The 54,727-nt window shown below is 42.5% G+C and overlaps 3 protein-coding genes across 6 annotated transcripts in view; 2 read left to right on the forward strand and 1 right to left on the reverse strand.

Moving 5' to 3' along the window:
* top1b (DNA topoisomerase Ib) overlaps positions 1 to 7,673 on the forward strand; it is an 11,528-nt gene extending 3,855 nt beyond the window's left edge. For 3 of the 4 annotated variants that reach the window (XM_070910338.1, XM_070910335.1, XM_070910339.1), the window contains exons 7-21: positions 1 to 84; positions 188 to 273; positions 421 to 536; positions 619 to 740; positions 847 to 969; positions 1,057 to 1,244; positions 2,099 to 2,243; positions 2,389 to 2,532; positions 2,813 to 2,998; positions 3,561 to 3,629; positions 3,768 to 3,882; positions 4,965 to 5,092; positions 5,258 to 5,352; positions 5,608 to 5,757; positions 7,539 to 7,673. The exon at positions 1 to 84 is cut by the window's left edge and continues 7 nt beyond it. In XM_070910338.1, coding sequence (XP_070766439.1) covers positions 1 to 84; positions 188 to 273; positions 421 to 536; positions 619 to 740; positions 847 to 969; positions 1,057 to 1,244; positions 2,099 to 2,243; positions 2,389 to 2,532; positions 2,813 to 2,998; positions 3,561 to 3,629; positions 3,768 to 3,882; positions 4,965 to 5,092; positions 5,258 to 5,352; positions 5,608 to 5,757; positions 7,539 to 7,641 — 1,854 coding nt within the window. In that variant the 3' untranslated portion in view covers positions 7,642 to 7,673. The remainder of the gene's footprint in view (positions 85 to 187; positions 274 to 420; positions 537 to 618; positions 741 to 846; positions 970 to 1,056; positions 1,245 to 2,098; positions 2,244 to 2,388; positions 2,533 to 2,812; positions 2,999 to 3,560; positions 3,630 to 3,767; positions 3,883 to 4,964; positions 5,093 to 5,257; positions 5,353 to 5,607; positions 5,758 to 7,538) is intronic. The other variant, XM_070910336.1, reaches the window with a different exon arrangement.
* Positions 7,674 to 10,135: 2,462 nt separating this feature from the next.
* On the forward strand, positions 10,136 to 33,976 carry plcg1 (phospholipase C, gamma 1). Its single transcript, XM_070909965.1, has 33 exons — positions 10,136 to 10,283; positions 11,628 to 11,915; positions 17,963 to 18,115; positions 18,973 to 19,066; positions 19,194 to 19,241; positions 19,780 to 19,864; positions 20,016 to 20,099; positions 20,503 to 20,525; positions 20,620 to 20,689; positions 20,779 to 20,880; positions 22,732 to 22,850; positions 23,420 to 23,505; positions 23,895 to 24,015; positions 24,264 to 24,432; positions 24,548 to 24,670; positions 25,060 to 25,161; positions 25,485 to 25,672; positions 26,358 to 26,558; positions 26,822 to 26,941; positions 27,080 to 27,260; positions 27,420 to 27,497; positions 27,593 to 27,696; positions 27,945 to 28,038; positions 28,227 to 28,296; positions 29,271 to 29,434; positions 29,806 to 29,902; positions 30,012 to 30,236; positions 30,345 to 30,493; positions 31,238 to 31,352; positions 32,397 to 32,558; positions 32,651 to 32,739; positions 33,371 to 33,639; positions 33,742 to 33,976. The coding sequence occupies exons 2-33, from the start codon at positions 11,699 to 11,701 to the stop codon at positions 33,782 to 33,784; spliced, it is 3,945 nt and encodes a 1,314-aa protein (XP_070766066.1). The 5' UTR covers positions 10,136 to 10,283; positions 11,628 to 11,698; the 3' UTR covers positions 33,785 to 33,976.
* Positions 33,977 to 37,585: 3,609 nt separating this feature from the next.
* zhx3b (zinc fingers and homeoboxes 3b) lies at positions 37,586 to 52,274 on the reverse strand. Its single transcript, XM_070910199.1, is given in 7 exon segments — positions 37,586 to 38,760; positions 39,421 to 39,691; positions 41,819 to 42,547; positions 42,883 to 44,460; positions 44,554 to 44,661; positions 44,777 to 45,685; positions 52,173 to 52,274. Coding segments are annotated over 7 exon segments (3,708 nt in total). The 3' UTR covers positions 37,586 to 38,749.
* Positions 52,275 to 54,727: the final 2,453 nt, after the last annotated feature.

The following is a 54,727-nucleotide window of genomic DNA, read 5'->3' on the forward strand; positions in this document are numbered from 1 at the left end:
TACAAGCCCAAAAAAGTCAAGACAGAACACGACAAAAAGGCAAAGAAGAGGAAACATGAGTACGAAGAGGATGAGGAGGATGAGGTTCATTACGTTAACATTATTTTTGATGAATACATTCTCTTATTGCTGGAGTGTCTGCTGTTCATGTTCTCCAGATTTATTCTGTCCACTTTACTTGTTTCAGGACATCAAGCCCAAAAAGAAGACAAAAGACAAAAAGGTAACAGAGGGAAAGAAAGCCAAAAAAGAAGAAGAGGAGAAGTGGAAATGGTAAGATAATTTTGAGGAGAAATAATTATTTTCCTCAGGAAATTACACACGAGGTCAGTTAGCTGATATAAACAGCTACTGAGAAGTAGATACCATACTTTTGTCCCCCCTCACGGGTTCTACTTTGTTGTTGTTTGTGGTGATTAGGTGGGAGGAGGAAAGATATACTGATGGCTCCAAATGGCGTTTCCTCGAGCATAAGGGTCCAGTGTTTGCACCTCCCTATGAACCCTTGCCTGACAAAGTCAAATTTTTCTATGATGGTGAGTCTGTGTGAAAAATAAGTTGTAATACATTATTCATTTTGTTTGGTCAAGACTACCAAGTGTTTGTTTGTATTTGTAGGTAAGCCTATGAAACTTGGTGCTCCTGCTGAGGAGGTAGCTACTTTTTTTGCCAAGATGTTGGATCATGAGTACACCACTAAGGACATCTTCAGGAAGAATTTCTTCAAGGACTGGAGGAAGGTGAGGAGATACGACATATTCAAGTGTCTCAAGTTGAGTCTACAGAGGGTGTGACGTTCAAGTATATAAGTTGGCCATGCTTCAGATGTCTTCTCTTTCATTTTAGGAAATGACATCAGAGGAGAAGTCAAAGATCACCGACCTGAACAAGTGTAACTTCAGCGAGATGAATGAGTACTTCAAGGCCCAATCAGAAGCTAGGAAACAGATGTCAAAAGAGGAGAAACAGGTAGGCCTGCATTCATGCAGACTCTCCCAACCCTGAAAACATCATGGAATCGCTCATTGCACTTTCATATTTTCATATACTTTGCAGAAAAACAAAGAGGAGAATGAGAGACTCCTCCAGGAGTACGGTTTCTGCATCATGGACAACCACAAGGAGAGGATCGGAAACTTCCGCATCGAGCCGCCAGGCCTCTTCCGAGGACGAGGAGATCATCCGAAGATGGGCATGCTGAAGCGACGCATCAGACCTGAAGACATCATTATTAACTGTAGCAAGTGGGTCATTTCACCACCACCGTTATCACCACCCTCACTGCCATGAATTCTTCCATTTTTCTTTAGTTTGTTTGCTAATGTTATGTCAAGTTCTGAGTTTTTTTTACCACAAGGTGGCCCTGTCATCCTTCATTCATTGTCCTGCATCCTAACCCCTCTCTCCCTGCTCAAACACCTTTTTTTTAATTTTCTTTCCCTTTATCTTCCGTCTTCTAACTGCCATGTTGTGCTGGATGTATTTATGGTGGAAATACTTTTCTTTTTATCTCTATCATTCCATGCCTCATGGGCAGTGTGTGTGTGTGTGTGTGTGTGTGTGTGTGTGTGTGTGTGTGTGTGTGTGAGAGAGAGAGAGTTTACAGGAAGGCTAATTTGCAGCATTCAGTTGCCTTCACTGAGACACCAGCAAAAGAATGTACTGCATGTTGTGTGGCAGATATATCGCTGACATGCACTTGCAAACATGTCGGCACTGTGTCAAAGGTAGCCTTCCTGTACGCTGTGTGTGTGCAAACAATAACACGACCCGGGGAGGACATGTTGACCCCCACATACTGGTCATAATGGGGTTTGTTTTACATTTTTCTGTATACCATTGTCCCATAGCTGTAGTATTTACAATATAAAGTTAATCTTAGACAGGCCCATTAAGATGAAAAATATTTTATTGATTTAGATTAATTTCAGGTCTGTATTAAGTGCTGTTTGTTGTATGATGAATGCACCTTAATCAACACATAAGTAGAAACTCCGTGGAGTTAGACAACACTGAGATGCTGTACTAAACATACAAAGGAGAAAAGCTGTCAAACGCATTGCACCTATTTATAGTAAACCTGCCTCTTTTTCTGTAGGGACTCCAAGCACCCGAAACCTCCGCCAGGAACAAAATGGAAGGAGGTTCGCCATGACAACAAGGTGACCTGGCTGGTATCTTGGACAGAGAACATCCAGGGCTCCATCAAGTACATCATGTTGAATCCTAGCTCCAGGATCAAGGTACCTGTTGTTACTTAATCCTAACTCGTTTCTGAGTTTAAATATGTCGCCAGTTATCCCTTGAAACAATTGATCCGTCTGTTTCCCTATTGGATAAACAGTTTGTTGTGTGTGTGTGTGTGTGTTTGTGTGTGTGTGCGTGCAGGGGGAGAAGGACTGGCAGAAATATGAGACTGCTCGACGGTTGAAGAAATGTGTGGATCGCCTCCGTACCCAGTATAGAGACGACTGGAAGTCAAAAGAGATGAGGATCAGGCAGAGAGCTGTGGCACTGTATTTCATAGACAAGGTGAGGTGAAATACAGTGAAACGGTAATGATAAGATACAGAACAAGCAGGAAAAAATGCTTTACAAACAAGTAAGTAAGCCAGTTCCTCCCAATGCTACTTAGCTGGAATTTACTACAGACCCCCTTTTATCATTTCCATTAACCACAAAGGCTCCCTTCAGCCCACCTGGAGAAATACTGGTATATTGTATGTAAACCAAGTGAAGAGAATACATCCAGAGAAAATGTTAGACTGTTATGTCTTGATAATGATCACGATGTGTGGTGTTTCCCCTGTAGCTTGCACTGAGGGCCGGTAACGAAAAGGAGGAAGGTGAGACAGCGGACACAGTAGGCTGCTGCTCGCTGCGGGTGGAGCATATCAAACTGTACCCCAAGATGGACGACCAGGAGTACGTGGTGGAGTTTGACTTCTTGGGAAAGGACTCCATCCGCTACTACAACAAGATCCCTGTGGAGAAGAGGGTAAGAAAGGGAAGGGAGAGTGAGGAGAGGAACATGGGAACGGAGGGAGAGAAAAGTTGGCGGACGCATTAAAGCACAAAGCTGTGATTTTGTGAGGGTGGTGCTGGGTGTGTATTTGACAGATATGTGAATTTAGTGTTAATGAGGTAAGAAGTTGCTACACTGTGGAGGATGTTTGCACAGACAGGTGATCAGGCACTAAAAGCTTTCCGTCAGCTCTGCCTCAGAGGGTGGTCTGTTTCCTGCTATTAAGGGAGTGTACAGACACATATGCACACAGACACACGCTAGACATGTTCTGTTTTCAGACACGAATTCTTCAGCAGGCCTTGGCACCGTCCATTTGCCTACGCTTCCTCTCTGCATCCCCACTTACACATAGAAGTACATACAAGAGACACATTAACCTGTAATAAACCACCTGCACTTGTCATCATGAACAGAAATAACATAGCACCCCCATCTGGAAGAAATGTGATTATGCATCCCTGAAGACTGTTGGGCTGAAGTGTTAAATATAAGTGATTACATGCTAAATAGATCTTTGCTGATTTCTTATCAGGTCTTTAAAAACCTCCAGCTGTTCCTGGAGAACAAGCAGCCTGAAGATGACCTCTTTGACAGACTCAATGTAAGAAACACACACATGAATATCTGCCTCCCTCATTCTAAGTGAAGTGTTTAAATTTCTAGTTGTTATGCTTGTGTCACTCTGTTTCCTCTGCCTCTCCCAACTGTACTCTCTTTTCTTTCTCGGTGTCGCCTGCAGACTTCTATTCTGAATAAGCACTTACAGGAGCTGATGGATGGCCTGACAGCCAAGGTCTTTCGTACCTACAACGCCTCCATCACCCTACAGCAGCAGCTCAAGGAACTTTCCTGCTGTGAGTAACATCAGCTTCAGCCCGTCACACGCAGCTCACTTGAATGACACCCACATAGTTTCTCAGTACAGCTAAAACTCTTAATCACTTCAACCAAATCTAGATAAATTCTGCAGTGTCAAGTGAGAGACATACATATACACACGTGGCAAAAATATATGTTGCACTTTTTCATGAACTACAAATGTTTTTTTTTATATAGAAAAGATAACACAAGTGGGAATGCATGTTGTTAAAGTGTTTTTTTCTTAAATGTCTATGGAAGTCTGAAAGATGACGGTCTTTAAATGTTTGACAATTGTACAAACATGTCTGGAGAGGTATAAAAGGAAAAAGTATTGTTTTATAAGGACAGATGATAAAGCAAAACCTCCATGTAAATATAGCTGCCGGCTCCTCTAGCAGAGGAGAATAATACAAAATGCTTTGTAATAAAATATTCAACATGGAACATAAACTCACATACTCTTAACCTTTACCTTCATTTCTTTCTTTCTGTGAATTTGTAAATTACAGTTGTTTTTTAGTTTTTGTAGCTTTTTTTATAACAGTCTTTATTCTTTTTATTTACTATAGCTTGTTTTTCTACTTATGTCTCTATTGCACTATCCTGTATGCTGCTGGAACAATGCAAATTTTCCTGCTGAGGGATTAATAAAGGATTACCTTATCTTATCTTAAACATACCTGGCAGGGACAAATAATGAAAAAATAAATAATAAAATAAAACAGCTGCAGCATCTACACAACAGTGACATAAATAACAGACAAAACGTGAGCATTAGCTTAGCTTAACACTGAAATATATATCGGCAGGCGAAGACAGACGTTGTGATATTGGGGGAACAAAAGTATAGAGGACAGGTGAAAGTGCCAAAATTAGGTGGGGATTTGAGCTTGAACCCTACAGATAGAGTGTACACGTAATAGCTTTTGAGGCGTTCTCAGTCAGGTAATAATTGTATTACATTAACAACGGGTACTGTACCTTTAATTTACTGTATATAACTAAGACTTATTATGCCTAATTTTAAATTGTTAAATAGTTGTCCTATCTTGTTGTGTCGTTGTTGGGTCTCCAGCTGATGACAGCATCCCAGCTAAAATCCTGTCATACAACCGAGCCAACCGGGCGGTGGCCATCCTCTGTAACCACCAGAGAGCTCCACCCAAAACATTTGAGAAGTCCATGCAAAACCTTCAGACCAAGGTAAACCCCCTATGTTCCAACTTTCTTCAGTTTTGTTGTCCATTGACAAGCAATGATGCCTTGGTTGCCTTGGAGAAAATCTTTTTTTTGTCACTGTGAAAGATAAAAGATATTCCCTCTCTACGTGATGCAGATTGTCTATTTCACACTTTGTTGTGATTGCAGATCGACGAGAAACAGAATCAACTGTCAGCAGCCAGGAAGCAGCTGAAGGCGGCCAAGGCTGATCACAAGGCTTCCCATGATGACAAAAGCAAAAAGTAAGAAAGCCTGAGCGCTGCTAACCAGTGCGAGAGACTGTCAGTTTTATCCGTTATTTACTTACTTAAACCTCTTCGTCCCAGGTGGGATGTAAGGCCACAAAGTTTTATATGTATATACTCCTAAACATAAAGTTTGTGATGTTTAGGGCCTCTGTTATTCAGTCCATCTGTATAACTCCTTCTCTCTCTGTGTCTCTGTCTTTCTGTATCTATCTTTATTCCGCCCTCTGTCTGTCTTTGTGTCTCTCTCAGGGCTGTGGAGGTGAAGCGTAAAGCTGTCCAGAGGATAGAGGAGCAGCTGATGAAGCTCCAGGTGCAGGCCACAGACAGAGAGGAGAACAAGCAGATTGCTCTGGGCACCTCCAAGCTCAACTACCTGGATCCACGCATCTCTGTTGCATGGTACTTATGTGGCACAGCAGAAGTTGCTTACCTTTGTTTATTAACTACCAACTATTATTTGATTACAGGTGTAACTATGGTAAAAAACCTGTTACATTAAATGTGTAAACCACCCACTGTTTAATAGGCCGGCTTTCTCCGGGTGGGTGGGTGCATGGGGTGCATATCTACCTTGGTGACAGAAAGGCAGGAAATGCTCTTGCATTGTAGGAAAAGGAGCAGCACAAGCAAAAAAGCAAACGGCTGCAGAAGGAAAATAAGAGGAAGAAAAGCGTGTGAGCGTGAGGAACAATGGGGTTTGTTTCTGAAAGCCAGGGAGCGTCCCCAAACAGCACTCCTTCCTCCATGTGGGAAGTCAATGAGGAGCTGTCTATGGCTGAGTGGAGGGCCAGGCCACAGAGAAGGGGAACAGTGGTCCGCCCTCCCTAACCCATACCCCACAGCTATTTATGGAGAGCCTCCTCCTCAAGCACAATGGATACAGGAATGCTCCATGTTTTGCCTGATTGTAAAGCGTAAGGGATGGGGTCCCCCCCTTTGTAGGGTGGTGCATGGGAACCTGGTCTACACTGTAGTTGTATGTGTATGCGTAACAGAGATGAAAACATAGAGTCGAATCGTTTTGATTGCTAGCTGACGCATCATTCTGTCATGCAGAGTGTAGTAGGTTCAAACTCGCTAAAACAATCTGTTGTCCTTGCTAGCACAGTTGACTTGACTTTTGAGAAACCTTGTCTAATTTGTTACTAAGTAATTCTAAATAACAGCTACAACCTTTGCCTGAATTAAACAGGGAAATTATCTGGTTTAGGTAGCTACAGGCTAGCTACTTAAGTTTGATTCACGTATGGCAAATATGTTGAGTGTTTCTCATCTCCATAATGTAGTATCCACTAAGCATATGCAATGCACTGTCATCATTTGAGTTTACATAGATACAATTATATTTATGTTATTCATTGGCAGTCCAACCTGAGCTGTTTCAATGTTTGTCATGATTTTATTTGATTATTCATTGTAAAGTTCTTTGATCATTTTTCTAGTGTGACCCCATTAAAGACTCAAAAAACAGAATTAGTGTTTTAATCCAAAATCGTAACACGGGTGTGCCTTAAAATGTTAACGATTTTCACGCAGGATTCATAGGATCCCATGGTTTTAAATACATTTTTCAGTTTAAAATCTATGAAATGAAACATTAGTATTTGTTCGGTGTGCATCTTGGTACGTTCTAGTGTCCTAGTCAGCCAAGACAGTAGACACCTTGGGTATGTCATAACAGGAAAAGCTCAGGTGTAATCAATAACATTGTTAACAAGTGCATTACATGTAGTTGAGCTAGTGTCAGGGCCCTGGTATTTTGCATGCTGGCTCACTGGCATGGCTTACTGGGACACTTAATGGAACTGAGCCATTGTTAACAAAATGTGATTCACCTGTCCTCCTGCTATGACTAGTCAAAGTGTCTGGACCAGGACCCTTCAGTTCCTATGTTCAGTATACTGTACATATGGACTGTCACTGGGTTAGTGGACTTTTTCCCAGTTCAGTATAAAAAATATACAAGCAGTGATCACTAATCAAGTCCCAACAACATTAATGCAATGCACATGAGCCCAACAGATTTTCTGTTGACAACTGACTCACTGTCTAGTCTCCTTCATGGAATTTCTATATAGTGTTAGTTCCTATATATAGAATAGTGAGCAGTGGTGCATCCAGCGAGTGGATGAGCCCAGTCATGTTTTGTACTTAACTGGTCTATCCTCCCTCCACTCCAGGTGCAAGAAATATGGCGTTCCCATTGAGAAGATCTACAACAAAACCCAGAGAGAGAAGTTTGCCTGGGCAATTGACATGGCTGAAAAGGACTATGAGTTTTAAACACACTTAATGTTTTACCTTTTTCTACCCATGCCTTTGATTGTAAAGATGGTTTGTAGTTGATGTCAAATGATTCCACTGTGTGGTTACTGCAGGGGCTGTGAAGGAGGAAGCTAAGACTTTGTTTGAGCTGTGACCACAGTTTAATAATTGTGCTGTATATATGGATTGGTTGTGAATATAGGGAAATAACTCCTGAACCATTTGACCAAGCTGCCAAAGGGCATCTCTCCTAAAAACAAATGACAGTAGTGTGTATGTAGCTGCAGCTATCTGCCCATGATCAAACAACTATGAACACATTAGTATTATCTTTTATCAGACACAACTGTACTGAAATTCGTAAGCCATCAGACTGATTGAGAAATTCTATATTCTCATAGAATAATGAATTAATAAATGTTTGTGTGGGAGACTGTGAGGAACAACATGAGAGACAATGAATTTCGATTTGTGGAATTTCAGTGTGAGAGATTGGTACAATAAAATGAGCCTGACAGACTGAGAAGACAGTGTGAAGAATAGAATCCCTAGCACTATGCTCACATAATTATTAGCACACCGAATGTCATCTTTTTTTTCTCCATTTAGTTTGATTTTGCTTTTTATTTCAGGGATGTACATATTTTTGTCATTTTTCCGTAACTATGATTCAGTGTTTTATATCATGTGTGCTGTATGCATTGTCAACAAAAAGCTCTTCATTGCTCATATGCAACTCGTGTGTGTCTGTTTCCACAGTTTTGCAATGAACAAGACGTAACATTCCTCTTGGTTACTTGAATCAGCTGAAGTACTGCATAATGTCTTGTGTGTCAGAGCTAAAAGAGACTGTTCCTTCAGACAGAGATGGTTTCTAAGAGGGATGTGGATTTTGCCAAAAAAAGATCACAGAAGTCTATCATTGTAGTGTGCTGTTTTTTTGTATTACTGTGATTAAGCAGAAAGTGTCCTCTTGTATTAATTTCCAAATGTGAATGGATATTTTAACTTTTGTCATTAATTATTTCTTGCTATTTGATCATTTATCACACAACTCCTGATTGGTTGAATGCTTATTGTTTTGAGCTTTGTAGTTTTCAGAATAAAATATCAACCATGTCCTTTTTGTCCTCGCTTTGTCCTTTTTTAGACTTTATTTTTATGTGTGTGAAAAAGGGATTGAAACTGCAAGCTGAGTAGAGAAAAAAGAAACAGTCTTCAGAGATGAGATGTAATCAGCAGTGATTGGTCAAATCAGGGGTCATAGTCCAATTTATTTCTCAATATTATTTTCTATGTTCACTTATATTTCATCCCCATTTAGATAAATTATCAAAGTTAAAGTCATCGTTCATCCCAGGGAGAGGAAAAGTTCAACACTTTAATAATAATGAGAATAAAACCAACACCATGGGCTGTGATTGGTAATTTGGACATTGTCATGAAGTGCAGTATAAGTTATGGGATAATTACAAAGTTACCTGTTACTTGACAAGCTGTGAGACAGGTTATGTTGAATAGACAGCTACTTATGAAGTACAGTATTGGCAGAGTCTGCTTCTTTAAGAGGCTGATAACAGGCTGCGTCAAGCTAACGGCAGACACGCAAGATTACCGGAAGTATGGTAATTGTGTCCAAATAAATGCATAAAGGTGTTCACTACTACATATCCACTCAGTGCAATGTACAGTGGATTTCATAAATAGTGTGTTTATGGCAGGGTTTCCACTCAGAAATGACTTGTATACAAGGACAAGGCAAAAATCCCATAACATCATGTAAGGAGCAGGAAACCCGAAACATAATCTGATAAATTATCTCTCATCATTTTACTGTGTACATCTGGATGGGTTTACATTTGGACAAAAATGAAAGACCCCTTCAATCAATAGGCTACCTGCTGTCTCATTTTTACAGCTGAGACAGCTCCAGGTGCATCCTTGGATGTCACCACAGTTTCCTCATGATGCTGCCTTAGCACAGTTGAAATGATACCATAATAATGTAACTGATAATAACCTTTATGTAAATGAAAAAAAAAGTAATATGATAGATACTTATTCATGCAGATGTCATCTTTTTTGAGTCGAGGAATGATGCACTACGTGAAATGGGTTGCAATCCTAATGCTCTGTACACTGGAAAATGTGTAATAGAAAAAGGCTCTGTTCTTTTTTTTACATTGTTGACAGCGAAAATAATAATTACATGAAAGGTACAAACTGGGGCTAAAACTAAGCCATATTATAACCCTACCCAGTCTCCCTACTGTGGCGCAACAAGTTCCTTGACACGACGTTTATTGTGAAAACCTGTAGCGGAAGCCTGGTTTTTGACTCTGGCCCGGTTGGTACTGCTGGTGGTCGGCTGGGGGGGGAAGGGCCTGCGCTGGCTGGATCTGAGAGCAGACAAACTTGCGTAGTCTTACCACGGTCCTCGCTGTCTGCCTGCCTCTCTCTATGGACGGCCGGAGGGGAGAAGAGGAAACGGGAATTGTTGTCGTCGGGACTGCAGCGCCTTTCCAGGGCCTAGCGATGATTTAATCGCGGAAAACCGGGGTGTGGGGGGAAAAGGAGAAGGAGAAAGACGACGGGAGCGCGAGAGGAGAGAGGAGCAGCCTCAGCCGTTGGAGATGTGCGGTCGGGCCGAGATTGCGGCGGTAGGTACAGCACAGCAGTCCCTGCGACGTGTTGTTTTCCAGTTGATTTTTCTCCGCACGGTAAGGCGAAAAGAGAGGGCGGAGAGAAGGGCAGAATAGCTACTGCTACCTGGGTTTTTTTTCGGGGCTGAAACCAGCCATGATTCTTCCTCTTGGCCCAGCGAAATGCTAGCACACACCGGCCCCGTTTCCACGCTGTGAAAATAGCCAGACGTTTCTTGTTATCCCACTCCGCTGCCATTCGCCAGCAGTTGTATTCCCAAATAACGTGATGCTTCTTGTATCCGAAAGGAAACTTTGTTTTCCTCTGGGACGGACTGCAGCAGGTTACGGGCCTGTTGGTAGTTTTTAAAAAACAGTCGAAATCAGATCAAACGTCCCCGCTGCTAGATTAAAGGTAAAATCATGTCGGAGAGAAAGTTATGTGGCGTGATTAGCTTAATCATCACGTTTTCTGGGATGCAGCTGTCATGTATTTACATCAGTTTTAATGATAAATCAGATTAGTGTTACTGTTTGGGTTTAACTGTGTTCCAGTGGTGCTCAATACTGAGAGTAACCTTACCCATATAGAAAAATCAATAAAATCATACATGTAATGAAATGAGATAATGTTGCTTGTATGCCAACATACATACGTGTCTTCTTTTTTTTTAACCTAGTTATGGCAATTTTTTAAAAATGGATTTAATAGAACATAGCTACATTATTTATTATGTAACCCATATGCTGTTTTACTACCACATCATGTACTTATACTGTAGGTTTTGTGACATACGCTTCATCATGTACAAAACATGAAATCTGTCCATGTTCATGTAAAACAAATGCAAATTTGCACGTTCATGTATAAAGCATACAAATTTTACATTTTGCAAAGTATAGTTTTTTTTTGTATGTGTCTGTTATTAATGACAGTATTTTATCCCTGGTAGCATTCAGGAATTTGTGTAAAATGTCACTACTGTTCACTATTTTTTGTCAGAAATGCATCCATAAGATAAAGTAGCCTGCACACTAAAAAAGATTTTGGTTAAATGTAATTTATAAGTGGGCATATTTCAGGCTTTTAGAAAATAGTGAAATACAGTATTAAAAATACTAAAATGTCTATTTAAACAGGAAGATGAGAGTAATCGAAAGGTATTTAGGATGTAGAAACATCTGTTTCTCTTATACATTGAAAGCATATCTGCAGGTATGTATACATGTAATGCGTATAAAGTTTTATTTAAAACATGTGCCTCTTGACAGGATCAACTCTCTTTGTGTACAGCACCGACACACTAGAAGTCCTCGGGTAATTGTTGTTTCATGGGTTTCCCCCCTCTTCTCCTGCTGTAGGTATCCCTGTCTAGGCCTGGACTGAGCAGATTGTTCTAAGAGGAAACTGACAACAAACAGGGGAAGTGAACATGGCGGGGACCTCGGGCTTCTTTTCCAACGGACCTGTTCTGTGGATGGACAACGACACGGAGATGAACAACCTGTACCGAGACCTGGAGCTAGGGACAGTACTGACACTGTTTTATTCTAAGAAGTCCCAGCGGCCAGAGAGACGGACATTTCAAGTCAAGCTGGAGACCAGGACTATTATCTGGACTCGGGGCACGGATAAAATAGAGGGAGAGAGTGAGTAGCGTGCAGACACAAACACAAACATGTACACAGACAGAGCAGTGGTTGTAAATGTGAAGGGATCCATGCCAGAACTGGTTGGTTTACATACATTCAGAAATATGAACAGTACAAAGTGTTGTAAGGTGCTTGAATGGCTCACAAAAGACTTGAGAGCACATGACATGATGGCATGATGTTGTTGCAAACTGCTGGTGAATGATGTCAGTTCAGTCCTAAACAATGTAAATTGCAGGGCTTGGTGAGACAAAATATATTTTTGTCTACATGCATTAATACTGGTAATGTGACGATATGTAGAGGGACTATTGGTGCTTTCAGAAGATATTTACATGCAAGAAATGTTTTTGGGGGAAAAGGATTGGTTTTGTTGAAATGAAAGTGAAACATGAGGCATTAATTGTTCATTCTACACAGACAAAACCGTCTAATAACAACACAGGTTTTATTGCCTAACTGTGAGGCAGCCTTCAAAACAGGATAATACAACTTATAAGATATATAACAATATTACTAAGGAGAAAATCCCAGTCGTGTCTCTCAATATCAATATTTCATCTTTTATTTCAGCTCTGATTACTTCCTGAAAGTTGCCATTCTGTCCCACTAAAATGAATAGGATTTGGTTTGTTCATGTGTTTGAGGTGGTTTGTCATTCAGAGATTTCAGTTACCGAAAAGTCCAATTATTTGTTTTATTTTGTAGCATTATGAAAAAACATTGACAGAGCAGGTGTAAGTCTTGTTTAAATGGTGGATATTAAAGGAACAACCATTGTTGTCCAGCAGTAGATAAATCACATCTCAGGTACAAATCCAGGGTCGACAGCGAGAAGAAAGAACGGTTCCTTGAACTCTTCTTTTGTTGCATTAATAGGAATATACTGTAATTTACCAGGAAGCTGACATTCAAGTTAATCTTCAACAAAACAGTGTGTCTAACTGAGGACACGCAGGCCCTCAGTGAGTTGTTAAGTTGTCTGTCTCTCGGGTAGCAGGATGCCTTGTGCACAGCTGCACTCTGCTCCGGATGCAACAAAAAGAGCACACAAAAAAAGGTAGGCTCAGGTTATTTTTTTTTTTACACAACAGTATCATCTTCTCTGCGATGAAGGGTTTTGTACACACATGACCTCATAGCTGCCACTTGATATTCCTGGAGAGGTGAAATTGGCCTGAGCGGCTCATTAATGTACAGAAATAGAATATGAGGGTTTTTACTGGAAGTGTGTGTGATCATTTGGGAACAATTTGGCCAGCTGTATTTACCCCTTATCAATGGCAGTGAGACAATTATGTCCATTAACTGTGGAAACAGCACTCTAGTATGTTTCTAAATATAAAATGCAGAGAAGCGCACCTTTTTTGTCCCTTGATTGAAGTGTATTTTGCACATTTTCTCTCCCAGGTTGATTTTCTACAACTATGTCTTAATATGTTTGTTTCATGCACATGTTGGCCCATCTTACCCACCAAATAACTGGCAGCAGACATTTATTGTGGCTCACATATATGGCTCATATATACAGTATATCATGAGACACAGATTGGGCTTGACAAAGCAGGATGTGGTCTTGCAGAAGAAATGGCGGTAACAGGCTGGTTCGAAGTGTAGGCAGGGCATATCATAAAGGTTTGGATACCTGACGTACAATCACAGTCTGTGAAAAAGAGTAGTTGTAAGTGTAGTTTGTTTTGACACTGGAAAGACTGTTGCGAAACGTCACATATTGTACACTCAGTAACTCTCCAGAGTATCATACAAATCATCTCTTAAAACGTATGGTTTCTGAGTATGTTACTGATATGAAGCAACACAAGTATGAATCAGAATCATGTTTGACTGTGACGCATCATTTTGCTACTCTATCATCCTGAGAGAGCAACTCCGATGTCAAAGTGAGTTAACTGACGGGCTTCGACACATGCTTTACTGGAGGAGCCAATTTTTAGGTTTTTATGAATGAGCTTCCATGTGTTTGTTTACGCTCTGAAGCTATGATTTAACTGTGGTGCCCCTGTTATGGAAACCTCCCCTCTTGGTTCTTGGAGCCCACCACAGCGTCAGATCCTCTCATGTACAAGTTTTCCTCAAAAGCACTGAAGTAGGGGACTTTAGGATGCAGGTTTTCATTTGAAACACAGACAATAGGAGCTGATTTCACTGGTTAGTGCTGGATATGAGAGCATATGCTGTTAGATGCTAGAACTATGACAACCAGTGTCCACCAAGGTAGCTATCCCTTTATTATCTCTGCATGTATTAGGCCATGACAGTGTTGTAAATCAATAAGCAGCAGCTTTATGGTGATATTGGTGTTCACAGTAGTTTTACATCAATGTAGAGAAGTACCTTTAAGTACCATTGCTCAATTGAATTTCCAGTCCAATATACTATCACTACAGCTAGACTGATAAATCAGCCAGGTGAAAATATTGGCTGATGTTAGCTTATTGTAGATGCACATTGGTATCGGGGTGAATGGTGGATGTTAAGTAATAACAACAAAACTGCAGTATAAAAATGCCACACTAGGTTTGAGATAATTTAGAAACAGTTTCAACATTACATCGTTTCAGCACCCAAGAGCACTGACTGTTTATTTTTACACTGTAAAATGTCCTGCTCAGTATGTATCTTGGTAATAATTCTTAAGAAAAATAATCTAAGGGATCCATATAGATTGTTTTTTATGTTTTTGTTGTTGTTTTTACAAGAAAAATGCTTGTTGTATACTTGTATAATGTATATATTATGTAGTAATATAGAAAAGCAAGATGGAGCATCACTACTTTTGAAGTTGTTTATAAATATTTTCACAGTTCTTCACAAGCATATGTAATGCATTGAACACCTTTCTAATAGGCTTAAATCTAACAGATACACATGTCCGTGATAAGTAATGATTCACACGTCATGAGTCTGAATGTGGGTCTGTGTTGATGTATCGCAAGACTTCTCTGATCCAGAACCAGTGAATCAGTGCTCTGTCCACATTTTCAAGTCACACTTGGTGCTCTGTCGGAGGTGTAATAATTGTAAACTGAATATCTTTGGGCTGTGGACTGTTCATCAGACAAAACAAGACATTTTAAACTTGGAAACGGGGATAGACATTTTACCTTGATGTTTTATAGACTAAACGATTAATTGAGACAATAGTCGGCAGATTAATCTCTAATGACAATAATTGTTAGTTGCAGCCATAACTTGAATGGTGCACTGAGCCCAGTAATGTGAGGTGTATTCAAGTTTAGACATGACTTTTATAAACTGTTTTTATTGCATGTGTTGAGTGTAAGTTTGACCAATTGTTGAGAGAAGATGCTGCATCTGCATGTTATCAGTCATGGTACTGGATGAGCCTGTGTTGCAATCACCAGCAGTTAAGTGTCGTCAGCTGTATCCTGGAAATATCTTTGGAAGGGAACTTTGTAAATAATGACGAAGTCATCACGTACTTGTTGTTGTGCGTTTGTGTGAATGTGGATGGAATTACCTGCACGCACTTTTTCCATACCTCCCGCAAAGGACACATGCTCTCTCACCTCAAACGTCTGATGTCATTTCTAGCTTACACGCCGCTCTTTTTTTTTTCAGTTACACACTTGGCTGTCAGCCCACTTTATTTATGAGAAATATCTCAACACATTAGTGGGACATTAATCCCGCAGGAACAACTAGAATCTGCTTTTAGATTGTTTTTGCCTGTATGAAAACATTGTTGTGAAGATCAGGTAGCGCCGTTCCACAGTTGGCTCGCTACATTTACAACGTGTTGGAATGGGGAAGAGAATCCATGTAACTGCATGACTGTTATTTGTCAGGGGGAAAGTCCTCTGCTTAACTATAAAACTTTACCCGACGTGATATCAAAGGAGCTGATACAGATCAGCTGACGTGTGAGTGCACACGGAAACTTTGTCACCCTCTGGGCTGCATAGTCACTCGAAAATTTGATTGCAATATGAACTACTTTAACAGCAAAATATATAAAGTATAGCCTTTTAGTCATTCTGTGGTCAAACATGTAATCTAATTATGGCTGTAACTTTATTTTCATTGTTGATTTAATCTGATGATTATTTTGAAAATTGATAATTTTGTCTAGAAAATGTCAGAAAGAAGTGAAAGGTGCCCAATTGACTAATCATTGCAACTTTAAATGTCATTTATATCAAAGTTGCAACATCCTGCAAAATAATTCTTTGATTAATCAATAAAATGTTAGAGAATGGTGAAGAATCCCCATCGCAGCACAAGGTGACATCCTCAAGTAGTTTGTTTTGATTGACCGATAGTCAAAAGCACAAAAGATGTTCAAGATGTATGTAATATACAGTACTATAAAACAGAGAAAAGCAGCAAATCCTCATATTTCAAACGCTGGAACCAGCAAATGTTTCCTGTTTTTTCTTGATGAAAGACAAGATACAAAATTGTTGGCCACTAATAGAACAAATAAAAAAAGTAATATTCCTCTAAGTAAGGTATCATTTTGGTACAGAAACTCAGGTGTTGTATTGCCAGTAGAAATTGTCGAGAAATTTGAAGTGAAAGCCAGCCCGGGTGAGGAGTGGTAGAAATGGTGTGGAAGGCAGGACGGAGCGCTGGAGGAAGTGTGGGAGTGTGTTGCAGGATACCTCCTCTCATCTCCTTTGGTAAGGTTACATCTCTGGCTATCTCTTTATTTCCTGCATCTGTCTGAGGCAGGCTCCAAATATTTTGACTCGAATGGCTAAAAGTGTTGTCTCACAGATCAGCCTGTTAAAGCCGAATTGCTCTCAGCGGAAGTCTGCTGTCCCATCTGGCTGGTAAAGTAAACTGAGATATGATGTATGATTAGAGATCTCAGCTTGGTGAAATATCTGCGTGAGAAGACATACTTTCTTGCTGTCTTTTTTTTTTTTTTTTTTTTTAAATGCTTGAGAAGAGAACATGCACATGCTCACCTATACGCAAGCACAGATGTGGTGTGTAGGCGACAAAAGCACAGGATGTGTGATTCGGGGGCAGGAAGAGAAGCAGGAGCTGAAAGGTGTGTGTGTGTGTGTGTGTGTGTGTGTGTGTGTGTGTGTGTGTGTGTGTGTGTGTGTGTGTGTGTGTGTGTGTGTGTGTGTGTGTGTGTGTGTGTGTGTGTGTGTGTGTGTGTGTGGCCTTCGTTAAGTTTCTGACTGCCTATTAATGGAGTCAAGGCTTTTATTGTCGTATCATTCCTAAAGATCTTGTGTAAAAGCCCATGCAGTGTTTTTTTTATCAGTCCAGTGTAGAGAAACTAGAAGGTATACAAGCATTCTTAAAGTCACAGTCAGAGTCACAGTTACCCAATATACAATATGTCTTCAATGTGTTTAAAATCTCTATTGTACACACCCGACCAGTCCAATCCCAAACTGTTATGGTGCGACTGACTCATGGGCTTCCGTTTTCAGATTAGTAATTGGTGGTTTTGGTAGACTTCAGTGGTGAAAGGCAAACTGGGGTTAATTTGGGGTCAGTATCATCTTCTTTATTTGAAATCCATATCTAACAGTCACTTGAAATGTACCTGTATGTGGTTTAAGTCGTGGCCTCAGCTTCACTGTTTTATGTGGTCAGGGGGTGGGGGGTTGGGTGGGAGGGGTGCTTGAAATACTCAAACATGCTGTGTGTTGGTCTCTATGCTGCAAGGTTAGGTGGACCTTGAGTGGTTTTGTGAAGATATGATCATATTGTGTTATCATTTTATTAAATTCTGTCATCCAAATGAATATTTCCAAATTGTGACCACAAATTAGTTATTTAAGGTTTTCATGTGTGCTCATGAAGACTTTTATCTGACTGCGTGATTAAGTGTATTAAACATAATTTTGATTATTTTACATTGGATTTATGGGATTTCGCGTATTGTGACATGTAGTGATATGAGAAAAGTATTCATATTAATATCATAATTTAGATTTCAACCATATCGCCCAGCTCTACTGAGGACATCTTTGTATGTGCAAGGAAATGGCGTTTCTGTGTTTTGCTAACTGTTGAATGTGTGTCCGTCTCTCCAGTTGACATTCGAGAGATCAAGGAGATCCGTCCTGGACAGAAGTCACGGGACTTTGAGCGCTATGTGGAGGACTCGGCGGCGCGGTTGGACCAGGCTCACTGCTTTGTTATCCTGTATGGCACCGAGTTTCGCCTTAAATCACTCAGCCTGGCAGGTACGCTCAGACACCAACACAGGCTTGCATACCTTCAGATACATTAGTATAAGTATTTGACATTACCATCCTATTTTTAACATGAATACCTCTGCTATCGGTTTACCCTTAGAACAATTTATGTGTTTTGTTTCCAACCGTCTTTTGTAGTTAATTGTTGCGTTTTGTATAGATGAGACAACACTAGAACTGCAAGGATTAGTTATTATTATTATGAATCCACCTGCAACTATTTTGATAATCGATTAATCATCATTTTTCATGTAAAAATTCCCAAATTCTCTGCCTCTAGCTTCTCAAGTGTGACGATTTGTTGTTTTTCTTTATCATATACACTACTCACAAAAAGTTAGGGATATTCGACTTTCGGGTGAAATTTATGTAAAATGTAAAATGTTCATGCTACAGTGATATTATATCATGAAAGTAGGGCATTTAAGTAGAAGCATGCAATGGTAATTTCTTCATCTCAGTCCTCATTTCTGCTCAATGTGAATCGACTTCATGTGAAAGCTGAATATCCCTAACTTTTTGTGAGTAGTGTATGACAGTGAATTGAATATCATATTAAGGTTTTACACTGTAAGTAAGACAAAACAAGCTCATTGAAGACATCACAATGGCCATATTTTCACTATTGTTCAAACATTTCTTAGTCCAAATGGTTAATGGCGAAAATAATCGCCAGATTAATCAATAATTAAATTAATCAGTAATTGTAGCCCTATACAAAATCACATATCATTAGACCCTTGATTCAGAGAAGGGAAAAACCTTTAAAGGGAATAAACGGAAAAGAAAATCTGAAAATATTTGTCAAAAGTCAGTCATGTGTTTGATTCCCCCCCCCCCTCCAGCAACGTCTGATGAGGAGATGACCATGTGGGTGAAGGGGTTAAACTGGCTTGTGGCTGACACACTGAAGTCCCCAACACCGCTCCAGATAGAGAGGTAAACAGTACACATGTAGCTGTAGGTGTACACATCGCATCCAAAACTGAAGCTATTATAAGGTGCTATGGACAGACGACGTATGATAACGAGCAGCATGATTCTTAATTATCTTTATTTCTTTTAGATGGTTACGTAAGCAGTTCTACGCCGTTGATCGCAACAGAGAAGACAGGTGAGTCTGCTCAGTTAAAAGATTTAAACTCTAGAGTTTAATCAGATCACTCTCACAGGAAGTAGGTGTAATTAAATATAACTTGGTTGTTTGGTGGAGCAGTTGTGTGTCCTTTCCCCAGTGTGTCATCTAGAGCAAGTAGACGAGCTACACCAGTCTGGTAGGTGCCTGTGAGAGTGCTTTGTTGAGGTGTAGTGAAGGAACTAACCTCTCAGCCGCACACCAGCACCTCTTCCTGCAGCAGGAAACAGACTGCAGAGGATGGAGGAGATGTACAGAGATGTTTGTCTGTTACATCCCTGACAAAAAAGCCTTTGTTATGCTGAAGGGCTATTGTCCTCTCTGGCCAAAATTCCAGGCTGTGTAGTAAAAGTGAAGCCAAAAAGACTCAGCAGATCATGAGGGGCGTGTGTTTGCAAAATTTCAGTGTGTCTGTAACTTTCAATGTGATATATGTCTGCACCACAGAAGTGGTTTATTGTACGTGCTTATCCATGTTTGTGTTTCGTTTCTCAACAAAACGTGTGTATGTGTTTAGGATATCCTGTAAGGATCTGAAGAGCATGCTGAGCCAGGTCAACTACAGGGTGCCCAACATGAGGTTCCTCCGAGAGAAACTTCCGGTAACCTCCTTCTACTTATCACAGACCCCCTTTCCCACTCCACCTCCCTGCCCACTTCCCCTTCAGTATGATGTTGTTAGAGGCTAAAGATTTATGATTTGTCGTTAACGGCCCTTTTTGCTTTCCTTCTCTTTCTCTGCTTGTTTTACAGGACTCAGAGTTGAGGAACGGAGACGTGTCCTTCAGCCAGTTTGCCCAGCTCTATCGCAGCCTCATGTTTGATGCTCAGAAAAATGTAAGTGCCATCATTTTATGCATGCACAGATAGTTCTGTCCCAGCACTTTCATCCCCCAGCGCCCCATCTGATGCCCTGCCAAGGCACCCTTCCTCCCCCATCTGTCTCTTCTCAAATGGCTGCAAGATCAATATGGACCAGTTAAAAACCCACCAAACCCCTCTGGTGGAGGCCATTAGGACACACACACACACACTCACACGGATGAGGAGGCAGGCAGGCAGGCAGGCAGGCAGGCAGGCTGGGGTCGGATTAAATGGATGACCTCAGTGCCCCCCACGACTAACCACCCAGCCCCCTACAGGATGTCTACATCCATCTACATGACGAGTATTATACACACTGACAGGACAGCACTTTCATTAATTAACTGAAATGTTCCCCTTTTTTCTATTCTTTCAGATGGAGATCCCATTTCTACAGAGGTAGGTCAGATCGGAACACACACACACATGCACAGTGAATCTGCAGCGTCACCGATGTGTGCTTACTGAAGTGAACCATTACTTTTTCTGCCAGGTTCATTGACAGACCAGAACAGAGGATCTCCCTCGACGACTTCAAAAGCTTCCTCCTGGAGTCTCAAAAGGTAATATCTCCGGCCGCTGGACATATAGTTCTTTGCAGATTTGTTTTATTTGCATGTTCCAATACATCTGTGTTTACATGTGAATCCAGGAAATGTGGGCCACAGACAACAACAAGGTTCAGGAGTTTATGTTCGGCTACCTGAAAGACCCCCTGAGAGAAGTGGAGCAGCCTTATTTCCACCAAGACGAGGTACACACACTCTCACCACATCTCCCACTTTCTCTTTTCCCCTTTTTCTCTTTCTCTTTCTTCAAGCTCTTTTCTGGCTCTTTGCTCACGGATGGAAAAAATGTAAACGTGTTTTTGTGAGTTATGTTTTCCGATTGCCCCCCTGTGTTGTTGGTGTGGGTGGGAGATGCTCAGAAATTGAAATGGATAGCCATGATCTCGGCCTAAAGCTCCTCCTCCCACACAGATAGAAAGGGTTATTGACTGTGGCGTCATGTGAGAGTTCTGCAGAAACCGAAGGATGCTCTTTGTGGTCACCATAAAGCTATGATTGACTAAAGAGAAGAGGAAGTTGGTGCGAGCCAGCCTGCAAGAATTGGTACTGTCTTCCTGTATGTTAGGTTATATTGTGTTAGTTAGCAGATGTACAGGCCTTGGTCATACTGAGAATAACACCTGAAGCTGTTAATAAGAAAATAAATTATTATTGTTGACCCACAAGGGGAAGTCTATTAAAGGACCATTTCGCCAATTTTCAACCCTATCTCTATCTGTCCGAGTTAGGGGTATAGTGAGGGGATATGGCTGGCGGAGACCATCCAGAACCTGAGCTTCTGAGGGCAAACAGCAACTGGTGGTGGTGCCTTTTGCTTTTGCTCAAATTCAGAAAGTTGCGTGCAACGCATCCTGGCACATGCAGCTTTCTCGGTCAATATAGCATGCACTGATGAATTTATTGCTTCAATTGACTACATATACCATCAACACTGATTGGACATCCACATAAAACATGGCGTAATTTCCCTTTTTAAAGGCCAGAATGTAGGGTACATAACTGCTTTGACACAGGATGAATTCTTTCAGACTTAAGTTATACATACTGTGACAAGTCTAAAGTGCTCACCGTCCTCACATCCAGTCTGCAAAGGAGATAGAAACGCGCTCTGTGACTGGATTTAAAACCTTGCTAGTTTTTATGGATATGAATTGAAGTACTTGACCCATCTTAGTGATTTCCGTCAAATTAACCGTTTATTTTATGCAAAATGTGTGCAGGGCTTGCTGCTTGACATAGTATATAATATAATTTAATGTTAATATTATGTTAATATTAAACCCTCAACTGAGGATTCTTACATCATAGGTGGCTTTTTTTTTTGTCTACTCTATTACTAACTTCCGACACTCGTGTGCACAAGTTGCCCAGTAGACAGCTGCTCCATCGTCCAAGCATATAGAAGTCATACACTCAGGTGGTGTTCAGCACATGCATGTGTTCCAAGACAGTTATATTTGTGTTATATTATTATATCTGCTTACAGTTCAGGTGGATTCATGCATTAAAATGTGTGATGTAAGTTTATTGTACTTTGAGTTATTCTTAGAGTTCTTAAAATAAGACACTTCATCACTCGTAAATATGGAACAAAATAATTTGTTTAGAATAGGTTTTGTGCAAAGACATAGACTCAACAATCCGCGTGGTCCAAGGCTGGATCAGATCTTGGCAGTGCGCCCTGCAAGAGGGACACATAGAAACGTGTGTTCCACCATCTATTAAAGCCCTATTCAGTTATGCTCTCAGCTTCCAGATTGCGTTGGGTCAATTAGCCTCCAGGTCCGAATTGCTTCGGGGTCTTGCTTGCAAATCTTGTTATTATTCACATCTACATTATAATGATAGGAATAGGTGTAGTCTTCAGAGCAAAGTCTGCACTCAAAGCGGAAGTTTGCTTGAGGCTTTTGCAGACTTGATGAATTGTGGATTTGGACAGTCCTAGTCACTTGCAGACTTCCCAGAAACATATCAGTGTGCAAGTCCAAACATTTGAATTCAGCCCCATTCTCACTGCTCTCCTCTCTCCTGCATAGCTCCTGACATACCTGTTCTCCAAAGAGAACACTATCTGGGATTCCTCCCTGGACCAGGTTTGTCCTGAGAATATGAACAACCCCCTGTCCCACTACTGGATCTCCTCTTCGCACAACACGTAAGGATGAAGCCCATAGCTTGTCACGCATACATTTCATTATATCAAGCTTCTGTTAAGTTCAACCAGTTGTAAATTAGGCCTTGGGAACACTAATGTCTGGCATCCTCTCTTGAAACTCCTAATCAAAGAGGACTTTTGAACTGGCTTCATACATCAGATAACAGCGTATTATTTAACAATCATGTTCCAGAATGAGATCCAGGCGTTTATTTTGCAGGAAAATGTATTTTTCCTCCCATTGAAAAGTGTGTGAAAAGCAGTTCAAATGATAACCTTCTGTACTCGATGTGAAACAATACTCATTGGAGCAACGGAATGAAAACTTCCCATGTTGCTTTGATTAGGTTTGAATTGACCGACTGAATGAGTAAGAAGTGTTTACCCCAGTCAACAAAAGAGAGAGAGCCCTTTTGATATAGCAGTATCAATGTGTTTATGCTACCACCATAGAAAGTGTGTGTGTGTGTGTGTGTGTTGCAGTCCCTGACGTATGAATCCTTTGAAAGACTGGTTAGATGTGAGTGTGTTTTTGTGTGCATGCTTTGACGTTACATGCTTATTTTTAGCTACCTGACGGGAGACCAGTTTTCCAGTGAGTCGTCCCTGGAGGCGTACGCTCGCTGTCTGAGGATGGGCTGCCGCTGTATTGAATGTGGGTAAACACACATACACACACACTGCAGTTTTACCCACGTACAGTAAATCACCAGCACTTGACTTTCAACCTCGTAATTAACTGTCTTACCCCTGCTTCTTATCCCTTACAGTTCTACTTTTAATGCAGCTGCCACACCCTTAACCACACACACACTTGCTGTTATACAACAGTGCTTTATATGGCCTTCACACCAAATCCTTGTCAAGCAGGTTTGGACTGGCTTATAGTAGGTTAAAGGGTCACTTTGCCTCATACAAAAGTAAACAAACATGACATAAACTGTAACTACACAATACATCTGCATTCATGTGTACTTACTCCTTGTTTTATGTAGCATAGTCGATTAAATGACATTGCGTGCATGTGTGTGTGTATATTTTTAGTGGACTGCTGGGATGGTCCAGATGGAATGCCAGTCATCTACCACGGACACACCCTCACAACAAAAATCAAGTTTTGCGATGTCTTGACCACCATCAAAGAGCACGCCTTCGTCACATCCGAGTGAGTCTCCATGAGTGCAACCCACTCTATTTCTTTTTACAGCCGTGACTGGCGATGAGATGATGAAAGGATTAGAGATGATAAAGATAGAGAAACAGAAATATCACTGGACAGGCTGCAGTGACATCACTCACTGTTGTAGCGTGTGAGAAAATAAGATAAGAAAATCACACCGAAGCACAGATAAAGACGGAATTTCTGTGAATTTGCAAATTCTGCGAATTTTCTAATCTGTGGTCCTCCTACAGCTATCCCATCATCTTGTCCATCGAGGACCACTGTAGTATTGTGCAGCAGAGGAATATGGCCACTTACTTTAAGAAGGTGTTTGGAGAGATGCTGCTCACCAAGGCAGTGGACATTGCGGCAGATGGCCTGCCCTCACCCACCCAGCTCAAGAGGAAGATCCTCATCAAGGTCAGGAGCCAACCTGAAGTCATGAGAAATCATTTGATCTTTTTGCTTTGTATACAGTATTCTAGTAGTATAATTTATCTGATTGTCTGTCTACCTCTCCCTTCGTCTGCTACAGCATAAGAAGCTTGCAGAAGGCAGTGCCTATGAGGAGGTGTCCACCTCCACTCCCTACTCAGAGAACGATATCAGCAACTCCATCAAAAATGGCATCCTGTACCTGGAAGACCCCATTAATCATGTAAGCATGTACATCATGTATAAGTGGATTCTGGAGGCTGCATCAGGACGAACTCTAACCTTGAAATATGACGAGCTGAAGTAGCTTCCATATCGAGCCTGTTTTGTGTGTTGTCTCTATTCTTTAGGGTTTGCTTTGTAAATAACTATAAACCAAAGACACAACATCGTCTTACGGCTCGTCACTTTTTTTATAACCTGGTTCCACCTGTTTTTAGAACCAGGTCTTGACTTAATGAGCTGCTTTTCTTGTTCTTTTAGATGTTTCAGTTCTTCTTGCCTACTTTTCAGTGCGACACATGGATCCTCTAAATATTTAATTAAACCGTTTGAAAAAGCTAATTGTCTCCCTCCCTTCATCCCCTCTGTTTCTCTCTCCTTTCCCCCCAGGAGTGGTACCCTCATTTCTTTGTCCTGACCAGCACTAAGATCTACTACTCAGAAGAGACCTCCAGTAACCAGGGTAACGATGATGAGGAGGAGCACAGAGAGGTTAGTAGGCCTAACCTGTCAGTATACATAGAGATGAGCATTGCTAGTCCTGATATTGAACTTGTACTTATAACAGGATGTGTGCAGCACCGGATCTTAATTTACATACAGTATGAGAAATACAATATTTTCTATCAAGGTTGTGGGCAATTTTGGTCTTAATCTAATATTCAAAGTACCATCTCCTTTTTTGTGCATGTGAAAGGAGGTGGCAAGTGGGGGAGTAATTTTATGCCATTGCAGCTAAATGAAAATGGACACACTTGTGAATTACTATAAATGTCAGTTGACTAACACCTCCCTCTTTTTTTCGATTCTTCCAGGTGTCCAACGGTATGGACCAGCACATCACGGAGAAATGGTTCCACGGGAAGCTGGGCGCAGGGCGGGACGGGCGGCAGATAGCCGAGAGGTTACTGTCTGAGTACTGCCTGGAGACCGGAGCTCCTGATGGCTCCTTCCTGGTCCGAGAGAGCGAGACATTTGTGGGAGACTACACGCTGTCGTTCTGGTATGGTGCATGTGATTTTGCATTCAGAGTATCTGCAAACTTTCTACATATTTTGCGCAGACTTCAACAGCATTTGTTTGGCAGTAATGAACTGTATAGAAAATATAGACAAGATTAATGATAGGAAATGGACATTGAATGCTGTTAACTGTATTTAACTGTATAATATTGATTGAGAATATTATATAGAAATTTACAGTTGGTATTTAATCAGTAGTTGCCGTTAGTAATTAACAACAGAAGAGTATATCACAGTAACATGTTATTTTATTATGATAATTGAATTGTTGCCTTTGTGGCGCCTTATCTATGGCATACTGTATGTATTAGACCTTACTCACACTGTGTGTTCTGTAGGGTTAACTTGTGCAAATAACAATGACACAGTGGCAGATCAATCAATGTCAATATCTCCATCATTGATCGAATGGGGTTGTTGTCACGGTCTGAAGTGTGATCATTCATCTTCTGTCTGCTAATGCAAAGGCTCCGCATGAGTGGAGTTACCTCAAAGCCATTTAATCTGTGTGTATGTGATTTACACACAATGTACAGACACTCAGAGGGGCAGTATGTCCAAGGTTAACATGGGGAAAACTTACACTTGGTAGTAAAAAATTACTGCAGGTAAAAGTAAAAATTGTTATTCTCATGTTTTTTGTTGTTGTCTTCATCTCTGCACCAGGCGTTCAGGGCGGGTGCAGCACTGTCGTATCCACTCTCGTCAGGAGGCAGGCAGCCCCAAGTTCTACCTGACTGACAACCTGGTGTTCGACACGCTCTTTGCCTTGATCAACCACTACCAGCAGGTGGCGCTGCGCTGCAACGAGTTTGAGATGAAGCTGACTGAGCCGGTGCCTCAGACCAATGCTCACGAGAGCAAAGAGTGAGTTTCAAGCAGCATTCACACAGACTGGAGAAGAATTTTAAATTATGAAGTGCTGAGGACCTTCAGTGATGTATGTCAGTATATTGTTTTGTAAGGGGTACCATCTTATTCAGTAAACTCATCTATAGATAACATTTTATACAGTTTAAATTGTAGACTGGTAGTTGACTCCCTCACATAGAATAAACAAAAGGTGGGAAGTGAAAAATATGTGTCCCTGTAATTATATGCTTACTGTCTATGTTTGATGTTTGTTCCAGGTGGTACCATGCCAACCTCTCAAGGAGCCATGCAGAGAACATGCTGATGAGAGTTCCTCGTGACGGGGCTTTCCTTGTGAGGAAGAGGGCGGAACCCAACTCGTTTGCCATTTCCTTCAGGTAACTTGGTGCTATTGCCTCATTAAGTGACACTTCTGTATATCTTAAACGCCTAACTTCCTTTTAATGTACAAATTCTACGTTATGTTCACAGTTGCAAATGCAAAGTCATTGATGTCATGTCTGTGGTTTCTACAGGGCAGAGGGAAAGATAAAGCACTGTCGCGTGCAGCAGGAGGGTCAGACTGTGGTGCTGGGCACCTCAGAGTTTGACAGCTTAGTAGATCTCATCAGCTACTATGAGAAGCACCCTCTGTACCGCAAAATGAAACTGCGCTATCCCATCAATGAGGACACACTGGAGAAGATAGGCACTGCTGTGAGTACCACTATGTATTCAATGGCACACTCACTAGAGATTAATAAACTGTTGTATGGTGTTAGATAATATCACATCTATAGAAATGTGACACATAAATGTCAAAGTCTGTAGTTTGCATTCTGCAGCCTAGTGAACACACAATCTGTCGTCCAATAGGAGCCAGACTACGGGTCACTGTACGAGGGCAGGAATCCAGGCTTTTACGTGGAGGCCAACCAAATGCCAACATTTAAGGTGAGTGTCGCGTATGAAGTTCATGTGTAGTTGAATACTGCATATAGTGAAGACTGTGAACATGCATATCATAACCTTCTGTCTCATCTTTTCAGTGTACGGTGAGAGCCATGTATGAGTATAAAGCCCAGAGGGACGATGAGCTCTCCTTCACTAAGAACGCCATTATCTCTAATGTGGACAAACAGGAAGGAGGATGGTGAGTGACCAGTGTAACATTTATTCAGGAAGTAGCTCTTAATTATCCATTTAGACAAATCACATTTGTGCAGGTAGAGAGAGTGAAGGCTTATGACTGAGTTATACAGGATGGGACTATGGGATAAGATAGAAAACCCATTGTTATAATATTGACCCAATGATGGCATCACTTTAATGCCACAGGGTTAGAAATATTTACAAAACCACATCCCCCTCTCATCTTTTCCCATCTTTTTCTTCTCTCAGGTGGAAGGGTGACTGTGGAGGGAAGAAGCAGCTGTGGTTTCCTGCTAACTATGTGGAGGAGATCAGTCCATCAGCGGCAGAGCCTGACAGAACTGTGAGGATCAAACCCAACTACACATTTATATATTTAAAGTGAACTTAGTGCACCTGCAACCCTCCACAGGAAGTTTGGGTCTCATCACTCATCTTTCAATTAATGATAGAGATGCATGTGTTAACTGGATTAAGGCTGCAAAATGGGCGTCAACTTCTTTGCTAATCTTCCTCTTCTCTGTCAAGCAGGAGATGACAGAAAACAGCCCTCTGGGAGATCTGCTGAGAGGAAGTGTGGACGTGTCTTCCTGTCAGATTGGTGAGTGGCCCCTCCACTTCCTGATCGTCTCTGTGCTGCAGGGCTGCAGAGCAGGCAGTCACCTTGCCACAGGGCAACCTCCTTTTCTGGCTGTTGTATGGATGCACATTATCTCTGTCCTCTTTATTGTTAACTGCAAAAGGACAGTAACCACTTTCTTAACAGTCATTTTTGTCCATTATCAGCCTCTTCTATTATTAATTCTTCCTTATTTGCTTTTATTAGTACTCTTGAATTTCTCACAGCTCTGTATCTGGTATTTTATTGACGTCCCGCAGTCCAGTCAATACACACCCATTAGTTGTTGGCACATGCTGTTATGCATTGTTGTGGTCTCTGCTAACAACAGTTAATACCTATATCTCTGCCTTTGGGTAGGCTCTTTGGCTCCATCTAGTGGTCGTATGGTAAAGATCTAACTAGATCTTCTTGAACACTTTGTTCCGAGGCTTCCTTCACATCAACCACTGGTGGAATCGCACCAGTTGAAGCGTCATCACCTTCATCATGGGCAGCTTTTATGCCTCACCGCTGTGCTCAAAGTTTGAATGATTTGAACTTTAATCCTGTTTGGCTCCGACCTTTATAAAGCACTTCCACTCAGATTACAGCCGACTAAGACGTTTAAACACAGAAAGCACGGATGAGTTTCCAGATAAATGTGACTTTTCTGCATAAATTTAACAGTTGTTATAAATTACACTGTCTCTTTGGCCAAAGCGCAGACCGGTCTTCATGTGCAGACAATAGCATTGTCTCTCATTGTCTCTGCCTCTATTCCTATTTGATTCATTTTTTTCTTTCTCTTCTGACTATTTCATTTATGTTCTATGTCATTTTCATAGTTAGTTATTTCATTTTGGTTGGTGACATGTTGACACGTGGCTGGAGAAAAAAATTGTTTAACGAAGAAAATAAACTTGTTTGTCCTCCTCATTTCCTTTTTTTAACCCTTCTCTTTGTTTTATTTTCAGTTGTGCGTCCTGATGGGAAGGGCAGCAGGCCTCATGTCTTCTCCCTGGTGCCGAATACCTCCATGCGGACGGGCCCGGTGCTGGACGTCGCTGCCAGCAGCCAAGAAGAACTCAAGGAATGGGTGGTCAAGATCCGTGAGGTCACCATGACCTCAGAGGCCAAGGTAAATATATATCACTTGGCTGACTGAAAATGCAGGCAAGGACTCATGCCATGCTCATGCCACATTGTGGGTTCAAAGGGCCAGTTATGACTTGTGTTTGCACTATAATACCCATAACCTGTACTTACACTAAACACTGACTGAGCAGTGGGCACGTGTGGTGTTTGTCAGGAATGCCATTCTGCAGACTCACAGAGTGACACGCATTCACACCTGGAAGCTTTCTTGTTTTGCTCAGTAAAACCACCTGAGCAGTAGGAAAAAGCTTCAGGCTAGCGTTAGCGTCAAACTTTATTTTGTGAAAATACAAAGAAGTGATGTATGTTACTGTTGGCGCAGCTGTATTTAAAGTTTGTGTCCCATGTGCCCAGCTGGAGGAGGGGAAGATGATGGAGAGGAGGAAGAAGATTGCACTGGAATTATCTGACCTGGTCATCTACTGTAGGCCTGTGCCTTTTGATGAAGACAGTAAGGATTATGCACACTTATTGGACCATGAACACGCAGTTTAATACACACAGGTGCAGAGATGTGACTTATTTCATACCTGTCTGTCTTCTCTCTCTGCATCCTGTAGAGATTGGCACAGAGCGGGCCTGTTTCCGGGACATGTCATCCTTCCCCGAGACCAAGGCAGAGAAGTACGTCAACAAGATCAAGGGGAAGAAGTTCCTGCAGTACAATCGACTGCAGCTGTCCAGGATCTACCCCAGAGGCCAGAGGCTAGACTCCTCAAACTACGACCCTCTGCCCATGTGGCTCTGTGGGTCCCAGCTGGTAGCGCTCAACTTCCAGACAGCAGGTATCTGCCTTTTTGTCAGAGCAGATAAAATAGCATAAAAGATTACTGTTTTCTTACTCGTCCTACTCTTTTTTTTTTACCTCCTTCTTCTTCCCTCCCGACATGCAGACAAGCCCATGCAGATGAACCAGGCTCTGTTCATGTTGAACGGAAGGAGTGGCTATGTCCTTCAGCCGCCCATCATGAGGGATGAAAACTTTGATCCCTTTGACAGACATACGCTACGAGGCCTCGAACAAGTCACTTTAGAGATAGAGGTACAGTGAAGTGAGGATTGGACTGTGTATGCATGTGTGAGTGCAGATGTTTTCAAACTGTGAGGGCGCAGGAGAGTTGAAGCTGGGGAGCGTAGGGAGAGATGGGAGGCAAAGATACTACATGAGGTGAAAGGGACAGGTGTTCTAATAACAACCTAAGATAATTGTTGTAGTGTGGCACGCTGATTCGGCCTGTTTATCAACACGGTCAGCTACTGGAGCTGTGGCAGCAGCTGTGACACACAACTCATGGAGGGCAATTAAGGTACTTTAAAACCCTTGGCTCCTGATTGCTGCAATTTGTGTCGAACTCTTATTGGAGTCCTAGCTCAGTCAAATCTGAATATAGACATGATACACATTTTTAGATTCAGTGTGACTCACACTTCCTAAGGATGTCATTATGTCCGATGTCCATCACGAATAAATGTCCATAAATCTGCTTAGTAATCATAGAAAAAAGATTCTCCTCATAACTCCAGAACTTGCCTGAGAATCTTCACGTTTTTAAGTTTTGTTTAGTATCAAAGTAATCCAGTCATTGTTGCCTGTACATCCATGAGTACATTACAAACAGGAACTGCTAATAGTGACTTCTGCATACTTTTAATGGTGCAATACCTCCTGACATCCCCCAAAGCACCCAAATTATGGGAACTGTAATCTCAAAACTATATGTGTTGTATTTATTCAAGTGAGAAGATCTAAAGGAGTAACGTGTTTCCCTCTTATTCTCTTCTGAAGGTTTTGGGCGCCCGTCACCTGCCCAAGCACGGGCGTGGCATAGTTTGCCCTCTGATCGAGATCGAGGTGTGCGGGGCAGAATATGACAGTGCCAAGCAAAAAACTGACTCAGAAGGTGAGTGCTGCTTTAATTCTAATCATGGGTGTGTCTGCCAGTGAAGTGACGCTCTGCCAAAACTGAAGGAATGAGTAGTTACTGTTTATTGGATACGTTGCCCTCGTGTAATTTCCTGTCTGGTCCTAGAAAAACAGGAAGTTGTACAAACAACTAAGCCATGCGTGGGAACACAAATAGAAAACGTTGGACATAGTTCTGGCACAGCTCTCGTCAGGTTTTCTGCTCTGGTTTTAGACAAAACAGAGGCATTGCAATACAAGGTTCCTTGTTTTGTTGCTTTATAATGTATAGATTTAGTTTGCCACACACAGTACTATAGTAATGTATTTGCACTTACTCTCTTAAAATTGCTGTACTCAACAATAAGTAATCTTTTTCAGAATCTGTTGTGATTTGTTGATTATATCACAGGCATTGTCAGCATTTCTTCTACTATCCAGTCTCTTTCTTTGTTTTGTTACTTGCACACCCAGTAGAATATTTCTATGAAGCAATAAAGTAAATAGTTTAGAAGTTGAGGCTTTCTCACTATTAAACGTAATAGGAGGTGTTTTTTACCATGAGTTTGACATGGCAATGTTTTCATAAGTGGGTCAAAAGATTACGTGTGGAGTTTGCTGCTTTGAACAGCTGATTCGGACCATTTTACATATATATATATAATAGATATACATCTATACATAGATATATTTAGCTTTTATATAGCGTAAATTCAAAATAATGGTATGCATTTTCCTCTGCTGTTTGTACTTTTATTTATCGGTTATCTCTTTTGCACTCTGGGTCTTCCACCACTAGAAGCATAATAATAATTTTCCTTAATAGACTTTGATACGAGTATTTTCAGTGTATTGTGCTGAAATTGTGATACAAGTTTTAGTAATGTTTATTATGTAAGTACTCACATTTTTAACAGTTTTTTACCCTGCTGTCACTGGGGAATTGTGAAGGGAAGTAATGCTATTACAGTAACAACACAAGTGAGGATATATATTGTACATTTCTCATCTTTCTTTGTCCATTTTTTTTTGTCTTCCCCAGCTGATAACGGTCTGAACCCCACATGGCCCCGAAAGCCGTTCCAGTTCACAGTGTGCAACTCTGCCTTTGCCTTCATGCGCTTTGTGGTTTATGAGATCGACATGTTCAATGACCAAAACTTCCTGGCTCAGGCCACGTTCCCCATTCATAGCCTCAAGACAGGTACACACTTGCATCAATAATGTGCTCTCTGAAATCCTAAAATCAGTGCTGAAAAAAACCCCATTTGTCTCTGTTCCTTCGTATGACGACAGGTTACCGGTCAGTACCTCTGAAGAACAGCTACAATGAGGATCTGGAGTTGGCTTCTCTGTTAGTCCACATGGACATCATCACAGGCAGGGTGAGCTACTACAGCCTTTCTTAAACCTGCTCCATGATGTCTTCGCCAACAACAAACACTACGGTCACCAAAAACATAAAAACATAACGGACGGATTACAATTTTTGTGGTCCTCACATTTCCGTGATATGTAATTAGTAATTCATATTGTATTGAAGCACTGTTTATGCATTTCATGGCCAGGTACGGTAACTTCCTAGAGTCTCCTCTGCTTGCCTGTAAAACCGCAAAGTGATGGTTTATATTTTGGTTTTTGTGCGCATTGAACAATTGAGATATTATTTGTTAATTAGTGAGCTTTAGAGGTGCTGGTAGGCGGATTTTGTTACCTTTGGACAGAGCCAGGCTAGCTGTTCCCCCCTGTTTCCAGTCCTAATGCTAAGCTAAGCTAACCAGCAGCTGGCTTTATATTTACCATACGGTACCGTATCAATCCTGTCATCTCAGCAAAATAGTAAATATGTATATTTTCCTAAATGTTAATCGACTCCTTTTTAAAAGGAGCATGTGTGTTGATTCAATAGGAAACAATCATACGCTCACATTGAACTCTAAAACCTTGAATACTTGGAACAACAGAGGCCCCTGGAGTTGACACTACATATCATCTCTCTCCTCCTTGTTCCCTCAGGATGAAAACGGAGAGATTCTGAGCCCGTTCCTTGCAGTCGGGGCCACGTCCGTGTCGGCATCTGCCCAAGCGGGGCGAGAACGTTTGGGGGAATTGAGCTCCGTGTCTTCGACATCCTCCAACATGTCTCCTCTGCCCCAGTCGCCGGCCCAGGCCATGGCCTACAGGGGGAGAGAGGGCTCCTTTGAATCCCGCTACCAGTCCCCTCTAGATGAATTCAGGGTGTCCCAGGAGGCACTGTTGGATCACATGGACCCACAGAACAGAAAGTAAGTGTGCGGTGTGTTGGTTTGGGGTTTTTCACTCCTGTGCAGTGAGTTTTGAGGCCGCAGAAGATTCCAGACATCCTCCTGTCTTTGTCTTTACCTCAGGATGTTGCGGAGGACCAGAGTGGGCGGAGAGAACCGTGTCTAAGTCCAAGCCAATCAGGACGTATTTCTGTTGCACCCCACTGCCCCCCCTCCTCCTCACCCAGTCGCCTCTCCCCGTACTGATGATGTCACTGACTGCTGTGAACACTGTTTCCATGGAAACGCCCACCACCGCTTTGGCCTACATTTCAGGCAGCTCTCCCTCCCTCCATTCTCCAATCGCCCCCCCTGCCCCCCCACCTCTCTCTCCCCTCCCTGCCTCCCAGTCTCCTCACCACTCGCCTGACGAGAAGGAGGGATTCGGACATAAGAGGAGCGTAGTGGGGGGGGGGGGGGGGGGTCCGCTGCGGACAGGAAGAAGAAACGGACATTCACAGGAGAACAAAAACAAGGCTGAAAAAGTTCCAGCTCTGGACTGGTCGTCTGCAGGGCGGGTGGTCCTCCCTTGTGTTTTAGGTGTGCACAACAGCTGCTTAGTTTGGAGGCTAAGAGGAGGGAAAGAGAGAGTTATAAAAGATATCAGTTTGAAACTGTTTCCCAGTTAAGTTTCTTTGCTCTTCTCTATTTGGCGTATATGAATATATGTATTTATTCCTGCTGTGCTGTTGGCCAGAGAACAGCAGCAGCTGACCTGCTCTCAAAGAGCTCCTGTCTCCATGTTTTTAATTATTATAATTATTTAAACCTTTAAACATTCATAATGTGACTTTTTTTAATGTATATGTGTAAAACACGAGGGCTCTATACGGCTATTTTAATGTCTCTCTCTTCTCTGCTTCGTGGAGGAAATGATGCGCCTCCAGTCTAACTCACACCCTGAACCTGGAGGAATATTTAATTTTTTTAAATTTTTTTTTTTGAAGGCATCAGGAAGAAGTCATAGCCTGTTTGTGTTGGAAGCAGTGAGAGAGCAGGCAGCATCATATGTTATGTCTGCAAACACACACACACAAGCTTTTTTTATTTCTAACTTACATTCCTAAAAACTGCACATCATTCCACTTTCCTGCGTTGCAGGCGCCTTTTACAAGCCAGTCTGACACATTCAAACTTCTGTCTCCCTCCATAGTCTCCCTCCTCAGTGATCTTGTCTGTAGGGTATCTAACACCACACTGTGTGATAAAGCAGAACCAGGGATACATGTTGACCCAAAAGAGGTTGTAGTCTGATAGTTAATGATAATTGTCTTCATAATTTTTGATTTTTGCTCGCATCATCTACCAACATGTTTATGGGCACACAGTTGTCAATCGAGGGATAGTTCAAAGGGCTGCAAGGTTACGGCTAAAATGACCACCCTGATAACTTAATAATTAACTAAATACTGTGATACATTTTCAGAATAACAAAGTGGTTTGAGAAACACGATTACGTTCTCACATTTAAAAACATTTTCATTTGCAGGAAACATTTTAAAACTTTCAAATTTGTCAATGTACCATTCTGTAATTATGGAAATTAAGATTGTAACACAAGTACATGATTAACTTTGCAGCCCTGTGTTTCCCTGATTTATGATGTATTTCAGCAATGTGTATTTTTTTTGACATTTCAAGTCTTAATAGAATTTATGGCCATTTAATTCAGTGTTTTTAATTAGTTGAGCATAACTACTCCCATAACTGACACAGCTCTGTGTCTACAGCCGATATAAAAAATCTCACTGTTTTCATTCCGTATGTTTTAGTTCCAGTTTGGAGTTTTGCTGCAACCAGCTTGTGTTTTGCTGCAACCAGCTTGTTTTAGATTTTATTTGTCGACATGTGTACAATGGGAGTTCCCCCGTGTTTGAAAAGAAATTCAGTATTGTTGACCAACAGTGACCAAGTGAGAAGGTTAGTGTGGCGTAAAGAAAACATGCCATATTCTACATTTTGCTGCACCACAACAGACATGAGGGACTTTTTGTGTTTGTGCTGCTGCTGAGTTCCGGGGAGTTTTGTCACAGCACCGAGCTGCTTCCCAGAAACCTGTGAGGATTTTAAGTTACACTGCCATGATATACAGTTAAATTGCCACTGCCCATGAATTTATTTGTGATGAAATGTGCACAATAGCAGACTTTGTGTAAACAACTGGCTGACGGCTCCAAGTGAATGTCAAATGCTACACGTCACGATTCATCATTCCCAAATTTAGACTCTCATTCTGGCTTCTATTCATAAATGTTTGTCTAATTTGTTAATTAAGACTCCTCTTGAGGTTAATGCTGGTGCACGTCGATGGTGCACCAGACTTCTCACTTCCTGCATTTGTGGTGTGAGAGCGTGTTTGGGAGGAGCAGGCCGAGTCTAAGCTTCAGACTTTCTTGTAGCTCTGTTTCTGTGGCTGAAGGATGACAAAGGTGCCTGGAAGGGGAGGGGAGGGGAGGGATGGGGGGTAGAGGTCTGTGGTCTGGGCCTTCAGTGAGCCCAGACGGAGTTCGTATATAACCAATGGTGTTCTCTTTCCAGGTTTGTATCAGAAACAGTGTTTTCTCTGCTCGTATGTGATGACTATATGATGTAAACTCAGTATTCTCACTCAGTGTTTGACCACTGAGACACACCTAAGCCATATGGTATGATTTACGTTAAGGTAAAAGCAGGGACAGGAGTGAATACTTGAGGTCTCAACAAAGTTTGTTTAGCATCTTGTTGTGTGTGCACCCCAATATTAATCCCAAAGCTCCCCATATTACAATTTTTTTTTTTCTTCCCGTGGTCGATGAATGGTGTTTGTGGAGAGCTCTCCCTCCAATGCTGCATTGCTCTTATTGCTGACCTGTCTGCTAATGTCTATGTGCCTCCCTCTGTGTACACATCACATTAAAGCCACACCATTCACCTCCCCTGCTGGGCTTAAAGCACCTGCACAGCCAAGGTACACCCGCACAGGTGTTGTCACTTATTTTGACTGATGGGACCTCCTCTCAGACTAAGAGTAAGTAAAGAGGTCTAATCAACCAGAATAACTAGGAGCATCTATGTGGGTGTGCAGGGCCCGTAAGTGTCATTTGTTCTTTTTTTCTTTTCTTCTTCCTCCAATCTTGTCTGTTTTGTTACCGATGGTCTCATTTACAATCGCCTTTCTGTAACGTGCCTAAACTATGGAGAGGAAAAGTATTCATTTTAATTTTGCCTTTCATATGGAACATACTCAAGCCTGAAAAATAAATAAAATACTTACTACTTTATACTACTTGGTCTTATTTTCATTGCATTTGGTTTCAGTTAAGTGTTGTTCGCTGTAGTTGCAACAGAAAGAATTGGTTTCATTAGCTTCAGATGCTGCACCACAGGAAGAGTGTGCTGAGGTTTCGGTCTTAGATGCGTCAACAGCAGCCTGAGCTGTTGCAGTGCTGAAACATCACAAGAAAATTAATCAGCAGCCATTTTGATAATTGATTATTAAATACATTTTCAAGCAAAAAAGCCAATGTTCCTTAGATCCTGCTTCCAGACTATTTTATTTGTCTCATGTGGTAATAAATTTGAAAATCTTGGTTGGACAAAACCAATTTTAAGACCATGGGCTTTAGGAAAGTGTCCCTATGCTGACATTTTCAGGGAGATTTTGTGCCGACAGAGAGGACAGGATATGAGGCGAGAGAGATGGGGAATTATGCAACAAAGGTCGCAGAGCCACCTCGTTTTCTGATATTTCATAGACTAAATTATTATCAGCAAATTAATGAAAATAAGTTATTTTCAGCCCTAAACAAGAAGCTTTTCTTTGTTGGCTCCCACACGACCAAAGCCTTATTTTAGTCGATAGTCAAGGTCACACAGAAGTGATAATATTGTACACTAGGAGGAAGGCGCTGAATGAGACGCGAAGCCACAAATTTATTACATTCTGTTTATTCTGCAAATACCATCTGTAAAAATTATACATCAAGCCTAAGTATGGAACTCTGGTAAAAGTTCACAGTTCTTTTACAGTCAAATTTATTTCATAGGAAAGTTCCATAAAAACAAATGTACGTACACGTCGGTGACGTAAAGAAGCACTTGATGCTACAACACAAACCAGATATAGTCTACTATATTGTGTCGCTTTTTTTTGTTTAAACACAACAGGGTGCTTGCCTTCTTTGGATGACAGAATTCCAGACGTTTTCCCCAAACTGGACAATTTAATCTCCTATTTAACCAAATATTATGTACAGATAAGAAATTGAGTACAAAGAGATGTCCAAAAAAAAACTAAAAGACATGATAAATGAACATCAGTGCTGTGTTTCACATAAGTTTCTATGAACAGCCTAGCTAGCACATTTAAAGTTAAGCTGCAAGCAGGAAGTCAAAGTGTATGAGTGCAAGATGGTGGAAAAAGGAGTATGAAGATGACACAATTTGATTTACTTTAAGGCCTTGGCAAGCACCCTGTAGCAAAGAGCTGTGCAGTTTTTCGTACCCCAAAACAAACTATGAACAGTCTCTCAACGCTCCGCCGATCCTCGTCTGAGGGTTGGTTTGGTCGACAACTGTCCAAACCCAACCCCCGCCCCTGATCAACATCTGCTGAGGTCTCAATCTCGACCACACTTCTCCCTTTTTTTTCTCCCCTCCTCGTCTTCTTCCTTCAAATCTACCCTCAGTTTTTTTTTTTTTCCTTCTTCCTTTCTCCCATCACAGCAGGCAGGCGGAACAAACACAGCCGCCCCTCCCCTCCACCACATCCACTCCTGCACTTCAGTCTCCACTGGAACTTCCTTCTGAAGGGAAAATGGCGGATGGGAGGATACTGGAGAAGGTCTGTGTAGCGGAGGGGTAGACACAACGGGAGAAGGAGGGTAGGGAGTGGGTGGGGGGGCTTTAGCGTCCATCTCACGTAGTGGGGGGTGGGGGTGGGGGGGTGGGGGGTCATGCCTACCTCTGGGGGTGTGAGCGAGGAGAGAGAGGGATGGGTGAGGATGGTTTCCATCCAGTGATCCTGTTACAGCCGCATCTGCCACCTTTTTCTCAGACTGACAACACAAAGACCACCTGCGCTGTGAGCTCCATCCTCAGACAAAAGGTTTCTTCAATCAGTTCCTGCAGTGATTAAAAAAAAAAAAAAAACGAAATTAAAAATCCATCACCCCCCAGAAAACTACACATATAAATTTTCTGCGTGATTATACACAGTGTACTGGTATCCAACACGCCTTATTACTCTTAATTACTCATCATCATTGTGTGCATGATTCACCTGAGAGACAATTTTATGGTCATGATTGGTTGATGATCATCTCTATGTATCACCATTTACAACCAAGTTTTCCCATCACAATCAAAAATCTAATTAAAACTGACAACTCGTACTAAAGCCTGAATAGTTTCCCATATTTTATTTTACTTTATATCACAACACTTCAAGCAAAAAAGCCAAACATGTTTTCTGGTTTCAACTCCTCAAATGGGACTACTCGAGGCTTTTCTTTCTGTATGACAGTAAATTAAAAATATCTTGACATTTTGGACAATGCATATTGGAGACATCACCGTGGGCTTGTGAATGCCATTTTTTCACTATTTTTTTAACATTTGAAATGATTACTCGAGAAGATAATTAATCAGTAATGGAAATATTTGTTATTTGCAGCCTTGGCCTGGTTACAATGTGTTATGCCCTGCTTTGTCAGTTTTAAGGGGACTGTATTACTGTATGTATCACACTATAGACTACTCCAGACATAAAGACATGAAGACTACCTTTAGTAGGATTCACAGTCTTGTCAGCGTTGGCCTCCTCCACTTCTGTTGTGACACCACACACCGACTGCTCCATTTTCTCCTCCGTCCCTCCTCCCGGCTGCGGCTCCAGAGGAGAGGACCCCGTTGTTTGTGGCTCAGCTGCAACTGGTCTTGGTTCTGCCGCATGAGCAGCAGCAGTTTGTTCCATCCGGGGTAAAGACGCATTGGTAGAGAACCAATGTCGCACCAAGTCCACTGTTAAACCACTAGCCTGAGATAGTTCCTGCAACTGTGCATAAAGAATAAATCGGCATTAGCGCACAGCTACACGTTAAAGGACAGGCATTGCAGAGGTTTCTATAAGACTTCATTAAAGCGAGTCTGTGTAACTTTTGCTGAGCAGCACACAAGTGACAGTTACAGGATAATGGTAAATGCAAAAAACATAATGGCAAAATTAAACAGTCATAAAGTCAGTAATGTTAGTTACACAGCAACATCCATCTAAAGTTTACTAACATTAGCCACCATAAGCTACTGGTCATACCAGACCAAATAAGTTCGTACTGAACTGAGCATTGATGCTTTTTTTCTTTTCATTTGTAAGAAAAATTCATTTCATCTTTCAAATATAACTTCCTATATAACGTAACGTATAAGTATAATACACATTTTGACAATATAAAAAAAAACGACATCTACACTTAAAAACTAATATTTGCACTTAACCTGCTTACTCTTTAAACCACCAAGTTGACTTTCATGTATTAATTTAGCAATAAAAAATATATATAATGTGGTGATAATCTAATCATCCAAACCTGAAGGCAGTCAGAGAGACACTTGAGATACATTAGGCAAAGTCAATAACGGACGGTGTTGATGTTGATACTAATAAGATCAAACCATCAAACACAAGGAGATTATATTGCTATATATCAGCTGTTTCTCTCGGGTCACTTGACAATAAAAATATAAATAACAATTAAACACTTTCACATATGGTGTATTTAATACCTCTTTCTACTGTCATACTTCATATTATATATAGTAGATGCTCATACTGTATGATTGTAGTATTTTGGTTTTGGTTTACTTATCTATACCTCACATCTGTTTTGCAATTCTGCTGTGACACGTTTATTTCCTAGAGTGCGGTCAATTGATTTGATCTGATCTTGGTACTCATGTCAAATACAGTGGAAGGAAAACGGACTTAAAAAGTGGCTCAGTGAGAAGAAACATTAAGACAACTGAAAGCTCCTTAGTTTAAAAATATAGATATGTTCCTGTGCGTCTGATGCACACAAATCAATAAAAAGGTGTCACACAGAGCACAACATGAACATAAGAGCAGCTCTAATAAAACTCTCTCTCCTCGGGCAGCACATCAGAAGCTTGAATAGATATTTTCACTCAAAAAAGGGGGGAAAACAGGAGTGCAAGTACTGCTTTATAAAAAGGTAAGACTGTTTTTTTAAAAAGTGAACAAAGGAGCTCTTAAGTGTCAAGAGCCACGACAATTGCAAACAGGAAAATCCCAGGCACTTTGAGTCCTGAGTATAATAAAAAAAACTTTAATTTTATTATGTGGCTGACACTTGATTGAAAGTCAGATGAACACCCCGATGAAGACTTTCACTATTTGCAACAAAGGAGCTTCCAGGTGTCTTTATGCCATTTCTGACCCAGAACACAATCCTCCACTTATAGTGAGAGAAATATACAAAAGGTGCGTGGAGCTAAAGCCTAAAATGGATGAAATGTTTTCTTTTAAAACGGTGTCTTGCTGTTTAAAAGATATAATTTGATGTGATACTCAGGTGATTTTTGTCTTTGCAAGTTCAAAGTGAAAGACTTTTACTATGAACAAAAGTCAAACATCAGCCAAACATAGCCACCAAAACTGGTAAATAATTTGTTTTAAATTGGGGAAAACAAATCACTCACAAAAATCCATCACATAAAAAGAGCTCTAAGTTGATTTAATGAGCTGAATTATGGAACATGCTGCTGCCCCTGATACACACTTGTATGCAATTAGGAAGTGAAATTAGTTTTTTTTTTTCTATATACACGTTCATTTGCATGTAAGCCCCCAAAATATCTTGTAACCCTAACACAGACAAATGACTGTGCTGGTGTTGAAGCAGTTAAGAATGTGCATCTCTTCAAGTCTAAAAAAAGTACAGTGTCAATGTCAACAAGAAACTTTCTGCAGCGACTCCTTTCCTAGGATATGAGTACATTTTCTCCTACAGAGCAGGCTGCTAAAGTGAATATAACTGAGCGTTAAGATGCAAATATCTTTTATCCTAGCAGCGCAGATTCCTCATCTGCTTCTCAGGTTTCAGTTGTTCAGAGTCATTGAACTGCTCTGATGAAATGCATAAATACTACTTGTTGTCATCAATACCTGCGACTCCTCCAGACTGCCATGGACGTCGAAGTGGGCCTGCAGGATCTGTGTGTTCCCCTTCTGGAGGTCCTCTTCCAGAGCCGTGTTCTGGTAAGCCTCCAGCCACTTCAGCTGGCCGTTCTTCTGCACGTAACGGCAGTCCCCAAACCAGCGCACCACCTCAGGCCTGGGCAGTCCAGTAGCTGAGATCAGTTCATCATACTGAGTAGCGCTGGGCCACTGGGTACGGGCGTAGACTTGTTTGAGCATTTGCAGCTGCTCCGCTGTCTTCTTACCTCGGATGGTTGTGGGTTTGGGGGAGTGGGATGGTTTGGGTGTTGGGGTGGAGGACTGGGGTGGTTTGGGGGTGGAGGATGGGGAGGACGCAGGTGTGCTGCTGGATTGAAGCGGTAAAGTGGGTAAACTATCCAACCCTTCACCCTCTGCTTTGCCATTGGCTTCTGTTACCTTCAGCATCTTCAGATTTATTTTAATAGGGTTGACTTTCAGTTCTCCTGAACTGTCCTCTTTCTGCCTCTCCTCCCCATCAACTTCCATCTCCTCCTCCTCATTTCTAAGCGCCCGCTCTGCCTCCTCTTTCTTTTTCTCGGCTGCCACTCTCTTCCTCCTCTCTGCAAACCAGCCATGGATCTCCCTTCTGGTCATCTTGGTCTCAGATCGTAGTCTGTCCACTTCCTCTCCTGATGGGTCAGCGTCCTGGGCAAAACTGGTCTCCAGAGCCTTTACCTATACACAATACAGGGATGGACAAGGTCAAAAACCTGGAAGAGCCGAGTAGAACTAAATAGATTACTTGATTAATTGACAGGTCGATCAACAAGATAATTCATCAGCAACAATTTAGATTTTCGATTAATCAATCAATTATCAAGCAAAAATGCCATACATTCTCTGGTTCCAGCTTCTCCAATGTGAGGATTTAAACAATTAATTGATTGAAAGAGTACAGAGTAATGCAGTAGTACTCGAGACCTGTAATCACAATTTGATGTGTAAAAATTGGTGGACTTCCCCTTTAATCGAAAAAATAATTGCCAGATTGCTAAGGGGAAGAGTCTCACCTGATGAGGTTCTCTCTCCTTGTAGCGGATAGCTGTGAAATCAGGAGAAGGAGGTCTGGGGAGTCGGCGGGAAGGTGTGGTGGGAGAAGTGGGAGTCTGTGATGCAGTTGGGCTCAGGGGTGCAGAGCTGTGTTGGGGTGTTTTTGCACCAGAGTTGCTGCTACTTTCGGAGAGATCGACAGGGTTGGCACTGCCAGCGGCACCGCTCCCCGGCGTACTTGAACCGCTCCCGGCTGCAGTGCCGGACTTAGTCTGTCCACCTGTGCTGGAGCGCGTTCCTTTGAGGTTGCGAAAGTGGTAGCGCCGGTCACTGAACCACTTGCGGACTTCTCGCACCGTGAGCCCCGTCAGAGCAATGAGGCGGTCCACCTCCTCCTGGTCGGGAAATTGGCTGACCTGGAAACTGTCCTTCAGAGCGTTGAGCTGCTCCTGAGACTTCTTGCCCTTGTAAAAGCTTGGGTCCAGAAATGCGTTAACAGGTGTCCGAGAGCCAGGTGTGCTGCTTGTGGGGGCCGCAGGAGAGGGGGAAGAAGACTTTGAGGCGGGGGAAGACGCCTCCTCCATCTTGATGGTTGGAGAGTCCCTGGCGGTAGGGTCGACATCATCTGTGCTTGTGCTGGTTGAGTTATTTTTGTTGTTGCTACCGTTGGTATCTTTGCTTTTCTGTCCATCGCTGCCTGTTTTGCTGTTGCTGTTGTTAGATTTGCTGTCTGTGGTGTTTTTGCCGTCTGTGGTTACTTTGTTGTCATTCTGCACAATGCTGGTGCTGCTGGCTTTGCTGATATCAGTGTTCTTAGCGTTTACATGGCTGGTAACATTACTATTGCTCTTGTCATTGCAGTCTGCATTAGCACGGCTGAGTTTACCATTGACACTGCTCACCTTAGAATTACTATTACTGTTTCCTAGACTAAGGTTGATGATACTAGCTTGACTGCTAGTAACAATACTGCTAACGCCCCCTCCCCCACTCCTACTACTATTACTGCTGCTGATAATGTTGCTCCCAGTGATGCTGCTGCCGACCGTTCCCACCACCATGCTGATGCCTTTGTCTGCTACCAGGGCTGCAGCAGGTCTGGCCTGCATCATGGGGCGAGCTGCTGCCTGGGGCTTAGGTGTGACGGCCAGGGCCACAGGAGCACTGCTAACCTGGATGCCGTTTGCCATTACAGGCTGCGTGACGATTACCCCTCCTTGGCTGACAAGAGAGCCCTGCAGAATGTGAGGGATCCCAGTCGCCCCCAGTGAGGCAGGCAGGACTGTGATTGTGTGTTGGGCTGGGCTACGGTGACTCTGGGCCTGGTTCTGCGAGCTAGAGGGTGCAGTCTGGATGATGGTGTTGAACATCTTCCTTCTAGCTTCCTCAATCTCCTCAGGAGACCAGCTGATGCCTTGTTTAAGTCTCTGGGCCGTGAACCAGATCTTAATCTGCTCTTCTGGGAACTTTGTGACCACAGTCAGGTAGCAGAGCTCAGCCTTTGTGGGGTACGGGAACTTACTGAAGGAGGTCTTCAAGAAGGAAGAGGAGTCCATGGAGGCACTGTAGGTGGGGATGCTGCTCAAAGGAATCATCACCTGGGAGGGATGTGAAGAGGAAAGCAGGATTATTATTTGATATCCAATTAACTTCATAACATTGGGACACAAAAAACGAATCAAAACAATTACCTTGGGGAGATTTTTGGAGGAAGAAGATGAGGAAGTGGAGGAAAAATTTGAGGAGGCTGTGACTGGTGCAGATTGATGAAGGCTTCTGTTTTGAACCACTGAGACCACCTGTAGGAAATGCATTTAAAAGAATGTGAATGAAAGACTCTGAATTAACTAATCTCAGTCAAATCAAAACAGACTTTTCCAAAACAGCCAAGAGACAGAAAGAACTATCTCCTACCTGTGTGATGGGAGTCTTGAGCATTGGTAATGTTCCAGAGCCGTTGACGATCTGGATTGCTGATGGCAGAGTGACCTTGGTTGTTCCATTGTGGACAATTGTGGGAACATGGGTGACTGTCACTGCAGCAGTCTCTTTTCTCACAGGCTCTCTGGAGGCAGAGATAGAGTGCGGGTCTGTCGAAAGCTCGTCTGACACTGGGTGAGACACCACTATCCGTTTGGGCTCCGATTTGCCCTTCAGCATCCTCATAATTGGGGTTTTGGTGATGGAAATCTCGCTATCCTTCCCTGTCTCGACCCCAGTCACCAGATTCTGCTCCACCACTACTCTCCTGTCCCTCTTCCTCAGCTGCAGAGTTGTGTTCAGTGTGCTGGGGTGAACCCTGGCATTATGCAGGGCCAGCCCCTCAAACTTGGGCGCTGAAACCCCACAGCTCACACAAAAGAAGCTGGGGTCCGCACGGAAGTCTGGATGCCCGGAGTACACATGATCCAAAAACAAGTTAAGGTCGTGGGTTTCAAAGTTACAAGGCTTACAGGTGTAAGTGCCAGCACCGTCTTTGACGGCGTCCCCCGCCTCCGGTTTGGAAAACTCTCCTGGGTCGAGGGGGCTATGTCTGCCCCCTCCAGAAATCCTGGATTGACGGAGAAGGACAGGGGAGTCCTGTTCAACCTCCTCTGCTGGGCATATGATCTTGCTGGGGATCATACAAGGAGTAGTAGACTTCCTCTTGCTAGCCATGGTGGGACCACAGGATGGAGAGAGTTGATCAAATGGCTAAGAATGGGGTCTGAGTGAGAATATGGGCCGTTTCTGGTTGACTATAGACCAGGAATGGGGGAAGGAGGACAGCGGGACATGTCCATAGGTCCACTTGTAGTTCCCACTGCAATTTTGAGGGAAAACCTGGAAATGAGAGAGGGGTAATGCGCTTTAGTTCAAGTCATCAGTCACCATACTGTACACCTGTAATTTGTTGGATAGGTTTGGTTAGTGGCATAAAATGTTAAATTTCAAGTACAAAGGAGGGAGAAGAAATAAGATGGGATGTCTTACACTACTCAGTACTCAGTACAAGCCAGTTTCCTCTCAGCTGGATGAAAATCATGCACGGCTGGATGCTTCCAGGTAAAATATCAACAGAACAGGTAATACTAAGGCCTTGTGAAAAGATTCAGCTGAAGCCTTTAAAATCTGGGGTTGTTTGTAAATCTTAAATTTAAAAACAAAACAAGTCTTCTCCTAAACTTCCCTGCCCCATGAAACTCAAGGCTATCTCTTTTATGAGGGCATTCAAACACGCTCAGTCTGCTTCTCCACTAAAGGCTTTTTGGGAGAGCTCCTGTCCTACCCCCTTCTTTCCCCTCCCCCACACAACTCTGTCTCACTTCCCCTCGTTCAGACACACCCCCACAGAGAGAGCACATTCTGTATTTTCTTTTCTTTTTTTCTTTTTTTAATCCAGAGCCTCTGTAGCTTCACTGAACACCTTTATAAAGATTGCCACAGAAATACTCACTTGTAAATGTGTTGCTTAAGATAGGGTCTACTTGACAATTGAGCAAGTGGGTGGTTCAACAGATGTTCCATGAGAAAATGGTGCTTGCCCAACAATAGTACAGACAGCACAGATGGAAACACCAGACCTGCATAAAAATGCGAATCTTCAAATTTTCACTTCACCTCTAGATCCCTTGTCTCCATACAAAATGGCGAAGCTTCCTGTGGAGGAGTTTTCCCCTCCCTCCCTCCCTCCTTCCTCCGCTCCCTGCCTCTGAAAGAGAGGTAGTGATGCAGTATTGGAGGACAGCTCTAGGGCAATTACTCTCCCAATCACTCTGCACAGACATGACACCTCACGCACGGAGCAGCAAAAGTTCACTAAAGTTCAACAGCTCAAAGAAGTTCAACAGGAAAACCCTAAAACCTTTAAAAGTCCAGCCCCTCCCTATGCAAAGATACTTTCCTGACAAACCCAAACCAAATGCAGTCCAAATCTAAAATAATCTTGCCTTTCCTCTGCACAAACAGAGTAGTCCCATGCAAATGTTGAACTAGTCTTCAGACTAAGCATAACCTCTTCATGCCCAATGCTGCTGCAGCACCACCATCTCGGTCAGGTGAGCAGCATACTTCAAGTCAGTGTCATCATGCAATAAACCGGCTCTTCTCCAATCAAATATAACGTGTTCAATGGCAAATGCTCTCTTCCTCTTGAACCCACACACACAGCCTTGCTTTGCAACAGAGGTCATGGCACATTAGCTCAAAGCCCAGTTAACCCTTACAGGACTGGGGTGTGACAGATGCCCTTCAACACACTAAGTGAGCGAAGGTATACAGAGTTCACTTTCCTGCATTCAACCTCAGTTTCGGTTTGAGTCAATGCAAGATGTAACTTAATGTACAATTTGTCTACAGTCTACATATCTTGCTAACTTTTCTGAATTTTCTCAAATCAAAACAATGAATAATCAAAGAATAATGAGATACTTTATTAAGCCTGTGATGAGAACTTTATTGGACTCGCATCAAATTGGTTATCTTTGTCTGTTTTTCACCACTGAGAGAAGGCTCAGAGTGTGAGGGGTTAACAGGCAAATGAAGTTTGCTACTGTGGAGGGAACGTGATGCCCCTTGTTCCCCCGTGCACCCCCCAGAGAGAGTAACTGCCCTTAGCTTGGGCTGTTGTGTGTGCACCCCTCCTACTCCCCTGCCATTCAGTTCTGCATCAGGGGGCACCGCTCTGCCAAGGCAGGCTGGTCACATGACCAACACAAAGGCTTATGGGTGGGCAGTCCCAGCCATCCATCACGTGGTTCTGCTGGGTGTGGGTGGGCAGGCGAGAGGAGAGGAGAGGGAGAGCGAACGGGAGAGGATGGTGGGGGATGGGCAGTCAATTTGGGGGTGAGGAGGCAAGGGAAGGAGGGGTGTTAACTATCGTGGAGGAAGCACTGAGGTGTTTCAGTGAGGAATTTTCCTCCGATACCCCCCTCCAACCAGCCAACACCACCCCACCCTGCTAACCCCCGCTCTTCAACGCCCCCTTCTTGCTCCAAACTACAATCACACAGTCCTTCCCTCCTCCCTCCCTCCCTCCCTCCTCGCTGCACTGCAAAGCCTGGAATGTTCCAACCCGAGCTCTTCAGCCAGTGGACATAACCTAAAGTTCAGCTTCAGTGTCTTTAAACCCACACATGCAAAATGATCACTCAAAACTAAAACAAATAGTGAACACATGAGGTGTCACAAATCCCATCACTGTCCCGCATATCGACAGCCGTTAAGACTGACAGTGCTATAATGGCGATTAAGTTCACTTCACACACTGATGGCATGTGGGGAAAAAAAAAATCAAAAACCACAACTGTGTGAACACAAAGTTGTGCTTCAGCAAGGAGACCAGCAGAGACCCACGGGCCTCACACAGGTGAGGACTGAAACAATGCACAACACAAGCTGAGCTATTATGGGCGAATCGAAATTGGCAGCTCTCGTCTCAGCAATGCCGGGCTCACGTGAGCTCAGTCGACTCACTGGTGTGAGTGCATCGGCCGGTGACTTTAATTTGAATGTTGCATATACGTTGACTGACCATGACTTGATGGTGGGTTTGAGTCTGTTATGTGTGTCACCATTTGCATGTGTGGGTTTCCTGTGAGAGTGGAGAGCAGGGAGGTGGGGTGGGCGGGGGCGCATGTGTGCTCATGTTGTGTGTGTGTGTGTGTGTGTGTGTGTGTGTGTGTGTGTGTGTGTGTGTGGCGTGCGGGGGTGGCTGCCTGCATGCCTGTGTGTGAGGCTTCTTTACTGAGGCTGCCATTTTTTCCTGTTTGTGAGAGTCAGAGATCTCCCAGTGACACACAAGAGACAATGTTTTTGTCCTCCTGGTTCATAACCTATATTATCTACACCTCGTCAGTGGCTCAGCACAGCATGACCTCCTTTCATCCCTTGGCCTGACTCTTGTCTGGGCCTGGGCTATATCCTCTGAGTACAGGCCAATAATAGCTGCTCACACACACTAGAAATCCTACAGCTTGGCCGCATAGCGTAGCTGCATGCTAACTAAGCTACTCCTCTCGTCACCTAGCTGAGAATACAGGTGTAACGTCGATATCTGTGCTTGTAACAAATGCTCTCTTTAGCAGGACAGAGAATAGGTGTACAACACAGGCAGCCCTCTCCTTGTTTGCTCCATTTCTTGCTTCCTCACTCGTCTTTTTTTCCTCCCTCTTCCTCTGTCTCTTCACCCTCACTCCCCTCCTCCCTCTCCAACCGTCTCTGCTTCCCCTCCCTCCGTTCCTTCTTCTCCCTCTCCGAGCAAGTTTGGCCCAGGGAGACAGGTCGGCAGCGCCACTGGTGTGTTACTGTCCCCATGGCAACCACCTCCTACCCCCTTCTCTCTCTCCCACCAGCTCATTTCTCTAACGCACATGCGTGTGGGTAAACACACACACACACACACACACACACGGTTACTCAAACCTACGCGCACACACACATCTCCTATGCCATCCAGTCCCTGGCTCTAGCGGGGCTTGTTTGTTCCACACACCCCTGTGAGTGGTATTTGGAGAGTCCCTGCCCTGCTCCTATTTCAGTGCCTCCCTCACGCGGTGTTGATGTCTCCCAGCTAGGTGTGGTCGCCATCGCCAAGGCACGCTATTGGCCAGAGCTGATGCCATCTCTTCCTGTTAACTCAGTGCCTGAGTCCCTGTCCAGACATCTTCCTGGGCTACTGTCCCTTGCTCTCTGTGGCTCCTGTGTTTGGCCTGCAGTGGCCCGGGTACTCACCGTAGGCAACGTAGGCATGGATACATAAACAGGGCCGAAAATCTGGCAGATGCTGTCTCTTTCAGAGAGGACTGAAGAACCACCTCTATCCCCAAGTGTTTTCATGCTAATTATCAAGTCTGCACCAAAGCACAAACCCTTCGCCATCTTGGAGTCTCTTTTCCAAAACACAAACCCTTTGCTTTTTTCTCTCCTCTGTACCAAAACAGAAATCCTTCGCCATGTTTTCTGCTGTCCTAAAACACAAACGCCTTGCCAGTTACTTAATCTACTCCCACCTTAAAACAGACATGGCTCCAACTAACCTCCTCCTGTCAATCAAGTCCAGGGTCTCACTCATACCTCTGCTCACCGCTCTAAATGCTTACATGTTTTGTGCATCTGAACTTCTTTCCATTTCAGTCCTCATACAATACTGGCAACAATAAGAAAACCTCAATGACAGTGTTCCTACGGCGCCATTCCATCTGTTACTGAGTCCCATTTGGGCTGCTCTCAGGTCAGAGAGCGGATGGCTGCGTGGGTTTGCAAACGGCTGCATTGCTGTGGCCACTGCCAGTGCATGCGTTAAAACTGGGTTGCTGAGAGGGGAGGGAGAGAAAAATGGCGGAGCACCAGGCTCTGTGCTGTCCAACCTAAAATGGCTGACATCACAAGCTGTTAACCAGCCAAGCAGAGCAAGAGGCTGCTACTGCTGCTGACCCAAACCTGCTCGCTCTGGACATGCGAGTGGATCGCACTGCTTTCCCCCAGGATTGTGAAAAGGCTCTTGAGTAGCAGCTGACTCTGTTTTTGTGGTCATACTTGGTAGAGATCTGGAATTAAATTGTCTTTTCGTGGGTCAACACAGAGAGGAGACGAAACTCACTGATTAAAAGTCATTACTGGAGGACTGACACACACAAAGAATTGCTCCATTTCATTAGGTAGTCACCTGATCACTCCATGCTTAAAAGGAAACGATTCAAGCTAAACAAAAAAGATTCTCAAGATGTGAAATGAACAAAAAGTGCAAGCTGCAAATATGATTTCAATAAGTGGTGTACTGATAAACCCTTTCATACAAAGCAACTCAACCTGTGTCAGCTGCAAACCTAAATGGAAAGAAAGGGAGAAGGAGAAACAGGGGTGGGAGGTGGTGATGGGGGGGGGGGGGGGGGGTGAGTGAGACTATCCAATGAGATGTACAGCCATTGAGCTCAAGCATCACCACAGCAACACAAGAATACAGCAAGATTAGGCATAATAACAATAACAATAATAACAATAACAAACTTTTGTACAGCTGTTAGAAGCATCCAAGATTGACAATTCCCCACATCTAAGAAAAACTGAGTTGCTTTTTAAAAAAATCACTCATAATAGCATGGAAACTGGCCTATTCTAATGGTAAAAAGGTGTACCATGGGTGATCAATAAACATCTGGATTAAGCTGCTCGTCTATGCCTGGGACTCACGTGGACATCAGATACAAAACTAGCTGTCTGGGAAAGCTTTTGCTCTAATCCCTGGAGTCACACACTCATGACAAATAACCAAGGCAACAGCTTGTAAACTCATAACCGACTGTTAGGCAACATGGAATAAAGCATGAACTCTGCTTAGTTTATTAAAAGTGTAGCAGACTTGATTTTTAAAACACAAACATTATCAGCTCCTGACAAAAATAAAAACATTTATAGGCCTAATAACGTAAACACGTGGATAAACCACAGTAAATGACTTAGTAGTTTTCATAGGGCAACTCTGAAAAATATAACACGATAGGAGGTCAAAGTGATGTCTAACTTCTTCATTCATAGCACAGACTGAAGAATTGGGGAAATTAGGGAACTGCTTACACCACAATATTACAGGTCTGACTTAAATATGAACCGACAACATATAATTGCTACTAATAAGAAAACCGTGTTTCTAAAAAAAAATGTGAGCGAATAGCGGATTTTTTTGTGAAATAGCACAAACACAAAGTGGCTGGGACTGTAACGTTAGTCCCTGAGCGCAGCAGCGTCAAACATTTCCGAAAATGATGCGTGTTCATCTTCCGCTCAAGTTAGGCGGAGTGAGCCCCAACTTATAGGCTCGTCCGCATCAGAGGTTTTAAACATTGTAACCAATTCAGAGTGGAGGAAAAGGCAAGCCCCCAGCCCAAAAAACTACTCTCTCTCCCCCCGTTGGCTGTCGCCATTTTAAGCAGGCGACATGCAGCTGGCCAGCACCGCTGAGCCAAAGCGCAGCCCGCAAAGGTAAGGCTTCACAATAGCTCACACACAAGTTTGGGAAAGGTGAAACACTTTGTATAAATGTTTATCATAAAACCACACTCACCTCGCTTTGTCGGTGCTCAGTGTATGCAGCGCAGGATTTAAAAAGTTTACAGTGATATGGGCTCAGTGAAGCCAGAAACTGACGGGAGGTTTAGGCTTCACTGATGGCAACTTATAGGTGTAAGCCCCCTCTGTCCATCGGCTGGTGATAAACGTGACACCGGAGCCAGACCGGTCCCGACAACGGCCCCCTTTTTTTGCGCTTGTTTATTTCGAGTGGCTCTCAGTGTTAAAGCAGGCAGTGGATGGGAGGAAAATACGACGGACGTACCGAGGGAAGAGACGGACACGTGACGCAGACGTCACTGACGGTGGAGTTGGCGTGAGAGCTCGAGCTCCGCCGTGCAGAAGAGAGCAGAGGTGAGTCAGACATCCTGTCCTGACTTTGACCCAACAACGCAGGGGGGTCGTGGTCAAGTTTTAGAAAGGGACACAAGCTTCCCCTGTACCGGCTCGACGCGACGTTACAGCAACTCACACCTGTCCCCCTCCCAGGTGACCTCTCTTAAAGAGATAGTACAAACAGTACGTCAAAAGTTATCCCGCATTCACCCCCGACTTTACCCAAACAACTAATGTACACACAGAGAAAGCTCGTAAACCTACTAATAATCAAAATTATGAAAAGATGTGACTGCTCTTTCACATGTTCAGCATGTAATGAACCTTGCTGTTTTGCCCCCCAAGACCACATCAAGTAGGTTACTATAGATGGCAGCGTCATTATATTTTGCACAGAGAAAAACAGTATTCATATACTGGAATACTACTTGAGCCCAGGTTTACTGTGTGTCAGCGTGTCTGTTGTAATTTCATGAAACAACTTTATTTTGAAAAGGCACAATGTGACCACAATATAAACTAAAAAATAAAGGTACTAGAGCCAGATTTTGACACAGCTCTAAAATATGGGGCCACTACCACAACTACCAAAAACCAGCTGATACACAGTGAACCTGAGGGCCCTTTTGGGCCCCCAAGGCAGTTGCCTGTTTTGGAAATACACCCTTGCACAGACACATATAAAATCTGCATGCATGGCAGTAGAACATATTTATTACTTTTACTTGACTTAATATTGTTAAGTAATGTTTTTGCGAAATCTGCTGAAGTCAAAGTAAAAAAAAAACTTAGGTGTTAGGTGTGTTTACTCTGAAAGGACCCATGTCCATTTCTATATCCACTCAGTTGCCATTTTATTAGGGACACCAGGCTAAATCTAATCTCTAATATTTAGTTTTCCATCATTTGTGTAAATGGGCTGGCTACAATAAACATTTCTCAGTATAACGCATTACAGTACAATTCAACAGCACCACAAACTACAGACTCCAAATTGACTCCAAAAGTTGAGGCAGCACCTCTTTAAAACAGTTGAGAATACGGTAAATACAGGTCTCACAATAAAGTTGTTCTTTACTGCAAGTCCTGCTTGAGTTTTGACCTCTTCAGAATATTTCCCTTCTACAGGCACTTTGGAAGTAGATGAAATTTGTGCCAGACATCCCTTCTCTGCTTTCAGTAAATATACCCGAACAACCCACTCAAGTCAGTGATACTCTCAAAATGGACTATGGTGAAATAAAGTTCTTGCTTTTCCAAAAGAAGAGTACAATATTTTTCAAAAGAATTCCACTTAAATTAAAGTAACATCTTGGAATCAACTGTGGGCCTTTAACAAAAAGGATGTGTTGATGAAAAAGCTATTAGTTACATGTAGTTAGTTTCCACCCTTTTTCTCATAGGAATATTAATATCATAGCAGATAAAGCTGTCCACATGTTATTTACAGCAGGGTCACTGTAACTGTGAACCTACTACTGAGTATTGTAAACACATCACATAAGACTATTCTAAGACTATTATTGATTTTCTATTAAGCTGTGTTTGTTATGCGTGCATGCAATTAAACTCAAATTAAAGATGATGACACATCCCCCACATCTTCCTGAATGACTCACTCAGGAAGATGCTTAGTGGGTCCATTTTAAGACCCAGAAGATTAACTGAAACACACTTTCTGTATCTCATATCTTGGTGGTTGAAAATGTATTTATAACTACACTGATTCCAGCATATTACTCCTGATATCACGACAAAATACATGCAGATACTAATGCCATTCTGAAGTGAAAGAATAACAATGTACAGAAGATTTATTGCTATCATTATCTAATTAATTTTAGTTTCATTTTCCACATGTGAGATCATATCGTGAACCTGCTGTCATGTATCAAAGCCAGTTTCTTTTCAGTTCTTCAACACTAACCATACAGGCTTTCTCTTCTTCCATCAAATCTCATCTCCTCAAAGGTCAATCATTATATCAAACTTGTCCAACTGGTTTGAGGACTGGAACTATGTTACAACCACATAGTCAACCATTCTAATCACATTATTACTCCAATTACACCAGTTAATTAAGTAATTTATCAATTCAGTTAGGGTCAAGCAATTGTGGTCCTCTCAAATCAGTGTTGATCAAGAGAGGATGCAGTTAGGTAAGACTTTTACTAAGTGGAGAGAGGCTCACCATCATAAAGGAAGCCCTCTGCTGGACAGCATAGAGAACGGCAGAAAGATCTCAATGACTGCCAAAATACTGCAAGAGGGAGAGGGATTCAGTGAAACCATAAAGTAAGCGAGCATCCATTAAGGGTCAGTAATAAGAATGGCCATGTCATTTAATGCCATTATTTCATACATTGTTCAGTGATTTTTGTTTAAATAAAACCTGCAGTTTAATTTGTTTATTCCACAAAAAATATCAATATGAAAGTCTGACAAATGTGCTTCTATTTCAGGAAAACTGGATGTGAGAATATA

The sequence above is a fragment of the Enoplosus armatus genome, chromosome 8, assembly GCF_043641665.1.
Source record: "Enoplosus armatus isolate fEnoArm2 chromosome 8, fEnoArm2.hap1, whole genome shotgun sequence".
Classification (NCBI taxonomy): Eukaryota; Metazoa; Chordata; class Actinopteri; order Centrarchiformes; family Enoplosidae; genus Enoplosus; species Enoplosus armatus.

Excerpts from the sequence above, each read along its gene's own strand:
- plcg1 (XM_070909965.1), top strand. The coding sequence starts at position 11,699 with ATGGCGGGGACCTCGGGCTTCTTTTCCAACGGACCTGTTCTGTGGATG. Across the intron at positions 19,865-20,015 it reads TCCTCCGAGAGAAACTTCCG|GACTCAGAGTTGAGGAACGG; the intron begins GTAACCTCCTTC and ends CTTGTTTTACAG. Across the intron at positions 25,162-25,484 it reads ATGAGGAGGAGCACAGAGAG|GTGTCCAACGGTATGGACCA; the intron begins GTTAGTAGGCCT and ends CGATTCTTCCAG.